The following is a 72,089-nucleotide window of genomic DNA, read 5'->3' as shown; positions in this document are numbered from 1 at the left end:
GAAACTGTCCACCAGAGGGCAACTGATGGTGAAACATTAGGCACTGACAACAATAAGAAAGACATAATTATCTTTTATTGATTGCTGAGTTTGTTTCCAGGACTATGTTAAACAATTCCAGATGAGAAATATTTGAAGGAATTGGGGTTGATTAGCTTGGAAAAGAGAAAATCTGGTGAGGGGGCTGGGATTAAGGCAGGGAGTGAAACAGTGTAATAACCATGGCCAGATATTTGAAACACTGTTGTTTGGATGATGACATCAAGGTGTCTCCATAAGGCAGAACTAGTCACCATGGATCTTGTTCCAGGAAGCAGACTTCAGTTCAACATAAGGTTTCCTGCTGGTCCTCCTGCCTCCACCAACAAGTGTAGTCATTCCCCAAGGACTACACCTGGACCTCTAGTAAGCCTGTGCTTCTGTGGGAATGTCTCATTTTGTAGTTGAATCTTGAATGTACCCAAACAAAATTTTTTAAATTCTGTGTTTCATTCTTATGAAATCCTCCCTAGCTACCTAGTGTGTGGGGCCATGAACTTAGAGGTTGTTTATTTAATAGATTTTGTTTTTCTAGCTGGCTTAAAATGCCATCAGCAGTTTGTGGATAACCTAAAATGATAAATATCAGTGGAGGAGGGGATAAATTCTGCAACAATTTTGATATTCTCAGCATGCAAACTAAAACCAATCACTTTTTATATCAACATATGGAAATCTATTTGGGGGTCATGAAAAACAAAGATGCTTATGTTTAATTGTTAATCAGAGACAGTGTGAAACACCTGAAGCTTACTAGTGCTCTCTCTCCAGTTGTTTGGAGAAAAAATCATGTGAAGAACAGTAAGCCCCCTACACACACACACACACACACACACCACACAACACACACACACACACACACACACACACACATGCTCAAGTGCATATCTTCCTTAAGTTATTTGCTCAGAGTCCATTATTAACATCTAATTCATATCTTTTGTGCATAGGGAGAGGTTCAGTTTTTAAATACAACTCACTTTTTTCTTCCTCTCTCCTCATCTCTCTTATTTCTCTCCTATTTTTTTATCAAAAATTATTTGAAGAGAAGTTAAGAGAACTAACTTAAAAACAGAAAGATCAATGTTAGTTTAAAAAATATATTCTTCTAAAAAATTCCAGTAACCTGGAATTAGAGACAGATACAAATGAAAAACTAGAAAAATTCTGTGACTATGTACCAGGGATAATTATTCTATTTATGTTATTCTATTTATGTGACTTTAAAAAAAGACAAATAATCATGTAAATTAAGTGGAATAAAGAAGAGAAAACAAATATGCTTTTCAGAAGGGACAGTATGGTGGCTCTGAGTGAAAGGTCAATCTTCCTCCTTGTTATTTGGACTTTACCCTTTTCCCTCTCTCCATCCTGCATCACCAATTTCTACCTCATCACTGGACAGCAATGTAAATACACAAACATGCTTTATAAACTAATCCCCACAGTATCATATCCTAACCTCACATCTTCTACCACAGGAGTCCCCAACCCCCAGGCCATGGACCGATATCGGTCCGTGGCCTGTTAGGAACCAGGCCGCACAGCAGGAAGTGAGTGGTGGGTGAGTGAGTGAAGCTTCATCTGTATCTACAGCTGCTCCCCATCACTCGCATTACCGCCTGAGCTCCACCTCCTGTCAGATCAGCAGCAGCATTAGATTCTTATAGGAGCCTGAACCCTGCTGTGACTGCACATGTGAGGGACCTAGGCTGCACGCTCCTTATGAGAATCTAATGCCCGATGATCTGAGGTGGAGCTGAGGCAGTGTTGCTAGCAATACGGAGTGGCTGCAAATACAGATTATCATTAGCAGAGAGGTTTGACTGCACAGAGACCCTAATGAATCTATTGCTTGCAGACTCATATCAAAAACCCTACCAGTAAGTGGCAAGTGAAAACAAGCTCAGGGCTCCCACTGATTCTGCATTATGGTGAGTTGTATAATTATTTCATTATATATTACAATGTAATAATAATAGAAATAAAGTGCACAATAAATGTAATGTGCTTGAATCATCCCAAAACAATAACCCCCACCCTAGTCTGTGGAAAAATTGTCTTCCACGAAACTGGTCCCTGGTGCCAAAAAGGTTGGGGGCCACTGCTCTACCATATACCATCTCATTTTCTTTCCTCCTATTAAAAGCAAGACTTATTGAACTATGAAAATATTGTCATTGTCTTCATGCCCTTACTTTACTTTCTTATTTCAGCCCTCTCCAATAAATCTCGACTCCACTAAAACTCTTCCTGTCAAGTTAATCTGTAACCTCCACATTGTGAACTGTATTGGTTGATTCTTTGTTCTCTTCTTTTTAAAATAATTGTATAATTTATCATCGAAACCAGATGTTTGAGATTTAAAGGGGCACTTTAATACTATTCAATTATTTGAAATATTAGTATTTTGGATGACAAATTGATTTTTATTATAATGGTGAACTGGTAAAATAGTTTTGTAAGAATATTTTCAAAGTGAAATGTTTTTCTAAAAAGACATGTTTATATTTATTGAAGTAAAATAAAAACTTTATTACTATTTATACATTAAATTGTATTTATATTATTGGTCATCTGAACATCAAAAATAACATAAAATAAAATTTTTTAATAACATAAATAGAATAATTATTCCTGGAACATAGTCACAGAGTTTCATTAGTTTTTCAGTTGTATCTATCTCTAATATCAGGTCACTGGAATTTTTTATCATTTAAAAAAATTTTATTGGAGTATAGTTGATTTACAATGTTGTATTAGTTTCAGGTGTACAGCAAAGTGAATCAGTTATACAGATACATATATCCACTCTTATTTTAGATTCTTTTCCCATATAGGCCATTACAGAATATTAAGTAGAGTTCCCTGTGCTATACAGTAGGTTCTTATTAGTTATCTATTTTATACAGAGTAGTGTGTATGTCAATCACAATCTCCCAATTTATCCTTCCCCCCACCCCTTATCCCCTGGAAACCATAAGTTTGTCTTCTACATCTGTGATTCTTTTTCTGTTTTGTAAATAAGTTCATTTGTACCACTTTTTTAGATTCCACGTATAAGCCATATCATATGATATTTGTCTTTCTGTGTTTGACTTACTTCACTCAGTATGACAATCTCTAGGTCCATCCATGTTGCTGCAAATGGCATATTTTGTTCTTTTTTGTGGCTGAATAATATTCCATTGTATATATGTACCACATCTTCTTTATCTATTCCCCTGTTGATGGACATTTAGGTTGCTTCCATGTCCTGGCTATTGTAAATAGTGCTGTAATGAACACTGGGGTGCATGTATCTTTTCAAAGTATGGCTTTCTCTGGATATATGTCTAGGAGTGGGATTGCTGGGTCATGCTGGTTCTATCTTTAGATTTTTAAGGCCAGGTCTCTGGAATTTTTAAGAAAAATGTGTTTTAAGCTAACATTTATCTTTTCATATTAGGCTAATTCTCTTATAAAATGACCTGTAAGCTTCCTAAAATTTACATTTTATTATTATTTTGAATTGTTGGCACCTTCAAATGACTTTTCTAGAAATACAATATTTTTAGTTAAGAAGCTGATCTCTCCATAGGTGCTGAGGTTCATGGTAAACTCAGAGAAAATTCTGCTAAGTGGATACTCTGAATTCTAAATTTTTATATGAAAACCTGTGAACATTTTAGCCCAAATATTTTCAAATTCCATATTAGTACCTCCATTCAAAATATTTTCTTTTACAAATATTATTTATGATACAATGTTTGTCAAATAAATTATATCTAATTATAATTCTTTGGTTATTTTGCTAAATTTAAGTGCTACAAAATTATAAGCCTTATTAATTGCATTCAATCCAGTACAGAATAAAAATGTGACCAATAAAAAATAAGAATTTGATTCAGAAATTCTTTGCAGAAGTCAAGATATTGCAAAGCATAAGTTTTCCACTTCCAAGTGGGATGTAACAGTTTGTACCAGGTCAATGCTGAAAACATTTTAAACAAATTTTAAAAGGCCAGATGAATTACAAAAACCTTATTTTTAAAGGCATCAGAGGACTGTGGAAAGGATGGGACCCCATGACCTAAAATTCCAGAGAGGCAGAACTTTTCTGAGGTAAGCTAACAATCACCAGCCATTTTTACACTTGGATGTAGGGGAGATTGGTTTACTCTATTCATTAGCTGAATATTGAACTTGGTCCAGGTTGAGTAAGGGAGGGACAACAAGGATTTTTGACTGTGAAAATCTAAAGGGAAAATTGGAAACCTGAGGCAGTCTCTAACACATGGCTGATTTTCTGAACAGACATTTGCTTGGTTCCAGGAGTACAAAGGAGGGTAACGAGCTAGACTGACATCTTCTAAGAGAAGAGTGAAATCTTTCACAGTCCTGCAGCCCTGTGAAAGAGACCTACCATGATGGTCCTTCCCTTAATTCATTGCTAGACTTTGAAGTTGTGTGGGATGGAGGCTGAAGAGTTAGATCTTCCACTGTCTTTCAGATCTGAGGAGGTGGATGCCTTAATCAAAGGCCCATGAGAGCCACACCCAAAGGACAGAGTAAAGCAGAGATAAATTAAGTCTTGTTTAAATTGAAGCCCAGCCCAATCAAGCAAACTCTCTGATTGCACTGAGGTGATCAGCCTCTTACCCTATCTGCCTAACAGAAAAAAAAAGGGAACCTTTTCTGCTGAAAGATAACATAATTTGAAGCTTCTTTGGTTCTTTTATACATAATATACGGCATTATATTGAAAAAATTCTATGCAGACAAAACTATGATTGATAATAAAGAGAGAAAATAGACATTAGAAGCAGACCTACAGATATAGATTAAATAAATATTTTAAAACAACTATGATTAATATTTTGAAGAAAATAGAGGAAAAGATGTACACAATAGATGAAAAGATGGAGAATTTCAACAGAGAATTTGAGTCTATTAAAAAATTAATTTGACATACTAAACCTATTAGATGATGAAATAGAAGAATATCTTTATAACCTTGAGAGTGAGGAAATTTTTTAACCAAGATATAAAAAACGCAAATATTAAAGTGTAAATTTTGTTCTTTTTTATGGCTGAGTAATATTCCATTGTATATATGTACCACATCTTCTTTATTCATTCCTTTATTCATTCATTTAGATTGCTTCCATGTCCTGGTTATTGTAAATAGTGCTGCAATGAACATTGGGGTGCATGTATCTTTTTGAATGGTTTTCTCCAGATATATGCCCAGGAGTGAGATTCCTGGGTCATATGGTAGCTTTATTTTTTTAAGGAACTTCCATACTGTCCTCCATAGTGGTTGTACCAGTTTACATTCCCACCAGTAATGTAGGAGGGTTGCCTTTTCTCCACACCCTCTCCAGCATTTATTGTTTGAAGATTTTTTTGATGATGGTCATTCTGACTGTTGTGAGGTGATACGTCATTGTAGTTTTGATTTACATTTCTCTAATAATTAATGACATTGATCATCTTTTCATGCACTTTTTAGCCATCTGTAAGTCTCTTTTGGAGAAATGTCTATTTAGATCTTTCACCTATTTTTTGATTGGGTTGTTTGTTTTTTTGATATTGAGCTGCATGAGCTGTTTGTATATTTTGGAGATTAGTATCTTGTCAGTTGCTTCATTTGCAAATATTTTCTCCCATTCTGAGGGTTGTCTTTTCATTTTGTTGATGGTTTCCTTTGCTGTGCAAAAGCTTTTAAGTTTCATTAAGTCCCATTTGTTTATTTTTGTTTTTATTTTTATTACTGTAGGAGTTGGATCAAAAAAGATCTTGTTGCAATTTACATCAAAGAGTGTTCTGCCTATGTTTTCCTCTAAGAGTTTTATAGCATCTTGCCTTACATTTAGGTCTTTAAACCATTTTGAGTTTATTTTTGTGTATGGTGTTAGGAAATGTTCTAATTTCATTCTTTTACATGTAGTTGTCCAGTTTTCCCAACACCACTTATTGAAGAGACTATCTTTTCTCCATTGTACATTCTTGCGTCTTTTGTCATAGATTAGGTGACTATAGGTGCTTGATTTTATCTCTGGACTTTCTATCCTGTCCACTGATCTCTATCAATAAAGGAATAGGTAAAGAAGATGTGGTACATATATACGGTGGGATATTACTCAGCCATAAGAAGAACAAAATAATGCCATTTGCAGCAACATGGATTGACACAGAGATTGTCATACTGAGTGAACTAAGTCAGACAGAGAAAGACAAATATCATATGATATCACTTATATGTGGAATCTAAAAAAAAAGTTACAAATGAACTTATCTACAAAACATAAATGGAATTGTAGTTGTAGAAAGAAAACATATGGTTACCAGGAGATAAGGAGTGGGTAGGGATAAATTGGAAGATTGGGATTGACATATACTCGTTACTTTATATAAAATAGATAACTAATAAGGACCTACTGTATAGCACCGGGACCTCTACTCAGTACTCTATAATGGCCTATATGGGAAAAGAATCTCAAAAAGAGTGGATATATGTATCTGTATAACTGATTCACTTTGCTGTACACCCAAAACTGACACAACATTGTAAATCAAGTTACACCAACAAAAAAGTGAAAATTTATAACTACATCAATTTAAGTTTTATAGTTAGAGAAAGACACTGCACAGTGTTAAAGGAGAGGTATACATAACCAACTGAGACTTACTATCCCAAACATATAGGAATAACCTGCATATTATCAAGAACAGAACAGAATATCTCATGATACTGGGTCCATAATATGCATAGGCAATTCATAGAAGTGGAAACTAGATCAGCAAACAAGCATATGGAGAGATGCAATACCCCTCAATAGGGATCAGAGGAGTGAAAGTTAAAACAACTATGCTATATCACATACTTGAGTGGCCAAAACAAACAAACAAACAAAACAGATAATATCAAGTGCTGTTGAGGAAGGGGGAAAGGAGAAACTCTAATGTACTCTCAGCGAGAGTATAAATTTTTCAGAATAATTGCACATATCTAGAGAGCTGAGTATTTGCATAATTTACTACCCAGCAATTCCACCCCTGTTACTACCCAGAAAATCACTTATATGGGTGACAAAAGAGATATAAAATGATGGATATACGGTCGTTCATAATAGCATTGTTTGAAATAACAGAGAGTTAGAAAAACTTCAATGTCTATCAATAGGGAAATGGATAGATGAAAATGTAGCATGTCTGGAGGATGTAATACTATACAGCATTGAAAAAGGTTGACCTAAAGCTACATGTTTCAGCCTAGAAAGATCTAAAAATCACAACATTGGGCAACAAAACCAAAATGAAGCTGAGAAGCAGAATGAGATGTCTATATACGTAACTTGAAAACAATTCTAGATATTCATGTATACTTATAAACACACACATAAATAAATATATAGATAATGAACTAAAAGAGCACACATTAGATAAATTCTATTCAGGGACATGGAGGTGGGAAAGAGAACAGGGATGTGGTATGAAGGAGGAAAAATAAGAATAAAATTAAAATGAGATAAAAGAGGTGTGGTACATGGGCCAGTGATGATCATATACCATGAATTTAGGAATATGCTTAAATGTATTCATCCATTTCTGTAGACCTGAGTCCAACTTAAAAATCAAAATGACTGTATATTGCTTATATCATGGAAGATAACAGTTCCATTCTTGTCTGCATTGGTACATCTGAAGCAGAGTTCAATCTTGAGCAGTAAATTTTAAGAGGCATTGACGAACTGGACTGTGTTCAGAGGAGAGCAGTCAGGACAGTGGGAGGGACATGTAAGGGGCGTGTGTCATGTAACAGATAATTGAAAAAAAAGGAGACTTAGACACAATAGAATCTTAGGAGAAGGAGGTCTTCGTTTCCATTGTTACTTAAAACATTTTAACTTAAATAAGCTTACTCTCCTCACTCCTGAAGTCTGAGTTTTGTGCACCTCCTCTGTGCTTACTGAATATCCCTTACCCTCTCTGTCATTAGGGGGACTACATATTCTGATTTGCCCAGCCATTGCCACAGTATAATTATTAACAGCACCTCCTTTTACTTTCAAGCAGTCCCAGTAGAGCATATGGTTGTCTACCTACTGTAGTATTTTATTTATTTATTTATTTATTTTAATTTTACTGGAGTATAGTTGATTTACAATGTTGTGTTAGTTTCAGGTGTACAGCAAAGTGATTCAGTTATACATATATTCATTCTTTTTTTAGATTCTTTTCTTATATAGGTTATCAGAGAATACTGAGTAGAGCTCACTGTGCTATACAGTAGGTCCTTGTTGGTTATTTATCTTATATATAGTAGTTTGTGTGTGTTCATCCCAAGCTTCCGATTTATCCCTCCCCCCACATTTCCCCTTTGGTAACCATAAGTTTGTTTTTGATATCTTTAAGTCTGTTTCTATTTTGTAAATAAGTTCATTTGTATCTTTTTTAAAAATTAGATTCTACATATGAATGATATCATATGACATTTGTCTTTCTCTGTCTGACTTACTTCACTTAGTATGATAATCTCTAGGTCCATCCATGTTTCTGTAAATGACATTATTTTGTTCATTTTTATGGTTGAGTAGTATTCCATTGTATATATGTACCGCATCTTCTTTATCCATTCCTCTGTTGATGGACGTTTAGTTGCTTCCGTGTCCTGGCTATTGCAAATAGTGCTGCAATGAACATTGGGATGCATGTATCTTTTCGGATTATGGTGTTCTCCAGATATCGGATATTGTAGTATTTTAATTGCCTGTATTTTTTGTATCTCCTACTGGATGACAACCCCTAATGCTTAGTGGGAACTTAATAACTATTTGTTAAATGAGTGAAGCACTGAGTAGAATTAGGAGTCTTCTGTGAAAGAAACTTATTGCAGTTAACTTTGATTACAGTCTGTTATCAACTCACATTGGGCCTCCTTATCTCTAGGGGGAGGGGTCAACTCTCCTTCCAGCCTGTAAGTGCTGTGGATTGATGAGAATCCAGCCACCATTTCAGCAAGTCTATGACTAAGTCCACATCCTTTAGATGCAAGCGAAGTGGTGTTGGAGATGCTGGTGTGGGATGGACTATATTGCTACATCTCCCTCTTGTGGTTGTTGTGTGGAACTCTTCACAAAATCCTCTGGTTATAACCATAGCCTCTAAGTTGGTGGTTCTATAGATCGGGGTCCACAACCCCTGGTCCACCTACCGGTTCTGGTCCGCAGCCTGTTAGGAACTGGGTCGCACAACAGGCGGTGAGCAGCAGGTGAGTGAGTGAAGCTTCATCTGCTGCTCCCCATCGCTCGCATTACCGCCTGAACCCCTCCCCCCCACCTACCTCCCACCCCTCCCATCCCAGGACCACAAAACTGGTCCCCGGTGCCAAAAATGTTGGGGACTTCTGCTATAGATCTTCACCCAGATTTTATTAGGGTTTGGGCAGGGAGCTCTAATATTTAGATAACCTTGGCAATATTGGCAGATGTGGGTCATGCTTAAGTGACTAGGTGGCCACTTTCAAAATATGATTTTTGATAGATCTACTACTTGGTATATTGATGGATATTTAGTCTATGCAAAGATGACTAGGGAGCCAGTATGTTTCTAGATCATCAGCTCTCAATTTAGGGGTTCTCAATCAGTGGGAAGATTTTGCCCAGTAAGGAATATCTGTCAATGTCAGGAAGCATTTTTGATTGTACTGACCAGGGACAGGGGATGTGCTACTGGTATCTAGTGGGCAGAGGCCAGGGATGCTGATAAACATCATATGATGTACAGAACACCCCCCATGTCAAGCAATTATCTGGACCAAAATGTCAATAGTGCTGCAGTTGAGAAACCCAGTCTAGATTTGCTCCACAAGGGGAATTTGGAGAAATTCAGGGAAGGCAATTACCCTGGCAGTGACAAAAATTAAACAATCCTTTAAACACAAGTTATCCTCTCCATGTGGAGTATGACTTCTGACCTTCCGCCTAGGATAAGGACAACCTCATACTTCATCAAATCAAATCAGCCACCTTCAGTGCTTCACACCATAGCTATAGAGACACAAGGTCATGAAACATGTTTTGCCACACTGCTATGTTATGCGTTCTCTGGGCAACACAAAAACAAAAGGGCAATTTCTTGGATGGACTGTCCATATTTTACTCATTTCCAGGAGGTAGAAAGAAAATCTTGAGGAAGAGAAGTAACTTACTGTAATCAGTGGTTTCTTAGTCAGCTTATGGACCCTTTACCAATCACATCCTGGTCGTGTGACTAGAGTTAGTGTCCTAAGGAAGCTCAAGGTTATGCCCAGCTGTATTTCAGAACCCCAACCCATTAATACTGAGAATGGGCCTGTTCCTCCTGAGTTCTCCAGAATTCAGATATGCTCAGTCAAAAGAAAACATCAGAGAAGAAACACGGGGAAACCAGAAATTGAAGTATCAGTTTTATTTTAAGCCCGAGGAAGAAGAAAACTTCAGCTCATGCACAGTGCCTTAGGGGAAAATTGGAGAATGGTAAGAGAATAATCTGAGGGGTTCTCTGCTTTCCCACTTGAACCTGGGACCTGGTGATGCAGGACATACATCAAATGTTGTTTGAAGAATGGCCCCAAAGACTCCTAATCACAGCCATCCTCCCAGTGAGCTATTGAGTCTTGTCAGGGAATTTTGAGGGGATAGCCTCTTCTTTCCTCCTTTGTTTCTGCCCTTCTATCAGGTAGAATTCAGCCACAGGAAAAACCCAAATGTTGGGAACTGAGCTGTTAAAACAATCTGAGTTATAGTAAAAGAATGATTGCTCATAACCCCAGGGTTTACAAATCCTGGTTAGTAGCTCCTTGGTTTTTTAGTATAGACAGCTAATGAGCCTAAGATTATACAAGGGTGGTATAGTGGACATTGTGTATGTGTGTGTGTGTATGTGTGTGTGTGTGTGTGTGTGTGTGCCTGTCCAGCATGGAATCTCACTGCTTGTGTTTGGGGAATTCCCTAATTCATAAGAGACAGACCCCACCACCACCACCACTATGAACATGGAAAATGCCATGTATTCAATTCCCAGCCTCCCTTGGAGGTAGAACATGGATGTGTGACCTAGGGTTGGCCGCTTGGTCCTGGACTCTGATTTAGAAACTAGAGATGAAAAGCTGAAGAATGGACCCTGGAGATGTCACTTTGGTACAGATAGTACAACAGCAATTTGGAGTTTTCAAGTCCAGCTGAGGCAGGGAGGGAATGATGGAGTCTGGGTCTAGTGCTGGGAGGACAATAGCAAAACAGCTGGTGCCCAGCATTGTCATCCCTGGGCTGGGTTTGTGATTTGGGCTGTGGCCCTAGTCACAGTCCAAGTCTCCCCTTGCTTGCTCATTTTCAAACCATCATTTTACAGAACCTCCTAGCAGTTATCTGAACCAACCAGTATCTTTTCCGTAGATTCCTTTTCTACATAGAAAAATGCAGAGTCAGTTTCTGTCTTCACAAAAAAGAATACTAATGCATTGGTTCCAGGAAGTGGGATGCTCCAAACAACAGAGCTAAAATGTGAACTGATTGAATAGAGGGGATAAAGTACAAGGCTATAAGGAGCTCAGAGTTTTGAGCTGGAAATTTGGTGACTCTTATTATATGGGTGTAAGACAGTTGGTGATTTCTTTTTTTTTTTTTTAACATCTTTATTGGGGTATAATTGCTTTACAATGGTGTGTTAGTTTCTGCTTTATAACAAAGTGAATCAGTTATACATATACATATGTTCCCACGTCTATTCTCTCTTGCGTCTCCCTCCCTCCCACCCTCCCTATCCCACCCCTCCAGGCGGTCACAAAGCACCGAGCCGATATCCCTGTGCCACGTGGCTACTTCCCACTAGCTATCTACCTTACGTTTGTTAGTGTATATATGTCCATGACTCTCTCTCGCCCTGTCACAGCTCACCCTTCCCCCTCCCCATATCCTCAAGTCCGTTCTCCAGTAGGTCTGTGTCTTTATTCCTGTCTTACCCCTAGGTTCTTCATGACATTTTTTTTCTTAAATTCCATATATATGTGTTAGCATACGATATTTGTCTTTTTCTTTCTGACTTACTTCACTCTGTATGACAGACGCTAGGTCTATCCACCTCATTACAAATAGCTCAATTTCGTTTCTTTTTATGGCTGAGTAATATTCCATTGTATATATGTGCCACATCTTCTTTATGGTGATTTCTTAAAGTGCTCACTAGGGTCACACAAGACCCTATCAGACAGAAGTGCTTAAATTGAAGAAGGCCTATATGAAAGCGAGAATAGAAGGGAAATAGGACTTTAATAGAAGAGGCTCTTTCTGTCTGCAGCCAATAATTTAAGTTATTAAGCATTCAATTACTTGAAACTGTTGGGCCAATATATGTTATTGTCTACTTCAAGATACATTTAGTGATGGGGAGAGGTATGCAAAGATTAAGAAGTGTCTGGTAGAGACCCTGAGGATGTGAGGCCATGGATGTAAAATGGACTCAGAATCAGTTTGAAGAGTCTTAGTTGAGGCTCCAGGTTTGTTGTTCAACGGAGTAAGCAGAGAACTAGGATTTAAAAATCATTTTGGGAAGTGAAAAGTCACTCTGGGACAAGTTCTGATTATCCCAAGTTCCTTTGTAACAGTATCACCAAACACTTACCACTTTTCTTTCTTTTTTTTTTTTTTTGGTGGTACGCGGGCCTCTCACTGCTATGGCCTCTTCCACTGCGGAGCACAGGCTCCGGACGCGCAGGCTCAGCGGCCATGGCTCACGGGACCAGCCCCTCCGCGGCATGTGGGATCTTCCCGGACCGGGGCACGAACCCGTGTCCCCTGCATCGGCAGGCGGACTCCCAACCACTGCGCCACCAGGGAAGCCCTACCACTTTTCTTTAAATCTGAACATCATTTGCACAAAACTGTACTTTTAAGAATCTTAGATTTTTTTTCATTCCGTTATTCAAAGCTCAGAGACCTCAAAGTCATATTTTCAGTTTATTGACTCTTAGCTTCCAGGTTTTACAAATAAAATACTTTATTAGCTTCTTTTATGGAATAATCTCAGAGTGTTTATTAATCTCATTGAGACAATAATCTCATTGTCTATCCAGAGAGAGAAACTGAGGCCCAGAGCCTTGATCAAGTCTGCATGGTGATCGGGAGCAGCTCCCAGACCAAGGACAGGCAGCCCAAGGGTACGCTGTTCCAGACTTTGTGGCTGGTGGTCAGCTGTCTGAGATAGGTACTAGACGTCCTGTCCTGACTTTCTGCCTTTGGCTTTTATTACCCAATTGCAGCAAAGAGTGAGACACCTCACTGGACCGGCATTATCCATTTCATCTGCTACACCACAGAGATGGAAAGCTATTCCAAGCAGCTCTCTGTTCTGAGCCTGTGCCTCCCACAAAGCAGGCTAAGTGCTTGGGAAACCTCGCTTCCTTATCTATTTCGCGGGTAGATGTGGGAGAAACATCACCAGGGAGTCGATCCGAGAAGAGTACAGATGTGTAGATGTCACAAGAAACTTGGGACTTGGGACCAAGTTCAGTGTTTATTTTGGCTCCTCCGTATTCCTTCAGAAAGTCCCTTCACTGGATCTGTGGTGTCAGCTCTCTGGAAGTGTCACGCTGGCATATACTGTGATGGAGCTTGATTGCTGGGGGCAAAAGAGAACAAGTCTGTGGGTGGAGGGACCAGCACTAGGTTCACAGGCTACAAATGGAAGCAGTGATGCTTAGAAAAAGGAAAGCGTCTCAAGAATCATGTAGCATTGCAGCTTGCTCAGGGTCTGCCACAGCTGGGTATTGCTAGAGGTAGCACTCAGCTTCCCAGACTGCCTGCTCGCCCACAAGATGGGTTACAGCTCCCTTCAAGCATACGCATGTCATCAGGGAGACTGGGAGACCTGTCCCAGTCATCTGAGGACCTGCACTCAGTTTAGAGAAGCCAAAAGAGTTCTAAATTACTGAGCTCTAAAAAGGGGGGGATTAATGAGACCCAAAGGGAGAAGAAAGAAGTGGTTCCTGCAAGAGAGGGATGGGGAAGAGGTGAAGATTGTGGGCAAAGACTTCTCGCAGGGAGAGGAGATTCAAGAGTCTGAGACAGAAAGAGACAGGAATGAGGGAATTCAGGTGGTTTTGCTGTAAAATGTGAAATATACCGAGTGCTGTGTTTCTTCCCCAAGAAAACATCATTAAAAGTCTACATTATTTAAAGCTTTTAAAGTTAGATTTATGTTTTTACTTCCCTTTGGATAGGAGAGTGGTCTGTGAATACACCTCAAGATGAAGATGAGGCATCCTCCCAAGCATTGCTGAGTATGTGTACAGTAGGAGCTTTGAGGAAAATGGGTAAATGTAGGCATTTCTGTGGCCTTTTGATCCTCCATTGTCTCCTAAAATGCTTTATTTAATAGGGTCCAACTAAAGCCAAGATTTTAGCCCAGAATTTACTTCTGTTCGTTTAGTAAAAGGAAAGATTCCTGTCAAGTAAACTTAATCCATGCTGATCTTGCAATGGGGTAGAACAGGCGGGCCATGTGTCATACTGTCTTCTAGGCTTTACACCTATGCAGAGTTCTACTCCTAAATGTTCTGATTAAACAGGGATGAATGGAGACTAGGCATGAGCATTTTTACAAAGCTCCCCTGGCAATTCTGTTATGCAGCTGGACTGGAGAACTCCTGGACTCAAGGTGCGATTCCTGAACTTAAATGTGCATCAGGATCACCAGGAGGATGTTGTTTTTTAACGCGTAGATGCCTGGTTACCCACCATAGACATTCTGATTGAACAGAATCCTAGGTAGAAGGTCCCGGGAGCCTTTATTTTTAACAAATATGCCAGTTGATTCTGACGTGACAGCTCTCAGAGAAAGCCTGGTGAGCAGAGAGTGAGCAGAGACCCCATGTAAGCAGCCACGAGGGGTTTCCCGGAAGCCCTGCAACTGAGGCTGCAGATGCTCCTTGCTACCTGCTTGCAAGGGCCTACGTCCTCCATTTCAGCTCTACACAGGTTCCACCCTTTCCCCTCCTCCACCTATTCCTTCTCTACAGAGAGGAGGCACAGAGCAATGCCTCACCTGGACGGGCTCTGGCACAGGCTCTGTGGCAGCAACGTAAATGCTGGTGCAGGGGTCCTGAGCTGGCAGAGAGTCAGGTTTCTTCTGAACAGACTACAAGGGAAGCAAAGACAGCAGGAGATTAGCTGAGCAGCAAGTTATTTCCCATTCAACTTTCCCCATGGAGAAGCGTAGCATCAAGAAGTTTTGAGTTAGAAAGCTCCTTGGAGTCATTTGGTCCAGCCTCCTTCCCAGGTGAAAATTCTCCCCCAAATTCCCTGGAACTCAATTCTCTGGGCTTTGCTCAGACTCCCCCGAGTGACATGGAGCTCACAGCCTTGTGAGGCAGCCTGATTCATCATCATCATTTCCCAGATGTTTTAAACATCTTGCTCACAGTGAACTGAAATTGGTGTGGTTCTTACATAGGCAGCTGAAGGGAACGCGATTTTTATAGTATTTTAGTCTCACTCATATCACCCACAACATGAAGTCCTGCTATTACTCACTCTAATATGATTTCTCATCAATTCTCTTTCCTGTCCAAACATTGAACTTCATAATAACCACACATGTGCGAGTGTGTTAAAGTTTACCAAGTTCTTCACATATATCTTCCCATTTGTCTCACAACCACTCTTTATGTTAAAGACTGTTACTCACATTTTACAGATGAAGAGGCTAAAGCCCAGAAAGATTTAGTACTTTCTTAATGTGCACATGCAAGAAGTATCAAAGCCAGGATTTTAACTTAAAATATCTTTTAACTTAAAGCGCATGTATTTTCCATTATACTGTTCTTCTTTGGTTACCCCAACTTATAATGACCTCTCCTTCACCTAAATTCCTCAGGTACCTAAAGTCTAATTCACACATTACGGCACTTAACTGTACACTGTATTTAAGACACTCTGATGTATTTACACATCGCTTCTCCAAACAGACCATCAATTCCTTGAGAAATAGCCTATTTTTTCTTTGCATTCCCCATGTAACAGTGCTAGGCACATAAAAACCTTCAGCTGTTGTTTGTTAATGTTACTTAGAATGAATTAAAATCCACAATACCAGGACGAAGTCAGTGTAGGCATAAATTGAGACCCCGTCCCTCTAAGATGGAGACGACATATCTTATGCCTGGAAAGTCATCTTTTCAACATACTTGGGGGCACTGGTGTAGGATAATGCTATTCTCTGCCTTTCCTGGACATAGAACAAGCCTTAAAATGGAAGCACATGGGTTATAATGGGAGAGAACTTGGAATCTTGTCATCTGGTGGAAGAGATAAGGAATTGGAAAACTTTACTGGAGGAAAGAAGATTCAAGGTGGGACATGATCTTTCTCTTCATATATCTGATGGGTTGCCATGTAGAAGAGGAATTACATTTGTTCTGTACAGTCTGTCAGCTTTAAACCAAGGTTGGAATTTTTAGGGTAATATTTTGGTTCAATATATTAAGATCTTTCTAATAGTAGGAAGTGCTCAAATGTGGGATGAATTACCTTGAGAGGCAGTGAATTTCCCATTACTGGAAGTGCTTGGGGTAGAGCAGGGCTTCTCACACTTTAATGTGCATATGAATTACCTGGAAATCTTGTTAGAAGTCTGGTTCTATTTCAGAAGATCTGGGGTGGGACCTGACTTTTTGCATTTCTAATTAGGTCCCAGGTAATGCTTTTAGTAAAAGGTCCTTTTAGTAAAAAGGTCCTTTTAGTAAAAAGGAGCTAGCCAGCACTTTGGAAGTAATGTTGCAGAAGATAATTCAAGGAGTGATAGGGTAAAATTAAAGAAGATCTAAATAAAGGATATATCATTTTATGAATTGAAAGACTCAATAGGAAAACATATATGATCTTCTGAAATTGATCAATGCAGTTCTAATTAAAATTCCAGCAGGATTTTAAGGAGGATTTTTACAAACTGAATCTAAAATATATAGGTGAAAATGCAAAGGACCAAAAATGGCCAAGAACTTGAAGAACAAGAACAAGTAAAAAGGTTTGTTTTACCAGATATCAAACTTGTAATAAATCTGCAATCACAGATTTGTTAAGACAGTATGGTTCTGGTGCAATTGTAAAGAAATAAACCGATGGAGCAGAACAGAGAACTTCAAAATAGATCCACACACAGATGGACGCTTGATTTATAATGAGGTGGCACTGCAGTGAGGCAAGGACAGTTTTTAAATATAAATAGTCAATAGGATATCCATATGGAAAAAAATAAAACTTGACCCATCTCACACCACACTCAAAAAATCATTTTCAGGTGCATAGCAGATATAAGTTGAAAAGATAAACCATACAGTTTTTAGAAGATGGTAGAAGAATATCTTCATACCTGGGAGTAAAGAAAGATTTCTTAACTGGAATACAAAAAGTGTTATCTTTTTATAACACAAAGGAAGAGATGATGAAATTGTTCTACACTAAAATTGAGAACTTTCCTTTATCAAAATGTATCTTTGAGAAATTGCAGAGGCAAGCCACAAGATGGGTGAAGGTATGTGCTAAAATATAACTGCTAAAAATGTTTAAAAGCCTTATAATAATCCCACCCAAAACAGACTGAAATGCAAGGGAAAATTGGCAAGAGATTTAACAGTCACTTTAAGAAAGAGGATATTTATACAGCCAATAAACATATGAAAAATTGTTCAACTTTCTTAATAATTAGAGGAATGCAAAATAGAACTATAAAAAGACACATCCAAAAGAATGACTAAAATTTAAAAGACCAATAACACCAAATTTCGATTAGAATGTGTAGCAACTGAAACTCTTGTATGTAGTTGCAAAAAAGTAAATTGGTACACCCACTTTGAAAAACAGTTTGGCCTTATCTAATCAATTTGAGGATATGCATACTCTGTGACTTAGCAATTCTACATTTAGATATATCCCCAACAAAAATATGTGCACATATCTACCAAGAAGCACACATATGAATATGAATGGCTGCAATTTTCATAATAGCTTCAGACTGGAAATAACACAAATGTCCATCAGTAGTCAACTGGAAGAATAAACTCTTGTATATGTATACATTGATATTCCATAAATCAATGAACATGAATGCATTATATCTAAGCTCAAAGACATGCTTGAATCTCATAAAAGGTAATATCGAGCAAAATAAACTGTACACAGGAGGAAAAATGCTATAAGATTCCATTTTTATAAAGTCCAAAGGGGAAAAAAAAAGAGTAAACTATATTTTCAGAAAGTAAGGATAGGGAATCTTTGGGGAGGAGAGAGAAGATAGTGATTATGAGGCACACAAGGAGGTCTTCTGGGGGTGGGGACAATGTTCTGTTACTTGATCTGGGTGGTAGTTTTATGGTCCTAGAAGACTCAAAACTGAAAGATATGATTTCTCCTCAAATAGATCTGCAGATTCAATGTAATCCTAATAGGATTTTTCCCCTTTCTGTGATACTTGAGAAGCTGATTCGAAAATACATATGCAAGTACAAAGGGACATAATAGCCAAAACTCTTGAAGAAAAACAAGCTGGAGAGACTTGCTTTACTAGGTATCAAGATGGGGTAATTCATTGAGCTGACATTTATACATGGTGCACTTTTTGGTATGGATGTCATACTTTACAGTAAAAAGAGGGGTGCTAGCAACATGGGATAGAATAGATAGGGAAGGCACCATGGTTAAGTTGAACCTGATTACCTAAACATGTATATGCAAAAGAGGTTGCTCTTGGGACTCATATATTTAAATGGAGTTTGGTTCTCAACGGTGGTCATGGCCTGTGTAATACACCCTCCAGACCACTAGGGGACAGCAGAAAGAAGGGCTTTGTCCAAGAGTTTATCTCTGGTTATCAGAAATGCATTTACTGTCATCTGATGCAATTTTCCAAGGTGCTAATCAAAGCTGTCTTTACCTTCACATCTTTTACTCAAGAATTTGCCTTCCCCTACATCCTGAATGGCCGTATTCTGGCCTATACATCACCTAGAATTGCCTTCATGTCAGAAAAACTATAATATCTTCATATCTAGCCATCATTCTTTAACCTCCCTCTTACTTCTAACTTATCTGATCCTCAACTTCATCATGACTCTAGTTTTTTAAATCCATCTCTTCTGTTTCAGCCCAACCATCACTCTGTCACAGTTTTGCTTTCATCTGCTGCCTACATATCATCTTCCATCTCACCAACCACTCTCTAGGCAGAATCCTCAAGATCTTCCTTCCTTGTCTCTTTGATGTTTGCAAACTCTTAAGCTTGGATCAGACCAACATGTCACACAATAGTCTTTCTCAATCTTCCCCTCTCTCCTCAAGCTGGCACCCTCTTCCATAGAGAAGGAAAGAGTTTGATAACAGAGAACCGTAGACTCCTAGAATGCCAGAGCTGGAAGGAGTCATACATCACGTGTTTCTAGCTTCCTCAATTTTTCCTACGAAGAAACAGATGACCAGAAAATTACCCAGTGTTTCCCATTATTTCAAATAATAAATAGTCCCATCTAACACCGAAGTTAATGTCCTTTTAGAGAGCTCTTGTTCTTGACTTCTGCTTTCTTAATTTCCTCTGCTTCAGAACCCACGTAGAACCATGAATGTCAGACATGCAAAGTGAACTGAATGGCCAGGGATTCCATGGGAAACATGACAGGTCCACCCCAGACAAAGACAGTATAGGACTTACACCTGATTTCTGGACTTGGGCATAGATAGTAAGGCTTTTTGCTTCCATTGTTGGCTGGTAATTGTCTGTTTTACCTGGGGAAAAGAAACCATAGTGGTTATCTCCCTCTGGTCCCCAGCATGAACTCTCTGCTCAGACCTGTCTGGTCTTTACCCCCCATTGCACACCCACCTTCCCCAGAAGTACCACAGGAACAAAGCACTGAGTCCCAAACCCCGTGTACATTTGTCATATGACATTAGGTTAGTTACTTGATCTCTCTTGGCCTATTCCCCTATCTGTAAAATGGGATTGAAATACCTGCCTCACAGGGCTGTTGTGATGATTACATGAGATATTACTTGTAAAGTGTATAGAACAGTGCCTGGCACATAGTGTTAGGTGCAATTGTTAGGTGTAATTGATATGCCATTCAATTATTTTGATCTCTATTGTTTGATGTATATATCTGATCTCCTAATAGAATTCTAAGTTCTTTAGGGGCAGGGCAAGTTATTTATACCTCTTTCGAATTCTTCAGCTCATAGTATGTTGTTTCATTCACAGCTTTCTCACCTCCCTGTTTCTGGGGGACGGTGTATGTGTAGGTGGAAGGGATGCAAGAGGGATGATCTGCCTGGGACTATTTGGAATAAAGCTGCAATGTCATTCTAATGCCTACCATCTTTTTTTGCTCAGAGCCTAGGATCTCTGGAAATTAATATGTTGCAGAACATTTAAATTTTTAACCAGTTTTTAAATTTTTTCTTTTTAAATTGTAGGAATAATTCATTCTTGTTACAAAAATTTAAATAATAGAGAGTAAAAAGTATGTCCTCTTTCCCCCATTAACCAGTACAATTTCATTCTCAGAAGTAATTGCTTTTAACAGTTTGATGTATATCCTTCCAGATCAGCTCTGTACAATACAACATCATCTTCGATGATGGAAATGTTCCATATTTGCAGTCTACTATGGTAGCTGCAAGCCACAAGTCACTACTGAGCACTTGAACTGTGACTAATGCAACCGAGAAACTGAATTTTAAATTGTTTTTAATTCTATGAAGAAGAATGTATATATATGTATAACTGAATCACTTTGCTGTACAGCAGAAATTAACACAACATGGTAAATCAACTATACTTCAATAAAATTATTTAAAATTGTGTTTAATTCTAATTAATTTAAATTTAAACAGCCACACGTGGCTGATGACTACCGTATTAGACGGTGCAGCTCTGGACACTTGCTATACTTATACAGATATTTCTTCTGCAAATACAGTCATTCCATACACTTCTCTGTAACTTGACCCTTTCAGCTAAAATGTGTTGAGGACATTTTCCATGCTAGTGCAGTAGACCTATCTCATTCTTTCTAATGTTTTGTGGTATTCTTTGGATATATCATGTAGCAGTGAGAAGGATGGAGGGTAAAAAACAGATGGGAACAGGGAGGCCTGTTTTGAGACTATTGCAAAGTCCAGGCAAAAACAATGGAGACTTGATTCAGAGGAAATCACGTGAAGTCTTTAGGGTAGACTTATTTTAACACCAGTTAATTTATTCTTTTAAAAATCTAGGAGCATGTCTCTGAGGGAATAGCACTTAGGAGAGGTATATTTTTATTTGGAAGGGAAAGGCCTTGTATGTATGTATGTGATGAAAGTGGTGGAAGGTGCTGCACGAGGGTGTGACACTTGGGAAGGAAGTGATGGGCAGCTGCTGGGAAGCTCAAAGAATTCAAAGAAGCCAACGTATGGTTTTCCTGTGCATGTGTGGGCAGGGAGTACCTGCCTGGTGGTTCCAACTTCACTTTTTCGGTCAGGGTTGATAACTGGCTGAGGATGCGTGTTGCGGGGGGATAGGGAGGGAGGATAGGGTTTGGGGTGATCAGAGGAGATAACAGAGGGGGCACAAGTTAGTTCTGTGAAATACATCCTTCGGTTCAAAACCATGAATGTTTGCACAGTTAGAAGCCCCCACTCAGCACTGTCCTAGGTGTTGTAGGGGAACAAATAGTGTAGAGAACAGACCTCGGTCCTTAAGGACTTTCAGTCTTTCAGGTCAGCTCAAGCTGAAAATTACAATTGAGGGGAAAGTCCCAAAGGGTCAGAGAGATGGAAAAGGCAAGGCTGAATGTTGCTTCTCAAAAAGACCACTGGACCAAGATAATTCAGTCTCATGCTTTTCTTCCCCAATGCAGAAACAGGTTTTCAGGAGCCAGCTCAACTCTAGTCACTGAGGCCTTAAGATCTAATGAAAAATGTCTTGACCTTAGCATTGGGGCATCCCCCTTCTAGCCCTCATTAGCTGTGTGTCATTGGACAACATGTCATCTCAATGGGTCTCTTCTCTTACCATGACTGTAAAATGAAGGCATAGTCGGTCTAATATCCTTTTCAGCTCTCATCTGAGGCATAAAGTTGTCTTATGTTACCCTAACCTCAAGTACTTTAAATCTGTTCTAGGTGCTCTTCCCAGATCCTTCCAGCGCTGCCCTCTGCTGGCAATAGAGATTAAATATTGATGCTTACATTAAGAGATTAGTCTTTCTGTGTGTGTGTGTGTGTGTGTGTGTGTATCCATCTATTTATCCATCCTCATCCATCATCTATCCATGGAAGCCATCGTGTTCAGTGCTTTCAGTATATTGACTTATGGATCCCCACATCAATACCATGAAGTACATAATATTATCCCCATTTTGCAGATTTGTTTGCCTTTCGTTTGATCACAGAGCTTGTCAGTGGCAAAGTCTGCATTTGAATGCTAAAAATCTATGTTCTTATCTAGTGTGTCTCCTGGACACGAAATTTCCAGAGAGTCCATCTGAAAACCTTCAGAGTCAGGCTGCATTCTGGAGGTGACACCAATAGAAGTTGGCAACAGAATCTCTTGAGCAAAGTCTTATGGGGGTACAGCAATTAAGTATAAGCTTTTCCCACGGACTTAAGGCAGGGCTTTGTATGTTCCTGGCTTACAAGGAATACACGGTGATTAGAAACAAGGATGGGTACGTGTTTGGGAAAAGTAGTAGAGAATTGTAGTGGGGTGGGGAGCGCTATTCCCTTCAGAGACAACCATGTGATGAGCAGGATGTAGTTGAGGAAAGAGTGCAGGTTAGGATCCCAGGACCTTCACCAGCTGGGTTAATGCAGGTATGTTAATCTCAGTTTTCTCATCGCTGGTATTTCACTGCTTCCTTATTGTCTAAGACAAATGTGGCTGCCCTGGCCCATTCCCATAGACTCTCATCGTGATTTCTGTCTGCATTGCCGCACTCCCCCCATTCCTCCCCAGCTACCTCTTAAATGGAGGAAATGAGACAAAGTAGGCGGCTTGCTATGACCTAGATTTTTTTACATAAGCAAAACCAACATCAGAGTGCTGAGACAGGGCTTTTCCAAGAAGGTTATATGTGGAGAACACTGATCTACTTGAGAATGAGATCGGCCATCAGATCTGTGGTGTGAGGATCAAGTTCTATTCTCCCCATGGGAAGACCAGCCCAGGGATCTGTCCTGATCGTGGGGCAGGACCTTCTGATGCTAATGTGAGTGGGTGGTTGGTAGTGTCGCTGAGGGGAGCACACTGCCCAGGATATTGAATCATAGGACAACTTGGAGGGGAGGCCAGGAGATACTAACTCTAGGCATTGAAACTGCAAGGGAGTAATTGGGCCCTAATGGTTTCAGTCTACCCTGGGTAACTTTCCATAACTATTTAGTTTGGCTTTAAGTGACCTCATGAATTGCACACTTGTCCAAGGTGAGTCAGAATTTGTGCTAAAATGGTAGTAAAGTGTGTTCTCTCTGCTGTCTTCTGATAAGCTGTGGGCCTTCCTAGAGAAACACGCCCTGGTAGTTGGGACACATAGTTGCAGTTCTGATTCCCTCACCAATCAGCTGGGTGACTTTGCAGGAGTCAGCCTCTCTGTGCCTTGGTTACCCCATTGCTAAGTCACATAGAAACAACTATACCCTCCTTTTCTCAGAGGGATATTGTAAGCATAAAAAGAAATTATAGGGACTTCCCTGGTGGCACAGTGGTTAAGAATCCATCCGCCAAGGCAGGGGACATGGGTTCGAGCCCTGGTCTGGGAAGATCCCACATGTCGTGGAACAACTAAGGTTGCATGCCACAACTATTGAGCCTGCACACTACAGCCCGCGAGCCACAACTACTGAAGTCCACACGCCTAGAGCCTGTGCTCCACAACAAGAAAAGCCACCGCAATGAGAAGCCCTCACATCGCAACGAAGAGTAACCCTCGCTCACCACAACTAGAGAAAGCCCGTGCACAGCAACGAAGACCCAACGGAGCCAAAAATAAATAAAATAATTAATTAAAAAAAAAGAAATTATAGAAAGGTTTCAACCCTTGGGTAAAAGCATCCTTTTTATTATTAGTCAGTAGTTATAACTTTTCTGTTGAACAAGATTCAAGGGTCCTCTGTATTCTGCTCCTAGTGAATATTTTAAGCTTCTTATCTGGATCCCTTCAGCATCCTGTACACACCTCTGCTGCAGTGTTCGTCATATATACTGAATTTAAATTATCTGTGTCATGTCTCCCATATTAAATACCTGTGGTTCATCTATCTTTTTATCCCCACAGCCTAGTGTGGCGGGATCAAGCAAGACATGTTGAATGAAACTGAATTGAACAAGATCCAAGGATATGTTTATGTAGTGTTTTTGCAAAGGCATTGCCTGCAGAAAGCCCCAGTGGTGAGAGCAAGTGCTTGTGGGGAGAGGTCCCCTGCTTACCACAGGGAGTCTGATAAGAATCTATTGTCACCTACCTCTTCTTCTCAACAGTAGTATTACCACTTGCAGAATCATGATGACACCAACGATGACCCCTAAGAAGAGCCCAGCATACAGTGCCCATTGTCTTGCTTCTGAAAAAAAGTCAAAGGGCAGTCTCAAAAGTGCTGTGAGTTTAAAAACATCCCATGCAGAAGTGGGGAGACCTAGCCTCATGTTTTCTGTCTACATTCTTCCTCAAGGGAGACATTCGATCTTATGGTTTTAGAGATCAGCTTTAGACCACTGAAGAGTTCCAGATCTGTTTTCTTATCTGGATTTCTCTCACTACTTTTGACTTTCATACTCCTAATTTCTTTAAAGATTCTTCTATTCAAATGTTTTATTTTTTACTTCACTTTAGACAGTCTACCACATGACTAAAATTAAACTTATCTTTGTTTTTTCTAAGTCAACTTCTCTGCTCAGTTTCTCTGTTTTTAAATTTCTAATGTGTCCTGTATCCATTTTGGTAGAAAGAGCATGATGGCTGCATGTGCTGTCCCCATACTCCCACACCATTCTCATGAGACACTGGGAGGAAGGAGGATCTACTTATGTTTTTTTAAAAATAAACATAATAGTGCTATTATTGTCCTTCCATGCAAATAACTGTATTGAACCAGACCTGAACTGAAAGAAAGGTATGTAGTTTTACTCTGAATCAGTCCTGTGTTTAATATTAGCACTAGAGTACATCACCCAGGCTAAAAATCAGAGAGTCAATTTTCATTTTTTCTTCTTTTCTCCCTTTACCAAATCCTTCTGAACCAGGAGCAGCACTTTGGAAAACAGTGGACGAGACCTCTTACCCCAGTAAATAAGACGTTTAGCTCAATAAGATAATAACAGACAACTATTGAGCATTTACAATGGGCCAGGCATTTTTTTTTTTAGTGTATCTTGTTTAGTAATGTATTTAATCCTCACAAAAATCCTATGAGGTAGATACTCTTCTTACTCCCATTTTATGGATAAGGAAGCTGGCACAGAGATCCTCAAGAACTAGAGGTTGGTCTAGGAGTAGAAACATGGCTGAATACTGAAGACAGACTTCTTGGAGAGTCAGGGAGACTTATGGGCTTGGGGTAAGATACACCAGGATAATTAACGGTGAGGGATAACCCGAAGCACCACTAGGGTTCTAAGTAATAGCATGTACCTTCTAAATACCAGGAGGTAACATTAATGTGTAAAGGTAACTTATAAGGATGGTTGTGGAATCAGCCTGCTTGTTGTTGAACTTATGATGGATTTGTTGGGAAGAAATTGAAAGGAAGAAATAGGTAGGGTACAAAGGGGTAGAGTGCTTGCAGACACAATTCAGATGTTTACAGAGTTAACCAAAGATACAGACTGAAGTCTCAACAAATTGATGAAAACGCACCCCACCAAGATCCAAGTGGGCCTTCAGCCTGACAGATAACCAGTGGTTGCCTCCTGGGTTTGAAAATATTCTCTTTTTCTTTCTAGGCTTTTCACACATCGTCATCCCAGGGAATCTCACTGAACTGGTTTTGTAAATATCTTGATGATAGAGTCTCTTCCCAGAATTAAACATGTTTTAACCCTGCCAGATACCAACTTCAGCGGTCATTTGACCCCTGATCAAAAAAGCTAGGGGGCAAGCAGAGAGTTGTAGTAAGACTCCTGAATTTATATAAAGAATGAAATATGAGTACAAAATCACTGCTGAGGCTAGAATTGCCCTGTGAGCAGCTGTACCCTGAGTAACCACTCTGAATGGCTTATGGTTGCTGAGAACTCACTTCACAGGTGTGTGTGTGTGTGTGTGTGTGTGTGTGTGTGTGTGTTGTCCAAGAAACAGTGAGAGACTGTTTATTCAGATTGATGTTGCCAACACCAGAAACCCACAGAGAACGCTTTCAGATCCTAAGATAAAGAAGCAGAGCTAGAAGCCTAAGTACCACCAGGTTTCATCAGCCCATGGAACTGACCCAGCAAATAGTTATAGTAGCACTTAGTATTTCAAGACTATTTCCTCTTTTTTCTTCCTTCATGTATTTTGAGACCTTCTAAATCAACGGTTAATTTAAGAACAAACACTGCGACTATTTAAGTCATTTTAAAAAATACTAGTTCTCTCAAATTTCATTCAGATAAAAATAAAATAAAACCAACAAGGTGGTGCATCTAAAACTAGAGAATAGCAAAATAAATAAATACATAGATACATACACAAAATAAAATTAGGAAATAGCAGATGACATAAGTGTATCTGTAACACTTCTGCCAAGTGAGACTTTTTCCTGTTGCTGACAGCTCAGCTGCCCACCTACTCACATAAACTAAAGACGATGGGGACATATAACTGGCCCAGGGGACACAATGACACCAGCCCTCTCTTTCTTCTCAGGGTCTCAGGAGGATGAAAGCTATGTGTTCCACTTGTCCTATGACATACATGACCAGCTTCGGCCAGTCCAGCCAGATCTGAGAGGCAACCACAGTCCCGAAAGATATTTCAGAAGTCCAAGTTTTCTCCTAGTCTTTGGATACAAAGTAATATGAATCTACTGGAGGATTTATGTTACAGGACCATAGACTTTTGTAACCTTAAAGGAACTGTAGTGCTTATCTCACCCAGCTCACTAATTTTATGTTGAGGAAACTGAGACTCAGACAAGTGTACCTAGAGTCACAGAAGAAGGTGATGGTCGAGCCAGGTGACATAAGACCTACAGAATTTATAGTTTGTGTTTTAGCCTGTGGTGGTGAGGCCTCCACATGGAAAGCAGCAGAAGGCTGGGTTGCCTGGGAGACCTCGTGAGTCAAAGGCCCTCTGAGGTGCCAACTAGTCCCTTCACCATCTTCCATCCAACACCTGTGCACATGCTCGGTCCTCTATTCTCCCTCCCGCTGCACCTTTAGCGGTCCCCCCACCACCACTGCCGAGTCCTGACCCCCCAGGCCAATCTTGCTTCCTCTGTGTGACTTTTCCTGACCATTCTAGCTCCCATTCTTCCCTCCCCCTTGGACTCTGAAGCACCTTGGTTTATGTCCTACATCTTAGAATTATGTCTGCTGTGGAGACTATTTTCAGTGAGAGCATTTGGAGCCAGACAGGTGGATTCCAATTCTGGGTCTACCACTTGATAGCTCTGTGACCTCAGATAGGCTGCTCCTACTCTCTGGGGCCCCTGTTTCCTCATCTGCAAAATGAACATAAAAATATTCAGTTCACAGAGTTGTTCTGAGGAACCAATGAAATAATGTATGGAAAGTGCTCAGAGCAATGCCTGCAATCCAGCATGTGGTGAATAAATGTCAACTCCACTTGCCTCAATTCTCTAGCTAACTGCTAGGGTCTTGGAGGTCAGAGACCACCTCTTTACTTCTTTTGCAGCTCTCTTACTACTTGACACATAGAGGTCCTTGGTAAATTCTTGCTGGTTGATTTTAAGGACAGGAGATAGGTTTGATCTCAAGTCCAGAGGGGTCCCTGAACATCAGTGAAGGATGGATGCTTCAGAACCATCGTGTCATTTGCTTACGACTTAATTTCTCTATCTGTCTACCAGGTCCAAATATTTCTACACTTGGTGCTCATCTTTTTGGTGCTCTTATTCAATTATGATATGGAAATGGAAACTAAATGTCAGAGACTCTAGGCTGTCAGGAATTTGGGTAAATATGGACAAAATGCTACTTTTACAGCTTGGTGGGTTCAGGCTGCCCATGATTCCTGTAATTTCTGGGAATAACTTCCTCATGGTCCTCTGAGTTTTCTTTCCTGCAGCTCTACTTGTTCTAGTCTCAGCTGTCCTGGGTGCAAGGTACAGTGCCTTCATCAGTTTCTACAAAAAACAAAATAAAACAAAACCAAAAAACCTACACTAAGAATTTTGTGGGTTCAAATCCTCTAGTGTAGATTTGAAAGGTCACAAGGAGCAGATTCCATCATGAACCAGGCAGCTTCCCACCCTCTGACAGGCTCAGACCCTCTCTTTCTCTTCCTATATCTGCACAAGCAACATTTTCCCCCATTATAATACAGAACTATCTAACCTACAGCTGGATTCTTAGGGGGAGGGGTCTCACCTTCTGCAGTCTAGCATTTATGAAGCTACTATCCTAAACAAACTCTGTTGCCTTCCAAAGAGGAATTCTAGTAGTAGTTTCCTTAATATGATCATGTTTTTCTACCTGGTAGCTTCTGAGTCCTATCTAGATTGTAAACTCCTTGAAGGTAGATGCTGTACCTTACGCTTCATATGCATTACCCTTTCCACATGACACAGGGTAGGGCAGGAGGGCACTCAACATAACTGTGATGGACTAAGTTAATTTAGAGGCAATAGAATGAAGCTTGGAGAATTCTGTCATGTCCCTTGTGTTAAGAATTATCAGAGCACTAAGTATGAGAAAGTCTGGGAAGGAATGCAGAGTCACCTTCTGAATGGCCCAAGGCAGGAGTAGAAGGGAAGAAGCAATGACCTATTTGGCATGTGTTTTATTATAACAAAATGGAACCAGGAAGAAGGTGTGCATCTCTGCTCTCAGCACCATCTGTGCTCCTATTTCAAACCACCACTTCCTGTGGCAGAATCTCCAGCTCTCCTTCTTTTTGCTCAGTCATGTAGTGAGGCCCCCTCAGGATGACAATGCTCGAAAATCAGGCCAATATTGTTCTGGAGTCCACAGGTCCCATTCTTCGTCCACAAAAAAATGTTATCTTAACACTCTTAAACAGGAGGTTTGGGACTTTTTCTCCCCTGGAGCCTCTTAGAGGTAGCTGAGCAGGCTGGTTGAGAACTCCAGTACATTTTATGAAGAGTTCTTTGCACAAGTCTCCACCCCTGGTCTTCTATTAGATTGGCTGTGGTTTAAACCTGATAACTTGGCACATAGACATGCATCCAAGGAAAATGCTGAAGGGCCTTTTTTATCTCTGAAAGTCTGCTGCCACAGAAACACAAAAGCTCCTCTCTCTCAAGTCCCCAAACCTTTATTCTTTAAGGCAGGTAAAGAAGAAAATAAAAAGAATCTGAGAAACAAATGTAGCTCACCCCAGGAGTTACTGAGATGCTAACGTAACCGTCTGAGAGTGCCAGATCTCTTTCCTGCCTTTCATGTGGTTCTGTCAGAAAGGCCGCCTGCCTGGAGCACATCAACTTGAAGAAGTCAACCATCTTCAAGAGACATCTTTTTGTTGGTGGAAGTTTCCTCTCAGAATTGTTAGTGGGGGAAGGGTGGTCCTAAACCATACCATACACTAATTTAAGATCTGGGACCATCGAGGTAAAAATTATTACAGAGTTCACAGCTTCCAGAAAAATCCCTTACAACTACCTATCCTACCCAGCACTGTGTTGCAGGGGCTAGTAGGTGTGCCTCCAGGGGCATTTTCATTCTCCCACGACAACGCAAGTCTTGTCCAGTCACATGGCTGCCCAGCTAAGGATTACATTTCTCAGCATCCTGTGTAGCAGGTGTGGCCACGTGACAAGGCTCTGGTCCATGAGAAGTGTCCAGGTTCCATCCTTCCAAGATTGTTGCCATGCTTCCTGGATTGGGAGTACCAGGGAGAGGGACCTGCCCTGTGCATGGAACAGCTAGGTGACTCTGTAACAATGGGAGCTCCCTTTTGATGAAATGGCCTTTTTAGAAAGGGGGAGCCCCCAGAACATACTGGCAGGTGTCAGCTTTTCTTTCCTTCCACTGAGCTAACCCAGACTTGCTGAGCCAACTTTTTGCTAATCTGCAGAAAGGGGTCCTCTTTTCAAGATGAGCTTCCAGGGGTATTCCCTTTGAGTTGGGCTATTTAAGGTTTAGTATTACTCATTCTTGCACAGAGAGAACTATTTCAGAACATGGTCATGAAGGACGGCAGCATGTCACACACTGTCCAGTGCCGACCCACATCGACATGTGCTGCATGACCTAGGAGAATGCTTGGTAGCACCCTTGGAAATGGACTTTGCAGTAAAGAGGCATCATAACAATAGACATGAAGGTGTTTCTTGCTGTAAAACACTGAGATAACAGTTGGAATAAAGATTTATATATGATGGAGAGCCTAGACAGTTGTTAGAAAGAAAAGATTTTGAGGAACAGGGAATTCCCTGGCAGTCCAGTTGTTAAGATTCCACGCTTCCACTGCAGGGGGCACTAGTTCCATCCCTGGTTGGAGAACTAGGATCCCACAAGCCATGCAGTGTGGCCAAAAAATGAATGAATAAATAAATAAAATAAAAATAGATTTACCTTTAAAAAGAAAGAAAAGATTTTGAGGAACAAATATGTTCTTTTGCAGTTCAGTTTGAGTCCTGATGAGAAGCAGTGCTGACATCATGTCTCATTTGCTCTCATCACATCATTAACCACTTTGAGTTTTTCATTAATGAAAGTGAAAAATATCTTAAAATCACTGTCCTCATTATAGATGGTGAAGTGACCTCTAATAAACCCTCACACCCCACCGCTTCAGCCCAAGGCTGGGGTTTCCCTTGAATGGAGTCTTTGTTAAACAAACAGCCACTGCTCTGGTTCAGGTCTCATCATCCCTTGATGGGTGACTGAAATAATGGGCCCGCCTCATAACTAGTTTCTCTTTCTTCTGCCTCTTCCCCACCCCAATCTATTCTCCACACCACTGAATTTTCTCTCTGAAATGCAAAGCTGATCGTGTTACTCCTCTACCTAAAACTATCTATTAGTTCCCATCAGGATACTATAGGATAATACAGAAAAAGACCCAGTTATAGCTGCCTTTTCCTTTTCCTGGAATGTCTTTCTTTTATCTGCTTGGGTAATTTCTACTTGTTCTTCAAAACTTTGTTTATGTCACATCCTCTGTGATGCTCTTTCTGATTCCCTGAGACAGTGTCAATCATTCCCTCCTCTTGCTTAACTTGCACGTACTTCTGTTTTGCACCTGTTTCATTACCAGACCTGGGATAATTAGTTATTTTTAGAACTATTCCTTCCTTAAGGGCAAGGACTGTGTCTTTTTTTGTCTTTGTGTTCTCAGCACCTAACACAATGTTGGAACATAGTAGAACCTCAGTAAATGTTTTGTCTAACTAAGCACAGTATTTTAAAAATTAGTGACATTCATTTGCAAACACAAATCAATGAACTAACAAAACTCTGTTTTCCATATTTAGGCAACCTGGTTTACTGCGAACGGCATGCCACAAACTAGCTGTGTGATTTGTTTCTGACATGCTGTGGTTCCCCATCCCTGGAGGCAGGGGAGGGGATCTTTACTTGTGTTACGGGTTGAATGTGTTTCCCCCAAAATTCATATGTTGAAGTCCTTAGAATGTGACCTTATTTGGAGACTGGGTCTTTACAGAGGTAATCAAGTTAAAATGAGGTCATTAGGGTGAACCCAAATTTAGTCTTACTGGTGTCCTTATAAGAAGAAGAAATCTGGACACGCAAAGAGACACTACGGATGAGCATGCCCAGAGGAAAGACTGTGTGAAGACACAGCAAGAAGGTAGACGTCTACAAGCCAAGGAGAGAGCCCTCAGGAAAAACTCAACTCTGCCGGCACTTTGATCTTGGACTTCTAGCCTCCAGAACTTGCGAAAATAAATTTCTGTTATTTAAGCCACTTTGTCTTTGGTATTTTGTTATGGCAACCCTAGCAAACTAAGTACAGGTGTGTCCTAATCTAACATGACTGGTGTCATTATAATAAGGGGAAATTTGGACAGATATACACATAGAGGGAAGACAACGTGAAGAGACATAAGGAGAAGACAGCTATCTCCAAGCCAAGGAGAGAGGCCTAGAACAGATCCTTCCCTCACAGCCCTCAGAAGGAAGCAACCCTGCCGACACCTTACTTTTGGACTTCTAGCCTCCAGAACTGTGAGACAATAAATTTTGGTTATATAAGCCACTCAGTTTATGGAATCTTTTTACAACACCCCTAGCAAACTAATATACCTTGGTAATGCTTTATTAGCATTTCTTATTCAGGTACATACAAACTGAATCATAGAATATTTACTCTGGAAAGAATGTCACTAGTTCACCATTTTCATTTCACATGTAATGAAACAGAGGCCCAAGAAAGTGCAGTGGCTGCTGGGTATTTGTCTTAATGCCTGAGCTGAGGTCCTGACAGGGCTTTCCCATGGTGCCATGTTTCCGCTTCTTCTTTTCCTTCCCCATCTCGCAAAAGCCTGCTCCATACCCAGTAAATCTGGTCACACTAGGGCATACTTGGTCCTCAAAGTGGCTTAGATGAGTAAGAGCATTTTTTTTTTTTTTAGTTTTGGCTGCACTGCACGGCATGCGGGATCTTAGTTCCCTGATCAGGGATTGAACTCGCGCCTCCTGCAGTGGTAGTACAGAGTCTTAACCACTGGACCACCAGTGGTTAAGTGTTTCTTTCTTTTTGAAAAAAATTAATTTATTAATTAATTTATTTATTTTTGACTGCGTTGGGTCTTCGTTGCTGTGCGCAGGTTTTCTCTAGTTGTTGCGAGCAGGGGCTACTCTTTGTTGCGGTGCGCGGGCTTCTCATTGTGGTGACTTCTCTTGTTGCGGAGCACGGGCTCTAGGCACGCGGGCTTCAGTAGTTGTGGCGCATGGGCTTAGTTGCTCCGCAGCATGTGGGATCTTCCCAGACCAGGGCTTGAACCCGTATCACCTACGTTAGCAGGCAGATTCTTAACCACTGCGCCACCAGGGAGTCCCTATATGTTTCTTAAGAATGTCCTGAGCTAAGTGCCCCTAGGTGAAGCTTTATGGCCAAGACTTTGGAAAACATTGATTAAATTCTCATTAAACTATATTGAGGAGCATGAAGAGAATTATTCCTCTTTTCTGAGGTGGGTCAGGGTAAAACATTTGGTGCCCTGTCTTTACTCTAAGAGGGTTGCTATGACCAGAGAAGGCTGTGCAGGGGTAAAGGCTACTACTTCCTCAGCCCTGAGGGAAATACACACATTTTTATTATGATTTATAAGGCATTTAAAAACTGTATTATCTGTTCCACTAGTACCTATGAGGATTTCAGAATCAGACAACTCAGCTCTGCCCCTTGCTCTGTGTGTGACGTTTCCATATCTTTGTTTCCTCATCTGTAAGGTGGGGATACTAATACTATTTGGTTGCTGGGAGGATTAAATGAGATGCCACATACTGACACATAGTAAACAATTAAGACCTTTCAGCTGTTAGTATTTTAGATAAAGAATCTAAGTCTTAGGTTAAGTGGCTTATCCTTGTGAGTAAAAAGGGTAATATTGGATCTAGGACAACTGGGCCCACATTCTTTAAACTCCGCACTCATGCAAGACTGCTTTCTTGATCCCACCGGCACATTCTGAATAGCTGTGGGCAGAGAGAGAGGTCTGAACTGGGGGAGGAGCCTGTGAATGTGGCTTGTGTGCAAGGTGGGCAAGCAGACAGACACACTGAGTGGGTGGACAGGTGGCCAACTCTGCCATGAATGGCTGGGGGAGGAAACAGGCAGTTGGTTAGGATCACCAACGAACTCTCAGATGAAGAGACCAGGTAGATTTTCCCAGCAGTCCCTCTGGAATACCTCAGGGGAGTTGCTGACTGGACATGCTATGCTGAAGGGCATGACCTGGCTGCATTCCCCTGTCCCTAGATCCCTGGTCATCTGGAAAAGCCCTCCACATATACACCAAGTCTACTGTGGGCAGGAGTCTCCTTGGAATGACTCTTGTTTCCCCCCAGTGGTTGCAGAGGGAAGAATGTCAGAGCACAGGTAATACCTTGCAGGGCCAGCACCCTGGTTCTTCTGTCCCTGAGCCTACCTGAGGCATGGACACAAGATCGATTAATGAAAAAGCTCAGTGGTCTATCCTGTTTCCAATCTCAAGTGGTTAGTTGAGCTTACTTAATCAGCCCTTCGTTCCTTTTGATAACAGAATAATGATGCTTTATCTTTCCAGAGAAAGATCAGTCAGAAGATCTAGGTTTAGGTGCTGACTCTACCATCTATAAGCTGAAGAAACTTGAGGAGGGTACTTACATGCTAAGAGCTTAAACTTCCTAATTTGTGAAATGAAGATAATGACAACATTTATCTGATAAGACCATTGTGAGGATCAAAAGAGATCATACAGTTGAAAGCGCTTTGCCAATAATAAAGTGCTCTATGACTTATCATTTTCCCAGACTTCACAGTCTAGGTCTTAGTCAGAGAACTGACTACCCTGGCCCTCTGACCTGCTATGGGATTCACAGTACATTTCATGAAATGTGGCCCTTTATTACATCCTGCTTTTCATTATTGAGCACATGTTTCATGTCTTATCTTTATAACATGTTGACGGAGAGCAGAGGTCATTTATCATATCTATTCCCAATTTTCTACAGCATAGGTGATTGATAAATTCTTATTGATGGTGTAGAACCATCCCACCACTGGTAGAGCATGGACTTGGGAGTCAGGACCTGCCACCTGCACTCCCTCACCCGGCCAGCCTTTCAGGTTGGTGCCACGGCAGGAGGGGAGAGGAAGGATCGTAACTTAAGACCTGGGCTCCGGGTCTGGCTCCATCGTTTCTCATTGGTTTCCTCAACTCTGAACTGAGCATAGTGCCACCCTGGTCATTATGAACAGTAACCACTCACTGAATGCACATGGGAGGCTTTTACAAACTATAGAGAACATATAAAGTGTTGTTCCCAAGGTGAAGACCATGGCTATGGAAGAAGAGCAATTGGTCCAGGTGGGGACTGAGCCCATATCGTTAATGTGGCACACTAGCCGCCACAAGGGCACTCACCTGAGGAACCGAGGCTGCATCTGGACCACGGGATGAAGGTCTGAGAGCCATTGCTGATGGGGTTGCTCACGGTGCAGATGTAGATGTTGTTGGCATCCTGAGGGCCAAGGGTGAGATACAGGAGGTGGGAGTTCTTGGTGGGGCTCAGCAGAGGGGTGCCCGCCTCCTCACTCCAGTTGTAAGCTACATGGTCCCCCTTCTCCACCATGCAGGCCAGCATCAGGCTACAGTTCCCGTTCTCCTGGCTGGAGTTCAACACCTTAATTTCCGGAGTGGAGACCTGCTCTGTCAGGAGGAGGAGGAAGGGAGCCATCACTGAAATGAATCCTCTGGAATGCTGACTTAACCTTCTTGTTAGAAGAAAATGCAACCTAATGGCGTCTTTCCGCGCCCCCCCCACCCCCGGATCTGTAGTGTGATTTATTTCTGTGGGGACCTACTGCTTCGCACCATCCCTCTCTCATATGCCCCTCCCCCATACTTCTTTCCAGGATCACCTTGGGATAAAATAGAGAAGAAAAAATTGTCTTTTAGTTCCCCCCAACCAGTACTGTTAGGGCTCCCCTTGCCTTTCTGTTGTTCCTCATCTAGGTTGCTCTCCTGTATTCTACCTGTGGAGTTTGCTGTCAGCTAACTCCCCCACGGGTTTTAACTGTCCTTGGCTAAATTATTACCTTCCAGATCGAAAAGAATGACTTTTTACTGGTGAGATTTCATCTATACTCTGTGTGTGTGTGTGTGTGTGTGTGTGTGTGTTATAGCAAGTGCTTTAGGGTGTCTGAAATTGGGATAGCCACAGGCCTCACCAACTTATCTCACTCTAATGCTGTGAAATAGACAAAGTAAAAGGGAAAGTCTTATTTATTCAGCACATACTATAGGACAGGCATAATGCTAGAATTTCACATTTGTAATATTTTTTAATCTTTTCAACAACTTTCTTAACAATTATGAACCTAGTTATAATTATTCCCATTTTATAAATGAGGAAACTGAGACCCAGAGAGGTGGAGTGTCTTACATAATGCCACTCAGCTTCTAACAGCCAAACTGAGATCTGAAACTACGTCTTTCTGACTCCAAGATCCAGACTCTTTCTTTGACTTGAGAAGAACACCATGGTTGCAGGAACCGTATTTTCTAAGGTAAGAATTTGATCATAAAAGAGAAGATGTGACAAAGGCAGTGAACTGTTCTAGAAAATGCATGTGTAATCTTTGTGCTCATGGCAGCCTTGCCCCGGGAACACTATTGGAATGATCAGGACACCCTGATACCTGGTGGAGGGCTGTGGGAATTCTGCATACATTGTTTGGAGGGAAGGGAATGCTAGGGCCAGGGGAAGGGCAGGGAGGGTATTTCTGTCTCTCTTGTTGGTACCTGAGGATTTTAAAGAAATGTTGGCTGTTTGGGGCACCTGTCCCATCCTCAGAGATAAGAAACTCACTGTTGAAGAAGCAGGGTAGCCCGCATGGCTGCCAGGATCCCTGGGAATTCAAGGGAGCCTTGGGACTTAAGAGACAAACTCTGGGTGTGTTCAAGAGGGGCTGGCAGTTAAAGAGGCTCAAAAAGGCACTGGGCTTAGATTTAGGTGGACCTACGTTCTAGTTTCAGTTCTGCAACTAAGCAATTTTATAATCAGAGCATTTGTTTAAATGAGAAAAATATGCCTCTTCCACCAGGTAGCTGCAATCCTCTGCCAGGATGCAGGGCTTGGTGAGTGATGTGTGGGCTGAATTTCAGCCCTCCATCTCCCAGGACTCCTAGTGCAGTGAACCCACCTACGCAGATGTGAGTAGGAACGTGCAAACCACTTATCTCTAGATTTCAGTGTCCTCATCTATGAAAGCGAGATTGAGCTTGATCAGTGGTATTCAAAATTTTTTTAATTAAAAAAACACCTTTTTTCAAATAAAATCTTATTTGTAAATTGAGACTCTTGGGGCTCCAAACCCTCTTGTCAACAGGCAGAGGGGCTGTAGGCAAGAGGGCCTGGAGCCCCAAGAAAATGGGGTTAAAGGTAACTTGTGCTAATCAGCTATCACTAACGTGCAATTTGGATGAAAAAAAGATTTGTGAACTTCTAAAACTTCTTCCTGAAGGACGGTTTACCCCTGGACTGAGATGTCTTTCAAGTTGCTTCCAACTCTGAATACCCTTTGCTTCTGAGAGAGGCCTAAATTCTTAGGCAAGGAACTATCTCATCCCTCCAGTGGGGACTGGGGAAGCCACCATCATTACCATAGAGCTTCAGCTGCAGGCAAAATTGCTGGACTGAAATGTTTTCCTCCAGGCTCATAAAGTACCAGCCCTCATCCTCCTTCCTGCTTTTCAGGATCCTCAGGCTCATGTTTTCTGGATGAAACTCATAGCCATTCTCCAGATGGTGTGGAGAGTCACCTTTCCGCAGATCCAGAGACACTATTTTCTTCTTGACGGTGTCTATGGGTGATCCTGCCATTGTGACAAGGATGTGAATACTCTTATTCATGCTCTTACTTATCCCGTCAGATGTCAGGGGCAGCAGCACACTGCTTCCCAGCCGCCCAAGGATCATCACTGGGCAATTCGTTGAGCCCTCACCTGCAGGAGGAAGGAGAATGAAGTCCCTTATTATGGAAGCCTTTGAGACTCACATCCTGTCTGTGGATCAGGAATAATAGACTGGATGATCTCCCTCTTCCTCTTGGCCAATCCCTGGGGTTGCCAGGTCCTTAGTAGTTTATAAGGACTGTCATGAGGATCCCACTATATTCTCAGTATTTCCCACTATATTCTCAGTTTTCAAAAATTGCAGTGGAAATCTTAAAATCACTTATGATAGAGCTGTATAGACTAATTAGGACTCTGGGTTTCTTTGATCCAGGAGGGAATTCTATCAACTCAGATTTATAGTTAAGGCACCTAAGGCATAGAGAAGTTAAATGACTTGCCTAAAGTCATATAACTAGTAACTGGATTAATTCCTCAGCCAGACTTCCCACCACCATTGGAGATATAGCATGAAGAATGGAGAGTAACTGAAACTAATTCTGAGCTTGTGAGCCCAAGAGACCAAGGTTAAGAAGCATCATTTCAGATGAGGAGGAAAGAGAAAAGTCTGAGGGATGTGGAGTCCAGGAGGAGATGAGCCTCATATTCAAACTGTGGAATCCTAACTCCCCAAAAGGCTAAGATATTTAACAATGTCAAGGGTGAGAAATTATTTTACTTCTCTTTTTCAAAAAAGCTGAGGCAACAACAACCAAAAAAAAAAACAAAAAAACCCCCACAACCTCAGTTGATGACCCTGCTTCTCATTTCACTGAAAAAGGAGAAGAAATAAAAGAGGACTTCCATTTGTTTCTACCACCAAGTCAACCTACCTACTTGGATGGATGGTCTCTGCTCCCAGATAAGGCTAACCTCTTCCTTCATGGAGCACTCACTCACTTCAAGGCTTTGCTTCTGCAACTTCCCCCACCCCTTGCATCATCAACTTTGTTATTGTTATGGTATGTTGTGGGTTATTTTTACTAACACACAACATACCAACATGTAATTTCCCTAATCTTAAAAACCCCTCCCCTGGTGCCAGGTCCATCCCCAGCCACCTCCCCATTTCTCTGTTTTCTTTTATTCCAAAGTCCCTTAATGTGTGTTTATACCTTCTGTCCCCATTTCCTGACTTATTTTTCCTTGTACCCACTCCAGACAGGCCTTCTCCTTACTACTCATTGGAACCACTCTTGTCAAGGTCACCGTATATTCCATGATACTAAGTCAATTCTCCATCTTCATCCTTGCTTTCTCATCTTGCTTTCACTTGGCATTGTTCACATTCCCCCTTTGAAACACTGCCTTCATTTGGCCTGGGGAACAACACACTCTCCTGGTTTTCTTCCTATTTCACTGGCTGCCCTTTCTCAGTCTCTTTGCCTGAAACTTTCTGCTCTTAAAGACTGGAGCATCCCAGGACTCAGTACTCAGACCTCTTCTCTTTCTCAGCCACACTTATCTAGTTGCATAGTTTGACATGTTTCTGGAATGCTTACAGAGATATATCTCTTACCCAAACCCTTCACAGTACTCCAAATTGCCTACACTGATTGGTATTGGTATTTGGAGGTCTAAAGGGCATCTCAAACTTAGCAAATGAACCTTGATTCTATAGCCCCTTCTGCAAACAACATTACAATTCCTAGGCCAAAACACTGGAATCATCTTTGACTCCTTTCTTCCTCTGATACTCCACATTCAATCTATCAGCAATCCTGTTGACTCTGCCCTAAAAATATATCTGGCATCTCAGGACTTTCAACCACCATCATCACCAGCCTGGCCCTGCCATTGTCTTCCAACTAATCTCCCTGCGTCCATGCAATGGACAGTGTAACCTTTTAAAACTATATCAGATTTTGTCTCTCTCCTGCTTTTAATCGTCCAGGGCTTTCTAAGCACCCATAGAATAAAATCCATAGTCCCTGTTATTGCTTCAAAGACTGAATAACCCAATCCCTGGTACCTCTCCAACTCCTTCTCCTGTCCTCACTGCACTATGGCCACACTGGCTCCGGCTGGTCTGTAACTCATCCAGAACATTCTCATCTCAGAGCTTTTGCATTTGCTGTTCTCTCTCTCTCTTTCTGGCAATCTCTTCCCGTACATATCTAAAGAGCTCATTCCCTCATTTTATTTTAGATTTCTGCTCAAAAAATCATCTTCTCTGAGAGACCTGCTCTGACTATCCTACCTACCCTATCCTATCCCTTCTTGTTGTGCTTATCACTCTCTGATGTTATACTGTATATATTATTCATTTTATTTTTTAACACTAGAATGCCAACTTCTCAAGAGGAAGAATTTGATCTTGTTCACTGTTTTGTCCCTAGGACTCACAATTGTGGTTGGCACATAGTAGGCTTTAAATAAATATCTGTTCAATTTATGAATGCTGAAAGCCATGTTACCTGACTAAAACCTCTCTTATTTAGCTCTGCCCAATATGTGACTGAACTTAATAATTGAACTTAACCATAAGCTAATGTTTGTAAAAGAAGGAGCCCGTGAGTCAGAGAGAGCACAAATTGTTCTAGTTGATAAGAAAGTCAGAAGAGTACAATAAAACTGTCTGCCTAAGTAGTGCAGCCATCTAGAAAAGACACAATAACTCGTGGTTAAGGTGGATGTTGGAAATTTGGGCAAACTGATTCAGATGTTCTTGATACCAACATGCTCTGAGATCCTGTAAAGGGCCCAGCTGATATCAGACTAGAGATTCAGAGGTTGGGAAAAAAGAAAAATCAGGATTTGAGTGGTGGACACATAGTATTTTTTTTCTTTTGCTATGCCATGTAGCTTGCAGGATCTTAGTTCCCCAAACAGGGATTGAACCCTGGGCCCCGGTAATGAAAGCCCCGAGTTCTAACCACTGGACTGCCAGAGAATTCCTGACACTTATAATTATTAAGGAATAGTGAGAAAGACAATTAGGCATTTGCTCTTTTACATATTGCCAATACATCAACTCTTGAAACAGAGCGCTCTCCCTTGTTGCTCAATTGATTCAATAAGGACTGCTGTTCATGGTGCTGGTGTTGTTGTTTTTATAAAGATAAACTGCAGGGCATGTTGGAATTCCTTCCAGCCACACTTATGGATGCCTGACTGTCCAGATAATGTGGTAGGTACAGTACCCAAGAGAGTAACCTCTTGAATCCTGAACTTAAACTTCTACCAATAAAGGGATGACAGAAAACTAGAACCATCCATGCAAGGAGAAACATCATGTGGTACATAGGCCCCCTGAAATTGTGTACAAAAGCGGTATAAATAAGCATATGTACATTTTTCTGGGAGCATAGCCATAAATGTCATCTCTCAAAGGAGTCTGGGCTTCAAATCAAGGTTGAGAATTGCCATCATACTGTTGATTTTTTTGGATCAATTTTAATATAGAGAAAGAAGAAATGGAAATTATACCCATTCATAGACCATAAGTCTCCACCCTGCCATGTCTCCTGTGTGCCCCTTCTGCCCATGTAACCCAACAAACTCTTTACACCATGGCTGTTTTCAGAACTTGGAATTGGAAGGGAGTCAGGGGGAAGAGGAAATAGAGGATGGGGCAGAGAGTAGTCAAAAAAAAAAAAATCAAAGAAAAAAAGTTTTGAAAAAAGAAAAGAAGAGGGTAAAGAGGGAAAGAAAGAGAGGGCAGATGAGAAGAAAAGGCTGAGTGGTTCAGGCAGACTCAGTCATGGGGAGTGGAATCAAAACTTCATCAGGAAGAGACCCTCACACGCTACAACCCACATAAGGAATGATGATGTAACAACTAAGCATGTGAGTGGCCAGGTCTGCAGGGGGTACGTGAACTCATTGCCACCTAAGCAAGAGTGGAAAAATAAGTGGGGACTTTAAAGTGGTTCATAAAACACTTCAAGTAGAGTCCCAGCTCCTGAAACATCCTACTGCTTGATGAGTGTTTTCCAGCAGGTCTGTGATTCAGTCAGCCCCTGGTTACTAAGAGAGTCTGGAGGAAACATTTGTAGCTGTTAACACCAACTCACTTTCCTTCCAGGAAAATTCAACTTAGAAAGTAGAGTGATTCACATGGGCCCGTGGATATTTTCCTGAAATCAGTAGCATTTAGCCAAACTTTTCACAAAATGGGATTCTACCTAATGATAACAATTTTTTGGCCCAGCCCTGTTACTGGGCATCTTGCTACAACATTTCTTTCAGGTAGGACTCAGAGCCCTCACAGTTCTTATGCGAAATCTAGGCTTACAAAGAAAAGATAATGTGTCTTTAATAAGTCTCATTTTTAAACAGAAGTCCTACCAGCTGTCCTCCTAGTCCCATTCCTTGACGCTGCTGGGTCTTTCTATCTTAGAATATTTGCACTCACTGTTCCCCAGCCTGAAAGCCTGTCACTGCTCTTTATTTGCCGGGTTAACTCCTTCTGTCCTTCAGGCCTCTGCCCTTGACCCTTGGCTTAGATTCGGTTTCTCTGCCATATGCTTCCAGTTCACTTTGCATCTCTCCTTTCATATCGCTCAAGACATTTTTAACTCTCGTTCAATGCTTGTCATCCTTATTCAGTTATAAGTTTCCAAGAGTAGGGACTGCGTCTGTTTTGTTCACTGCTGTAATCTTAATACCTACCTGGGACATGGTAGGAACTCAATAAATCCTTTTTGCCCGAGAGAATGAAAAAACTGAATGAGATGAATGAATGAATGAACAAATGACAAAACAGAGTCTAATTTCTTCTCTCTCCAAAATCTGAATGTACTCTCCTTTATCTTTATAACATCCATAAGAGTTGTTTATGTAGGGAGATGAAGGGGACCCTTATCCCTATTTGCCAGGTGAGGAGCTAGAAGTGCCTTAGCTATGAAACCTCTGTTTCAGGTGCAGCAGGCCACTTACAGTTCCCCCTGAAAACTCACAGCACTTTACCTCTGCATCTGTGCCTTCAACTAGAGTACTCTTTTCAAGTTATATAAGAATCCAACCTACCTGATGTATACATTTAAAAGGACATGCAAGAAACTGGTAACAGTAGGGAGGGGTATAGAAGGGAGATTTGTCTCCATTCTGTACCCTTTTACACTGTTGAAGTTTTATAGACATACATGTGATACTCTTCCAATAAACAAACTAGTTAACAAAAAATTAAATGAAAGCTACATGATGAAAGATGTTTCTATCCACTTTTCAAATTCCAGATCAAATACCTCCATATGCCTTGTACTTCCTTCTTTGATTTTGTCAACTTCTCTCACCTTTTGAAAATTCCTATACTTCATTTCAGTTCAATTAAAATCAACTCATATCCTTCAATTATAGACAGCATATTCTAATTTTTACCATGGTACCTGGAAACAAATTTTAGGATTCTCCTCCTCCCTAAACATAAGCTTATCTAGTTTCATTCATTCAGGCCTCTGGAGTCAGGCTGGGTGATTAAAGAGAAATTGCTGACTGCTCTGTGCCTCTTTTTCCTGTTTTATAAAATCATAATGTAACAATAACTACACATATCTCATAGGGTTGGTATGATAATTAAATGAATAATACACACAAAGCACTTACCACGGTGTTTGGTATACAGCAAGGATGCTGTACATACTATTATTATTCATTCAACAAACATTCATGGAAGGGCTCTCACAGATACTGTGTCAAGTGCTAGGCAGAGGCTGTGGTTGTTCATTTTACTTCCCCCACACCTCACATAGTGCTAGCCACATCGTGTGTCCTTAGTAGACCGTTGCTGAATGGGATTGTTCAAAGGCAATCTATGGATAAAACCAAATAGCATTGAGGTTCTGATTTCCAGTCCAACACTGGAGACAGTGAAGGTAGTGGCATTATATCACAGTATTAAAGCTTTTGAGAGATGGAAGTGCCTAGATCTGCATCTTGGGGTACAATGGGCCAGTGAACAACAAGGTTGGGCCAAGTCTAGGATGCCCCCACTTGTCCCTCACCTCTCCCCTCATGTGTGTGAAGGATGTGAGGAGGACCTGAATGAAGGAATAAAAAATCCCACTGGGGTAGATTCATCAGTTGTAAGAGATGCACCACTCTGGTGGGGGATGTTGTTAATGGCGGGGGGGGCTGTTCATGTGTGGAGGTAGTTGGAAATCTCTGTACCTTCTGCTTACTTTTGCTGTGAACCCAAAACAGCTCTAAAAAAATGAAGTCTATTAAAAGATGTATCATTGGGGGAAATGGAAAATTCACTTTACTTGGGGGAGGGACATGTGGACTTCTTGATTTTTACAGTTTTGACTGGGAATTGGAAGTCGAGCTGAGTAGAGATGGGAAAGGGAGTGGGTACTGATTTTACAAGAATGGGGCTTCGTGGTTGGGTGAATCTGTCATGAATGACCTGTCCCATTTGCAAAGCATTTCCTTCTGGGTTTTATTGGGGTTTCACAAAAGGGTGCATATTTTAAAATAAAAACACTAAAATTTTTGTACATATTTCAAAGCAGACAAAGGAAGGAAGGGAGACACTACCGATTGGGTAGCCATGCCTGTGGGGCTGGGCTGTTTCTCACTGACCAGTGACCTCCAAAGCTTTCCGCGCAGCAGCTGTCAGCAGAACCTGAAATGCCAGGGCCAGACTGGCCAGGAGGCAAGCCAGCACAGAGACAGAAAAGTCCAGCTCACTGTTCAAACCCATCACGCCTGATAGTCACTAAGAAGAATTCCAAAAATGGTGGAGTCACAAATGGGGTGCACCCAGGAAAGTTTGACTCTCCCTGTGATGGCTTAAAGTGGTTTCGTTTGGCTTTCTGAGCCCTCAGTTCAATTATTGCTCTCTGAGACCTTGGGTAGCAAGAGCCATGGGTCTGCCTGATTCTGAGGAAAAGTGGGGCCAAGGAAGGCCTATTCATCTGGGAATCTGGCAAAAGACAGATCCCAAGTGCAGCCCCTCTGACAATCCTAGCATATCTCTGGGCTTCTCCTGGAAAAGTCCATAATGGATTTGTGGTCTTGAAAACCCCAAGAACAGAACATCCGGAGCCTCAGGACGTCCCCCCTTCCTTAATGCCGCTTCCACTCCAGACTGCTTCCCACAGTCCCAAGGCATTTAAGCAGAAAGGAGATTCTCACCCACTCCACAGTGAGCCCAAAGTCTGCCCCTTGCTTGGCTTTTTCTTTCTCAAACACCTTTTCTCATAGCTCAGCTATTACTAAACAGAGAATACCAGCAAACCAGAAAGACAGGAGTAGAGCCCAGCTTCAAACACTTTGTCTTGTGTCTGGCCTTATACTGGAGCTGCCCTGACCCTGAGCATTTCCGATTTGCATTTCTCACTTACTGTAACCAGCCCTGGGCTCCAAAAATCCTGGCCTCTCCCCCTCTTGCTGCCTTGGAGCCTTCTCTTCCAGGAAAGTAGCCACCAGTATGACCACACTGTGGCCACTATCTGTTCTCAACCAGTGCCTGGGGTTTTCACTTCTACCCTCTCTTCGCACTACAGCCTTTTCATGTAGGTGGATCATGTTTTTCGTTTGTCTGCTTGCGTGTGTGAGGATCCCCATCCAGGACAGGGTTGTAGGAGTAATATTCTCCCAGAGCTCCATCCCTACAGCTCATTCCCTTAGCCTGGGTCTTTGCCAGAAAGATACTCATGCAAAACCAACCACTCAGCCAGGACTTTGACTGGAGCCTCTCACCCAGAGAGGCTGGTCTAGAATGTGACCAGTGCCTTTGGCTTAGAGCTCCTGGTTTCCTTGGAAACTAGGACTGGTGGGGCTTAGCCTCAGAAGCCAGGACCCCAGTAACTCACAATGTTCCTTCCTCTTTAAAAGAGGCAGGAAGAACTCAGAGTCAGTCTCTGAGGAAGAGGCAGCCGAAAAACAACCCGCCACCCCTGCCTCTTCTCTCCATCCATGGGCTACAGCTGATTCCTGGCAGGTAATCATGGGACCCAAGCCCTCAGACAGATGAGCACTCACCTGTTCTGCAGCTCAGCTCAAAAGCTAGGGAGAAAAACAGCAGGACGTTCAAGGAGAGGAGCCCCTTGGGATCCATCAGCCAGTGAGGAGAGGGAAGGGAGCCCGGTGAGGAGCCCGGCAGCTGCTTGCAGACGCCACGGCAGAGTGAGCTCTTTGTCAGGCAAGTGCTGCCTCTACTGTCTAGTTTATGCATCAGGAACCAGTAGGCTTCCTGTCTCACTGGGACTTTTTCTGCCTGTGCCTCGAGGATTGCTCATCTCCTTTCAGGCTTTAAGTCACTCTGCTGTTCCCAAGAAGTCAAAATCAGGTGCTTAGACTGCAAGAGCCGAGAAGGGAGCTGTGTAATCACCCAAGGCTGTGGTCAAACCCCAGCCTTGGGCAGAAATGTGCTCCCCACTCCCTTTCTTAGCTGTCTTCTGGAAAGGGATGTTAAGACTCTCTGGGTGGTTCTGTCTGGTAACTCTTATTATACAAAGAAAAAGATGTAGTCATGTCAGGCCACCCCAAATTTGGATGTGTTAGTTCAAAGCTGAACTTGGATGACTGACCTTTAATGAGCTGATGGACCTTTTACTTCTGATTTGTTCCATAATTTCAGAGAACACCTCTCCATGCAGTCAGGTCCTGGTGCCAAAGTCACAGAGAGACGGGGGTGGGCAAGGGTGGGTCAGCTGGCAGAAACCCAATTTCCCTGCTGGGTACATTGTGGTAGAATTTAGTGAGCCCTGTGCTGTGTTTGGAGGGGCTGCCTTATTTTAGAATTTGTAACTAATTTTTGGTTGAGGAGAAGGGACTAGAGTTGACAGAAGAAAGATCTTGTGCTTTTCCATAAGTTAAGCTATAAATATGAAACATGGGAAAGGTGCTATTATTGGCTCACAAGGAAACTGAAGGTCCATTTTAACAGGTCAAAGGCACTTTCCAATGGGCCTCCCTAAGAGGACAAGGGTAATAAGAACTGGTGATATATGCGAAAGTGCTCTTTATTCTCATCGCCCCCCCACACACACTCAAACACCTGACACCCAACTATCCTCCCCACAGCACTACCCGGTGGTGTGCTGGAGCCAGCACCTACCAACTCATGAGAGCCAATTGTTAAATTTTCAGAAACCTTATGAGCTGGTTATTGATACACATTACATTATTAAAAATTGAATTACGTAAACTTACAATTAAATAAATTATATCAAAAACTAAGGGAATAAAAACTCATTACTTCTTAATTATTTTACATTTTACTATTCTCTATGCTCTTGAGAACATTTACATCTATTGTATCTCTGTGGTGGAAATAAAATATCAGGTCACTGTGAAATGCATAAAAAATTGAGGAAATATTTTCTAGTACTTAAAAACTATGATCTTATTCAGCATAAAGTCAGTAGTGTCGCTGAAGAACAAGTGAGGTCATGATATATGTCTTCAAAATGTCTCCACATTTATTTAACTTAAAAAAATGAACTGCAAGCAAGAATTGAGAGTGGAGTAAAATATTTAAAGTGTTGAGGGAAAAAAACACCAACCTATAATTTTCTGTACCCTGTGAAATTACCCTTCAAAAGTGAAGGAGACATAAGGACTTTTTCAGGCAAACAAAAATGGAGGGAATTTGTTGCCAGTAGTTCTGACTTGTAAGAAATGTTAAAAGAAGTTCTTTATAGAGAAGGAAAATAATAAAGGTCAGAAAATCGGATCTACCGACATCAAAGCAAGGAAAGTTATCAGGATAAAGAAGGATGTTACATAATGACAAAGGGGTCAATTCTCCAAGAAGACATAACAAGCCTTAACATGTATGTGCCTAACAACAGAGCTTCAAATATGTGTGGCAAAGCTGTTTGAACTACAAGGAGGAAGAGATAAATCCTCTCATAATTGGAGACTTCAACACCCTTCTATCAGAAACAGACGAATCCAACAGGCAGAAAATCAGTAAGGACATCATTGACCTCAATTCCACCACCAATCAACTGTATAAATGTACATCTATAGATTACTTCATCCAACGACAGCAGAACACACATTCTTCTCAAGCTCACATGGAACATTCACCAACATAGACCACCTTTTGGGCCATAAAACACACCTTAACAAATTTAAAAGAATACAAGTCATACAATGTCTGCTCTTAGACCACAATGGAATAAAACTGGAAATCAACAGAAAAAAATGGAAAACTTCAATATATGTGGAGATTAGACAACACACTTTTAAATAAGATAGATTAAAGAAGAAATCTCAAGAGAAATTTTTGAATATTTTGAACAAAATGAAAACACTACTTATCAAAATGTGTGGGATATAGCAATAGTAGTGCTTAGAAAGAAATTTATAGCATTGAATGCATGTATTAGAAAAGAATAAAGGACTAAAGTCAGTAATTGAAACTTCCACTTCATCAAACTAGAAAAAGAAGAGCATATTAAATCCAAAGTTAGCAGAAGAAAAGAAATAATAATATTAGAACAGTAAGAAATGAAATTGAAAACAGGAAATCAATAGAGAAAATCAATGAAACCAAAATGTGGTTCTCTGAAAAGGTCAGCAAAATCTATAAATCTGTAGCCAGGCTAAATAAGGAAAAAAAGAGGATGCAAATTACTAATATTAGAAATGAAAGAGGGGACATCACTACCAACCTCATAAACATTAAAAGGATAATAAAGAAATGCTATGAACATCTCTATGCCCACAAATTTGAAAATCTAAATGAAATGTACCAACTCCTTGAAAGACACAACCTGCCAAAACTCACACAGGATGAAATAGACAATCTGAATAGGTCTACATCTATTAAATATATTGAATCAATAATTAATTACATTCCAAAGCAGAGCATCAGTTCCAGATGGGCTTACTGGTGAATTCTACCAAATATTTAATGGAAGAAATCATACCAGTTCTCTAGAATCTCTTACAGAAGATAGAAGTAAAGGGAAATCTTCTGAACTCATTATTTTACATATTCTAACTCATTCTAATAACAAAACCAGACAAAGACTATACAAGGAAAGAAACCCCATGGACAAATAACTCTCATGTGCATAGGCAGAAAACTCTTCAACAAAACATTAGCAACTCCAATCCAACAATGTACAAAAAGAATTATATACTACAACAAAGTGGGATTTACCTCAGGTATGCAAGACTGGTTTAACATTTGAAAAACAATTAATCCATCATACCAACAGGCTAAAGAAGAAGAATCACATGATCACGTTAATAGACACAGAAAAATAATTTGACAAAACTGAACAGATTTTTTCTTCCCTCTACACAAATCTTTTATTTTTTTAACATCTTTATTGGAGTATAATTGATTTACATTATTGTGTTAGTTTCTGCGGTATAACAAAATGAATCAGCTATATGAATACATATATCCTCATATCCCCTCCCTCTTGCGTCTCCCTCCCACTCTCCATATCCCACCTCTCTAGGTGGACACAAAGCACCAAGCTGATCTCCCTGTGCTATGCAGCTGCTTCCCACTAGCTATCTATTTTATATTTGGTAGTGTATATATGTCCATTCCACTCTCTCACTTCGTCCCAGCATACCCTTCCCCCACCCCATGTCCTCAAGTCCATTCTCTATGTTTGCGTCTTTATTCCTGTCCTGCCTCTAGGTTCCTCAGAAACATTTTTTTTTTATTCCATATATATGTGTTAGCATACAGTATTTGTTTTTCTCTTTCTGACTTTCTTCACTCTGTATGACAGTCTCTAGGTCCATCAACCTCACTACATATAACTCAATTTCGTTTCCTTTTATGGCTGAGTAACATTCCATTGTATATATGTGCCACATCTTCTTTATCCATTCATCTGTCAATGGACACTTAGGTTGCTTCCATGTCCTGGCTATTGTAAATAGTGCTGCAATGAACATTGTGTTACATGACTCTTTTTGAATTATGGTTTTCTCAGGGTATATGCCCAGTAGTGGGATTGCTGGGTCATATGGGAGTTCTAACTTTACTTTTTAAAGGAACCTCCATATTGTTCTCCATAGTGGCTGTATCAATTTACATTCCCACCAACAGTGCAAGAGGGTTCCCTTTTCTCCCCACCCTCTTCAGCATTTATTGTTTGTAATTTTTTTTTACATCTTTACTGCAGTATAATTGCTTTACAATGGTGTGTTAGTTTCTGCTTTATAACAAAGTGAATCAGTTACACATATACATATGTTCCCATATCTCTTCCCTCTTGCGTCTCCCTCCCTCCCACCCTCCCTATCCCACCCCTCTAGGTGGTCACAAAGCACCGAGTTGATCTCCCTGTGCTATGTGGCTGCTTCCCACTAGCTATCTATTTTACGTTTGGTAGTGTATATATGTCCATGCCACTCTCTCACTTTGTCACAGCTTACTCTATTGTTTGTAATTTTTGATGATGGCCATTCTGACCACTGTGAGATGATACCTCAATGTAGATTTGATTTGCATTTCTCTAATGATTAGTGATGTTGGGCATCCTTTCATGTATTTGTTGGCAATCTGTATATCTTCTTTGGAGAAATGTCTATTTAAGTCTTCTGCCCATTTTTGGATTGGGTTGTTTGTTTTTTTGATATTGAGCTGCATGAGCTGCTTGTAAATTTTGGAGATTAATCCTTTGTCAGTTGCTTCATTTGCAAATATTTCTCCCATTCTGAGGATTGTCTTTTCATCCTGTTTATGGTTTCCTTTGCAGTGTAAAAGCCTTTAAGTTTCATAAGGTCCCATTTGTTTATTTTTGTTTTTATTTCCATTTCTCTAGGAGGTGGGTCAAAAAGGATCTTGCTGTGATTTATGTCATGGAGTGTTCTGCCTATGTTTTCCTCTAAGAGTTTGATAGATTCTGGCCTTACATTTAGGTATTTAATCCATTTTGAGTTTATTTTTGTGTTTGGTGTTAGGAAATGTTCTAATTTCATTCTTTTACATGTAGCTGTCCAGTTTTCCCAGCATCACTTATTGAAGAGGCTGTCTTTGCTTCATTCTATATTCTTGCCTCCTTTATCAAAGATAAGGTGACCATATGTGTGTGGGTTTATCTCTGGGCTTTCTATACTGTTCCATTGATCTATATTTCTGTTTTTGTGCCAGTACCACACTTTCTTGATTACTGTAGCTTTGTAGTATAGTCTGAATCAGAGAGCGTGATTCCTCTAGCTCCGTTTTTCTTTTCTCAAGATAACGTTAGCTATTCGGGGTGTTTTGTGTTTCCATACAAATCATGAAATTCTTTGTTCTAGGTCTTTGAAAAATGTCATTGGTAGTTTGATAGGGATTGCATTGAATCTGTAGATTGCTTTGGGTAGTGTAGTCATTTTCACAATGTTGATTCTTCCAATCCAAGAACATGGTATATCTCTACATCTGTTTGTATCATCTTTAATTTCTTTCATCAGTGTCTTATAGTTTTCTGCATACAGGTCTTTTGTCTCCTTAGGTAGGTTTATGCCTAGGTATTCTTTGTGTTGCAATGGTAAATAGGAGTGTTTCCTTAATTTCTTTTTCAGATCTTTCATCATTAGTGTATAGGAATGCAAGAGATTTCTGTGCATTAATTTTGTATCCTGTCACTTTACCAAATTCATTGATTAGCTCTAGTAGTTTTCTGGTAGCACCTTTAGGATTCTCTATGTATAGTATCATGTCATCTGCAAACAGCGACAGCTTTACTTCTTTTCTGATTTGGACTCCTTTTATTTCTTTTTTATCTCTGATTGCTGTGGCTAAACCTTCCAAAACTATGTTGAATAATATTGGTGGGAGTGGACATCCTTGTCTTGTTCCTGATCTTAGTGGAAATGGTTTCAGTTTTTCACCATTGAAAATGATGTTGGCTGTGGGTTTGTCATATATGGCCTTTATTATGTTGAGGTAAGTTCCCTCTATGCCTACTTTCTGGAGCATTTTTATCATAAATGGGTGTTGAATTCTGTCTGAAGCTTTTTCTGCATCTACTGAGATTATCATATGGTCTTTTCTTTCAGTTTGTTAATATAGTGTATCACATTGATTGATTTGCGTATATTGAAGAATCCTTGTATTCCTGGAATAAACCCCCCGTGATCATGGTGTATGATCCTTTTAATGTGCTGCTGGATTCTGTTTGCTAGTATTTTGTTGAGGATTTTTGCATCTATGTTCATCAGTGATATTGGACTGTAGTTTTCTTTCTTTGTGGCATCTTTGTCTGGTTTTGGTATCAGGATGATGGTGGCCTCGTAGAATGAGTTTGGGAGTGTTCCTCCCTCTGCTGTATTTTGGAAAAGTTTGAGAAGATAGGTGTTAGCTCTTCTCTAAATGTTTGATAGAATTCGCCTGTGAAGCCATCTGGTCGTGGGCTTTTGTTTGTTGGAAGATTTTTAATCACAGTTTCAATTTCAATGATTGTGATTGGTCTGTTTATATTTTCTATTTCTTCCTGGTTCAGTGCCTGAAGGTTGTGCTTTTCTAAAAATTTGTCCATTTCTTCCAGGGTGTCCATATTATTGGCATATAGTTGCTTGTAGTAATCGCTCATGATCCTTTGTATTTCTACAGTGTCAGTTGTTACTTCTTTTTCATTTCTAACTCTGTTCATTTGAGTATTCTCCCTTTTTTCCGGATGAGTCTGGCTAACGGTTTATCAATTTTGTTTATCTTTCAAAGAAACAGCTTTTAGTTTTATTGATCTTCACTACTGTTTCCTTCATTTCTTTTTCATTTATTTCTGATCTGATCTTTATGATTTCTTTCCTTCTGCTAACTTTGGGGTTTTTTGTTCTTCTTTCTCTAATTGCTGTAGGTGTAAGGTTAGGTTGGTTGTTTGAGATGTTTCTTGAGGTAGGATTTTATTGCTATAAACTTCCCTCTTATAACCATTTTTGCTGCATTCCATAGGTTTTGGGCCATCATGTTTTCATTGTCATTTGTTTCTAGGTATTTTTTGATTTCCTCTTGATTTCTTCAGTGATGTCTTGGTTATTTTTAGCTATTGTTTAGCCTCCATGCATTTGTATTTTTTACAGTTTTCTTTTCCTGTAATTGATATCTAGTCTCATAGCATTGTGGTCTGAAAAGATACCTGATATACTTTCAATTTTCTTAAATTTACCAACGCTTGATTTGTGACCCAAGATATGATCTATCCTGGAGATTGTTCCATGAGCACTTGAGAAGAAAGTGTATTCTGTTGTTTTTGTATGGCATGTCCTATAAATATCAATTAAGTCCTTCTTGTTTAATGTGTCATTTAAAGCTTGTGGTTCCTTATTTATTTTCATTTTGGTTGATCTGTCCATTGGTAAAAGTGGGGTGTTAAAGTTCCCTACTATGATTGTGTTACTGTTGATTTCCCCTCTTATGGCTGTTAGCAGTTGCCTTATGTATTGAGGTGCCCCTGTGTTGGGTGAATAAATATTTACAATTGTTATATCTTCTTCTTGGATTGATCCCTTGATCATTATGTAGTGTCCTTCTTTATCTCTTGTAATAGTCTTTATTTTAAAGTCTATTTTTCTGATATGAGAATTGCTACTCCAGCTTTCTTTGATTACCATTTGCATGGAATATCTTTTTCCATCCCCTCACTTTCAGTGTGTATGTGTCCCTAGGTCTGGAGTGGGTCTCTTGTAGACAGCATATATACGGGTTTTGTTTTTGTACCATTCAGCCATTCTATATCTTGGTTGGAGCATTTAATTCATTTACATTTAAGGTAATTATTGATATGTATGTTCCTATTATCAGTTTCTTGTTTTGGGTTTGTTTTTGTAGGTCTTTTCCTTCTCTTGTGTTCCCTGCCTAGAGAAGTTCCTTTAGCATTTGTTGTAAAGCTGGTTTGGTGGTGCTGAATTCTCTTAGCTTTTGCTTCTCTGTAAAGATTTTAATGTATCTGTCAAATCTGAATGAGATCCTTCCTGGGTAGAGTAATCTTGGTTGTAGGTTTTTCCCTTTCATCAGTTTAAATATGTCCTGCCAGTCCCTTCTGGCTTGCAGAGTTTCTGCTGAAAGATCAGCTGTTAACCTTATGGATATTCCCTTGCATATTATTTGTTGCTTTTCCCTTGCTGCTTTTAATATTTTTTCTTTGTATTTAATTTTTGATAGTTTGATTAATTTGTGCGTTGGCATGTTTCTCCTTGGATTTATCTTATATGGGACTCTCTGTGCTTTCTGGACTTGACTGACTATTTCCTTTCCCATAATAGGGAAGTTTTCAACTATATACTCTTCAAATATTTTCTCAATCCCTTTCTTTTTCTCTTCTTCTTCTGGGCCCCCTATAATTCGTATGTTGGTGCATTTAATGTTGTCCCAGAAGCCTCTGAGACTGTTCTCAATTCTTTTCATTCTTTTTTCTGCTCTTTGGTAGTTATTTCCACTATTTTATCTTCCAGGTCACTTCTCCATTCTTCTGCCTCAATTTTTCTGCTATTTTTTCGTTCTAGAGAATTTTTAATTTCATTTACTGTGCTGTTCATCGTTGTTTGTTTGCTCTTTAGTTCTTCTAGGTCCTTGTTAAAGGTTTCTTGTATTTTCTGCATTCTATTTCCAAGATTTTGGATCACCTTTACTATCATTACTCTGAATTCTTTTTCAGGTAGACTTCCTACTTCCTCTTCATTTGTTTGGTCTGGTGGGTTTTTGCTTTGCTCCTTCACCTGCTGCGTTTTTCTGTCTTCTCATTTTGCTTAACTTACTGTGTTTGGGGTCTCCTTTTCGCAGGCTACAGGTTCATAGTTCCCATTGTTTTTTGTGTCTGCCCTCAATGGCTAAGATTGGTTCAGTGGATTGTATAGGCTTCCTGGTTGAGGGGACTGGTACCTGTGTTCTGGTGGATGAGTCTGGATCTTGTCTTTCTGGTGGGCCGGACTGCATCCGGTGGTGTGTTTTGGGGTGCCTGTGACCTTGTTATGATTTTAGGCAGCCTCTCTGCTAATGGTGTGGTTGTGTTCCTGTCTTGCTAGTCGTTTGGCATGGGGTGTCCAGCACTGTAACTTGCTGGTCATTGAGTTGAGCTGGGTCTTAGCATTGAGACGGAGACCTCCGGGAGACCTCTCACTGATTGATATTACATGGGGCCGGGAGGTCTCTGGTGAACCAATGTCCTTATATCAGCTTTCCCACCTCTGAGGCTCAGGCCTCACACCTGGCTGGAGCACCAAGACCCTGTCAGCCACATGGCCAGGTACGTGGGCCGTTTCTTGACTTTTGGGAAGTCTGAGGTCTTCTGCCAGCGTTCAGTAGGTGTTCTGTAGGAGCTGTTCCACATGTAGATGTATTTTTGATGTATTTGTGGGGAGGAAGTGATCTCCTTGTCTTACTCCTCCACCATCTTGAAGGTCCTCCTGCACAAATCTAAAAGCTCTTTTTTCTCCTTTCCTCTTAGAGATCACAGAAGATTAAAGTTCCAGAGCACCCAGGTAGATCATTTACCAACTGAACAGTTTTTCTTGATAAAAACTCTTGACCAGCTAGAAACAGTGGGGAACTTCTCAATTTGATAAAGAATATCCACAAAATCCTACAGTTAAGCCATCAAGTTTGTGGTAATTTGTTATAGCAGCCACAGGGAACAGTTACAGGACCTAAGAGGCAAGGTGACTAACCTCAGGTTTGCAGTTATAGCTGCTTCATCAGCTATAAAGAACAGACTTTGGCAGCCAAACAACAAAAGATACACAGGTGACAATGCCTTGAATTTACAAAGCCATTTTCAAAGGCTTATTTGATCTTTACAGCAGCCCTATGAAGGAGGCAGTGCTGGTGGTGGTATAAGGCACGGTCTGAACCAAACTTGGGAATCCTGACTCTGGGTTAAGACGTCTTTCTCTTCCCCTGGAGTGTACTAATTTCCCCCATGAATATTCAAGAGGGTAGGAAGAGGAAACTTCTGCTAACTCAACTTCCTAAATGTCCAGGGCCTCCACATACATTATTCCATTAATCTTTGTGATAGTAAAAAGCAGGCATATTTATCACTATTTTACAGATTGAGGAACAGAGCTGCTAAATAACTTGTCTAATGGCTCATAGCCAAAAAAATGGGAGGATTGGATTCAATCCTAATTTGACTCCAGAGTTTGTGCTCTATCCACTCACCATACCACTTATTACACTGGCAAGAACCTTAACCAATCTTCAAACTTGTGTTGGTCAACAACCCATTATCCGTGGAACATTCCATCTGGCACAGAGAAATGTATAGGCAACAAGAGCATCCCGGGTGAGCACCATTTCCTGACCCACATCTTCATCACTTGTGACAAAGCACCACTTCCTTCCCTTTGGCTATGTGGAATCTCTCCTTGAGAGCAAAGAGGACGTGTGTCTGTGGGAAAAACCCCTCCCTAAACAATCTCAGGTGGGCTGCACAATGAGGTCATCTCCTATTCTTAAACAAGAGAGTCTAAATATTCCCCTGAGACTTGCTGCTCTCTCTTCTGACATTTTAAGGCCTAGGATGGCAAAGTGACCTGCCTGAAGGTGCCTGGGTCTGGGCTGCCCCTGAGCATCCCATCTTCCCAGCCAATGACGGTTCTCATCACGGTCTCTGACCAAAGGTCCCTATAATATAGGCCAGCCCCACAGTGAAGGGTCACTGAGAAGCAGTCCAGACCACCTGGCCACTTGGAGCCCATGATGAGTACACTTATCTGGATAAGTAAAAGAAAATCAAAAAACAAAAACCCCACAAAAACAAAATGAAAGTATAAAATTCCCCCAAACTCTGAAACATCTCCTAGGAGATCTGATTGCAGAGTCTAAAACTGGCCTGGGGAAAGCACTGGGAAAAATACCCTGGGGTCAGCCCTGCTGGGTGAGATGAGGAAGCCCATGGGGACAGGTGTCTGATATGGAGGCTGAGCAGACCAGTGTACCAAACAGCCCTGCCGTGGGCTGGGGTTGTAAGGTTGAGCGGAGATGGGGGCGAAAATGAAACTATGAGGTGGCTCTCTCTCAGATCTAGGCCCAGGTTTTATCCAGCATCTTTCCCCTGAGAATTCAGGAAGTCACCTTCCTGAGCAGATAGCTGTGCCCAGGTTCAAGGAGGGGAGCTGGGGACATAGCCCAGTATGGCCTGTGATGATGCCCACTGGCAGTGCTTTCTGGACCTTACCCAATCTGTACTACTCAGAAAGCCCACTCCAAGGCTTTTACCAGGTTTCCCACATCAGTGCCTCCTCCAGGGTTCAGATCTGGTTCAGAACACTGGAGTTTGGAGGTTAAGGAGAGAGATTCATGAGCATCTGTAATCTGAGGATTTTCTCCCCGAACCCTTGTCACTTTCCTGATGCTCCTGCCATCCTTCCAGACCCCAGAGCCAATATGTGGAATCTCTCCCCTTCTGGGGCCTTCCTGGGACTTGACCCTGAACTTCTCATGTCCCCGCAGTCTCCACAGCTCTTTGAGAAACATTCTTGGTAGGGTTGGGGGTACTTTTTAATGTCCCTCAAATTACCCTGCACGGCAAGCCACGTAGTTTGCTAGCTTGCTTTCTGCTGCCATAAGCTACTTGAGAGAGGGAAGTGTCCTTACCATTCCACACCTTCTAGGAAGGAACAGCGTTTAGGGACCAGTAACCATGACTGTTGAGCCACCAACCTCAAACCATTTCTGTGCACCAAAAACTACCTCCCATAACTCTGATCTATCTTCTTAGACAAGAGTGGTAAATATGACAATAATTTGCGAAGTACCCTAGAAACCCTGACTAACCACATTCAGCCTTGTTCTTCCCTCTGTACAAAGCTCAAACCAAGGCTGCATCTTTGGCCATTCTAGAAGACTCTTTGGTATATCCACTGAACACTCTTCCTGAAAAGGCTGGCACAGAGCTGGATTCTCCTTTGTCTCTGAATAGTTCCAGTCCCCAACCAACCAAGCCTTCCCTGGGAGACAGAGACAGCTGGGGAATGAGGACTGCATGCTCCACGAAGTCATTCAATGATCCTCTGAGATGCTCATGGGTCATGTATGCAGCCCAGAACAGGGATTCCTGTGCTGTCATGCCAAAGAAGTGGGCTGACTTGAAGTGAGTCCAGGGAAGAGGGATAGGGAAACTAGGATACTGAGTTCTGAGAAAGTCAGACTCCTTCCTCTTAGCCCCCAGAAATACAGATGTTGCCTGGCCCACCTATTTGACTCTGTATTTATTTCCCAATAAAAGAAGGGCTCTTAAAGGCAAGAAAACAAACAAACAAAAACAAAACAACAAGCTGTAGATTAATAAGCTTCAGTGAAGAACTCTAGCTGGGATCACTGGAGAGTGCAATGAATTGTGGGGACAGCCCCAGATGAAACATGGTAGAGGAAGTGTCCAGTAACTTCCTTTTCTCCATCCACTTGCCTGCCCCAACACTACCCTGAGAAAACCATTCTGTTGGCTTAAAACATAATGACTCCAAACATCCTTTAATGATGTAATCATAAAAGGACTAACACATTTAATTATCCACCACTCAAATTATTTTATCAGATATCATTTCTAGTTAAGAGCAGGACATTTAGAATATGGGATTTTTAAATATTAGGGTTCTGTCTCCTCTTTTAAAAATTGCAAATGTAATACAGCAGTGAAGAAAATTTTAAAAGAAAGAAAATAAAATCTTCCATAGTTTTCCAATCTTGTCACAACTGTTTTCAAGTTTGTAAATCTTTGTTTATAAGGTACTAGAGTGACTGGTTCAGAACTCTGGCTCTGTGGTCAGGGAGACCTGGGGTTAAGTCCCCAGTCTGTTAGTTATAGATCATGTGACCTTGGCAAGCTGTTTAATCTCTCTAAGCCTTTCTTTCTTCAGCAGTAACAGAGTTAAGATGAACCATCTCATAGGATTGTTGGGAGAACTAAATGACACTAATGCAAGTAAGGTGTTCAGTGCAGTGTCTGGAGTATGATGGCCATACTGCATTTGGCATCTGTCATTTTCATTATTTCTGGAAAGTAGGCATAAGTGATTAAATGACAAACCTCATGTAGCTGCAGCAGGTGATGCACAGGAAGTACTACTTGTGGTCAAGATCAAGGACAATACTCAGACACCTGGAACAGAATGCCTCAGGCACCCCAGAAAGGGATGTCATTCCTGGGTTTCTTCATAAGACCAATGGTAAATCTGCAGCATAAATTAGAGACAAAGCACATCATGGACCATTAAGAACTTTTAGCAATTGAAGACAGAAATGTAGATCTTCTGCAATCAGTATTTTAAAGCCCTGTTATAAAACAATTGAAAATTCTCAGCACAGACCATCACATTTGATAAAGAAAAATATCAGTGTATAAAACAGAATAAGAACAATAAAATAAAATATGAATCAGAACTGAAAATGTAAAGCAGAATGAAAATATGAACTGAACCCATAGCCACACCTGATTCAGTTTTGCAAAATTCATGTGTGGGAGGTTTTGAAGTCCGTATCAAAATCACACAGTATAATAATTGCATTTATTTTTTATTTTAACTGTAACTGTATAAAATACCTATAGGGTTCTCATTGTAGTGTGGGTTGGTCAACTTAATTTATTCTTTTGCTGTATTAAGCAATTTCAAGTCAAAAATGCCTTTGGGTATCATCATAAGTAAACGTCTGATAGTTGGGCTACTTCCAAATAATTACAGTCAAGACAGGGTGGAGACAGTGGGAGGAATACTCCTTACTGTGCAGTGACTTAAGTACTTTCTTGCCTCAGTGGACTACTTATTCTATAAGCACATATGTAACTAAAACGACTGGTGTGCAAACAGTTTTGTGTTTTTTTAATTTAACATAATACATAAAATGTATTGTTATATGTGCTGTTTAGTTTATGAACAGAGATTTCTTAAAGAATTTCATGTTAATTATCTTGCCTTGAAAAGAGAGCAAAGGAAGAGCAAAGGATTGTTTAAATTGTTAGGTTTTGGAAGGCATTCTATGGGGTAAAAGAAGTACAGACTGTACCCGAAGACAGAGGTTGCCTTCTTTAGTTTTTCTGTTTCTAAACTTTGTGCTGTTAAGCAAGATAACAGAGTTAAAACAGTAAGGAGAAGTTCCCATCCTATGATATTTTTCTGGGCATGAATAAGTCAATTAAGAGGAGGCCTCTAAAAAGAAAAAAAAAGAGGAGGCCTCTATCTATGTTGTCTTATATTTAGGAAGCATGGCTCATAGCTCCCAGTTCTGATGACAGAGCAGGGAAACAAACATTAAAATGCTAAATCTTGGTCTCATTGGGCCTCAAGTGGCTGAGATATTAAGTCCTACTTGCTCAGATGGCAACTTGAGCTCCAGCTGTCCTTCTCAAATTTCCCACCAGCTAGAGCCGACAGCAGGAACTTCTGCAGATGTTCCCCACTGAATCCCAAAGTGTCCACTCTTCCCCCTTGGGGAGACCCACACTGGGACAGAAGGCTGGGAGAAAGACAGGCAATCATATTGCTTCCTGTGTTGTTTACTGAACTCTTTAAAATACAAGAATCTACTTAAGAGCCTGGGTTCTAAATTTGGTTTGTCCACACAGGTGTGTTAGGTCATGGGCATGGAAGAATATGAGAATTCTAAAATAGAAACAGCTTATTTCTCCTAAGAGCTCTGCACCAGGCCTAGACATTACAATTATTATCCCCAATTGACAGATGAGGAAATTGAAGCTTAGAGAGTTAAATAACTTGCTTGAGGTCACACAGTAAATAAGTGACAAGTATAGCACCTGAATATAAGTTCTACCACCTCCTGCCACACTGGCTTGGACTACATGCTTCCTAGCAAAGCCATTATCAAAGCCCTTAAGGTCTAGGGAAAAGAAGGCCACATAAGGAGAGATCAGGGGAAGAGAACGGCTATGACCCTATGCCCTCATTCTATCACATTCTTTCTGGACTCTGTACCCTGTATTCTATATATTTATCCATAAGTATCTATGACTCTTGACTTCCTTAGTACTTCCTGTCCTCTTCTTAGGAACTGCCTCCATTTTGACCTTAGGCTCCCTCTTTCTCCCCCTCCCTCTGTCCCACTCCCATTAGTCCTTTGAGGTCTCCATCTCCCAGGACATTTCTGGCCACTGGTCCAGGTCTGTGATTGCTGCCTTGCTAACATTTTTCAGCTGCCAGTTTTCTACAAAGACTCATTCTGGGCATGCCATAAGCATGGTTCTGCTTTCCTTGTCCTCAGTTTCACATCGAATCTCCATAGGTCCTGATTCTTACTCTGTCTTTTCTCAGAAATCTCTATCTAGGACTTTCTTTTCCTTCAATTGAATTTTTATTTTATATTGGGGTATAGTTGATTTACAATGTTGTGTTAGTTTCAGGTGCACAGCTAAGTGATTCAGTTATACATATACATATATCCACTCTTTTTCAGATTCTTTTCCCATGTAGGTTTTTACAGAATATTGAGTAGAGTTCCCTGTGCTATACAGTATGTGCCTGTTGATTATTTTATATATAGTAGTGTATATATGTTAATCCCAAACTCCTAATTTATCCCTCTACCCCAAGTTTCCCCTTTGGTAAACATACATTTGTTTTCGAAGTCTGTGAGTCTGTTTCTGTTTTGTAAATAAGTTCATTTGTAGCATTTTTTTAGATTCCACATGTAAGTGATATTGTATGGTATTTGTATCTAGGACTTTCAATACTTGACCTCACTATTGCTCAAATTCTTCCTCAAAGGATTAATGTGTGTGACAGCTTATACTGCCACCCAAGTACCTGAGGGTTCGAGTTTGACTTTACACTAGTGGAAATTTTTTTCCAAATTGTGAAGGTGTATGTAGTCAAAGGAGAATGGGATCAGAAAAATATGAATTTGAACCATAGAGTTTTCACTCACTACTTGTATAACCTCTAGGATAAGTCACCTTGTTGATGGAACACAGCTTTTCTACCTATAATATAGTGCACTACAAGTTACCTAGTATATACTGTAATGTGCTGCTCAGACCTCCTCGAAAAAAAGCAATCATTCCCCAGTTGCTGGAAGCATTGGTGACTGACAGCTCTCAGCTGAGTCCCACTTCCGGAGCTGCCCTCAGCCAGTCCCTTCCCTGAAGGCCACCCACATCTAACAACTGGTCAGTTGGTCAATGAAAGGATATAGAAGACCAGTCCCTCTGCCTCAGTTTAGAGCAGCCCTTCAGGAGCATCCCAGGTCAAGAGTTCCTCATGGAGCCAGCTGAAGTTTTTGCTGTAACTGCATTCAGAGTTCAACTCCTTTGTCTGCTCAGTCCTACATCCTTTGCTTCCCACAGGCATTGATTCCACAAGTACTCCCCAACAAACTTCCTGCATACACATCTCCATCTCAGTCTATGTTGGGAAGAACTGACCTAAGATATAGCATATATTTTTTGAATGTTAAAACAACATAGGGTATATAAAGCACAGTATTTGATATAGCATGGTCACTCAATATTTGCTACTTCCCTCCCCTTCCTATTGTTCTTTTCTCTCACTGATTCCTAATGATACTTGACGTAGTGAACCTAGGCCTTCTAACAGGAGGCAATGTCCCTCTTCCCACCTGATCAAAGCTCCTTTTCACATACAAAGGGTTAAAAACATTTTTGGAAAGGCTTTCATCCTCTTGATGGGAGCCACCAAAAGTTTTAAATTGGTCAGTGACCAGGTCATATTTCTGTTTAGAAAGCTTACTTTGGCCATAGTGTGGGAGAAATTTAGGTAAAACTAGAGGCTGGGAAATGATTAGCAGAAAAAATGGTCTCCACTAAGAAGTGGCAGTGAGGTGGGAGAGAAGGAGGTCCATTGCAGACATTTTATAGTTGGGTTTGGTAGTGTTTGGTGACTGTTAGGGTATGGGGTCTAAAGGAGAAGGACCTCTAAAGTGACGTTTAGACTTATGGTGTAGTTTCCAGGCATATAGCAATGTCATTCTCTAAGATAGGAAGTATAGGAGATGGAGATAACTTTGGATCAAAATTAGGAGCAAGGGCATAAGATTACTTTGTTGGCTTGGGATGGGTACAGTTGAAGTGGTTTTGGTTCACCCAGATGGAGATTTCCAAGGAGTACTTGAATATATAGAGCTGAATTTCAGAGGAGAGGTATAATCTGGAGAAAAACAGAAACAACAAAACCAAGTAAACCTTAGAAGCCACCTTTCAAACTTCCTCATCTCACGCTCAGAAAGCTGAGGTTTAGAGGTTACCACCTCTGAAGGATTTGCCAGAAGCCACGTGGCCAGTTTTTTAAAGCCATGACCAGAAATCAGGTCTCTTGGGTCAGTGTACCCATTCCTTAACTGAGTTTCATTTTGCTCTATTTATATATATGTTTCCCCAATTTAACAATGCCTACTATACAGTAGGTGTTAAAAGTGTTTGTGGAATGAACATACTAATTGCAACCATTCTTTGAGGTAGGGCTGGCCTCTCCCCTCCACATCATCACTGAAATTTTACCTCAGTGGCATCTTGGAAATCATCAGACCCAGAGAAGTCCTATTAAGCCACCAAATTTACATTTCCCTAGGTACCTCCTGACCCCTCTTCACTTCCTCTGAGAGCCAGATCTCTGTTGTGCAGGTCACACCCATGGGCAGGGTTTCTGTGGAGTCCACAGACCCTGAATGGGAAAATTGATAAAAGCAAGAAGAATAGAAAGAAGGTATTATTTGGGGGCACAGAGATCATGTAATCAATTCCTTTTTATTCTACATTTGGAAAAACTTAGGCTAAGACCTTGTTCTGGATGATTTATTGAGGTTATCCTATTTAATCCTGGTGAAAAGATCATCCACTTGTTTTACATGAGGAAACTGAGACTAGAAAGTTTACTTTTCCTGAAGTTCTAAAACTGGTGGATTTGGAACTCAAACCCAAGACTGTCTGGCTCCAAAGGTTATGCTCTTTCCCTCATACCATGCAGCCTTCCAGAGGCTCCCATCGTGTGTGGTTCCAGGTCTTAAGTATAAGCATGGATAGCAAACATGTCCATTCCAGTGCTTTCTCTAGGTACCAATAGGCCCTTCAATTTTCCCATCTTAGCAGACCCTGCAGAATTCAGTGCTCTGGGGTCTGGGAGAATCCAGGAGACCTTTATGAACATAAAATAGGTAATGGGTCGAGCCCAAGGGAGTGCCTAGTGGGCATCAGGAAATCCCAAAGGAAGGAGAGAACATTTTTGACTTCTAGCCTCAACTCTGCTGGTAACTTGTTACGTGGCCTTGGGTATATCACTTCCCTCTCTTGGTCTTCTAAAATTGAAGAAAATATGGGGAAATGCAAATGTTCTGGGCTTCCCTGCTGATGATTTCCAAGTCTTCTCTGTAATAATCATCTCCATCACACAGGGTATGGAAAGAGGTGATGTATGGGGAAAGAGAGAAACTCATCCCTAAGAAGTGGTTTGGGGGCTTTGGAGAAGCAAAAATTAGTTTGAATCTTAACAAATGAGTAGGAGTTTGTTAGGCAAACAAGGAGGAGGAGGGGAGATTCCAGGAAGTACAAAAGATTGAGCAAAGGTGCTGAGTGAGTTTTGGGAACTGCAAGTAGTTCAGGAAGGTTACAGCACTTGCTGCAAGGGAGGAGCCAGGTTACAAAATAGATAAGAGACATCCACAGAAGCCAAGTCATGTAGACATTAATTAGTAACCTTGAGGCCCTCTAAACAGTTTATCCTTGAAGACTGTAGGCATGGAGATGTCACAGTCAAACTTGTGTTTTAAAAAGACCCTTCTGCTCTGATTTCTGCCCTCTACCAGAGAATATAGCACAGCAAAGAAGGAGCTGCTCCTATTGCCTGGGAACTGGAATGGAAAGACATTTGTGGGACAGACCATCCAGAGCCACAGCCAACCTGTAGCCCCTACTTATCTGTTATTCATGACAGCCCTCTTCTCTTCTTGATTGATTTGACAGAAAAAAGGTAAGAAGAACACTGTTATCCACACCTCATAGAGCTGCAGAATTAATTAATTACCTCTATTGTTTTTGACAAACACCCCCAGGGGAAAGACTTTCACACTGTGTGATTTTCTAGCCAGGTTTAATAAAGACAGCCTTGCAGATGGGGTCTTTCAAGGAACCACCAGACAGATCAAATAATGACAGTTCTCTGGGAATGAAGTTTTGAAAGAGTTCCAATCCCTTTCTACCCCTCCAGTGGCTTCCAGGCTGTTAGTTTTCACCATGATTGTGGACTTTTGGTTTTAGAGGCAAGAGAGAGGCTAGAGTGGAGTGGGAACGGGGCAGGTTAAAATGCCACAGAGCTCACAGTTCTTACTGGGATTCAGCCATTTTTCTTGAATAAACATTCCTTGAATTGTTGTAAGCCTTTGGTTAATTTCTAGAATTCTGAAAAAGTTGATTCTGATCATTCCCCACCCCCACCCCACCCCCAGTTTTCTCATTGCTTTTACAGATGAGAGAGTTTTCGGAGGTCCATACTCTGTCATTTTTGCTAACATCTACTATTTGGGGGGGTGTGAAATTCTCATTCTATTAAGGGGATTCTCATCTACTAGGTTGATTTTTTTAATTGTCATAAAATTTTTACATCTTTTCTTTGTTTATTGAAGTGATTGTATGCTTTTTCCCCTTTAATGAGCCATTGTGATTAACTGCATAAATAGATTGTTCAAAGTGAAACCATCTTTGCATTCCTGGGATAAACCTATGGTATATCTTATTGGGTTAAGGAATTCCATTTGTTAATATTTTATTTAGAATTTCTATCCACAAGTGAGCTCGGTCTATAATACAGAGAAATAAAAGAAGAATAATTATCATTTGGACAACTGAACTCAGAAAAGTCAGTAACCATGACGTGACTTCCGTGTACAAGAGTTGGCTGTAACTTTTAGTTGGTTCCTCTTGGGAAGTAGGTACATCCATTTGAGGCTACACATGGCAAATCAGTTAGCGTTAGGATTAGATGAGTTGAAGAAGGCTGAAAAAGAGTGCTTTAAGCAAGGTACCTGTTTATTATTTCCTCAACTAAACTAAAAGAAGACAAGAGGTAGGCAGTTTATTTTAGTATGGTGATTCTTTGGATAGCTCTAGAATATCTGGGATAGCTCTAGGATATGGTGGTTCTACTATCCTTATGTTGTAACCCTTGTTCTCATAGTCCAAGATGGCTATTGAAGCTCCATCCATTCATTTTTGTCCCAGGCAGCAGGATGAAGGAAGAAATGAAAAATACTTTCCCATTCATTCTCAGAAATCCCACACAATTTCTGCTTATATAGCAATGGCTAAAACTTAGCTATGTGTAAAGGAGTTGGGAAATGCACCCTTTAGATGAACGGAACACATCCAACTAAACATCAGGGTTTGTTAGTTTGAGGAAAAAAAGGAAGATAAATATTTATTTAATAAGCAATTAGGAGTCTCTGCCACCCAGAGAATGGTTTGATCATGGAAGAGAGGACATATTTGTAATCAGATGTATGGGAAGAAGGTGAAGGTGTACGAGCTTGCATGAACATTTGCTCGGCAGTCAAGGAGAATGGGGAGGACATCTACCAACATTACGTGCTCATCTCATTTTCTCTGAGAACAGTGTCAAAATAGAATTTATCCCTCACATTTATTAAAAGTTAAACGCAAGTTTCTTGGTCTGGGTGCTAATTTTACAGGGATGTTTACTTTGTAGAAATTTACCAAGCACTTTTCAGAACATATGTAATATTCCAATAAGGAAAGATAATGAGAAATAGTGACTGGGAGAAAATACTGACTTTTAAAGTTTTGTTTCAAATCCTTCCCTAATTTTATCCATTTGAGCCACAACACTTTGAACCTATTTTCTCTCCCCTTTGTATAGAAATATACTATTATTTAGCATATAAATATATTTATATTATTTTATTATCATATATAAATACATAATAAAATTTATATAAGTATATATATTTATCAGGATCATTTCTGAGGCCCACACATCTACCTATAAAACCTTGGTATTGCATTACATTAATTATCTCATATCTAGAAAAAATTTTATAAAATAAAACCAAATTAATATTCAGAATTTTTCAATGAAATATTTCAACTTTCACAATTTTCTAACTTGCCAACTCACCCTGCAGAAATTTCACATAGAAACACTTCTATCAATACCTGTAACATCCTTGAAATTTCCCATACATCAGCGAGAACAACCTATCAAAGCACAAAACTGGCTGTGCAACTTTCCTGCTCAAAGCCAAGCAATGGCTTGCTAATGTTTTTAGGATAAAATTCCCAAGACCCTGCATGATATGGTCCCTGTTACCCCATCAGTCTTGTCTCCTGCTACACTTTCTCTAGCTTTCCCAGACACACTGGTCTTCTCTCATTCTGAATCTCAGGAGTGGCAAGCTTCTCATGAATTATGGTTTCCTGAATTCAGTTTTGTATCTTTGGTGCTGATGCAAGGCAGGAGGAGGTGGGAATTAGAGCAGTGTCTCTATAGGTGCTGGTCTATGAATCTGTCCGATGGTACCAATAACTATCTCTGACTCTACTTGGAAATTCATAAGAGGATGGGGCTGATTCTCCTCCAGCCTCACCTCTCCAGAGCCCTCACAAGAGATTGGAGAGGGATCACTGGCTCTTTTCAGAGTACCTCCTGCCTTTCCAGTTTTTCTCATAAAAAGAACACCCCAGCCTACTATGGATGTATATAAATTTCTTTACTGAATTGTCCACGGGATCTCAAAAGCCCAAGGAACTTTAGCAAAAACAGCAGTCATAGGAATTTACATATAAAGCAGAATGTCACAAAGTCTGCAAGCGAAGCTGATTCACCTTGGTGGGGAACCCTAAAAATTTGCCCATTAAATCTTGCCACCTAGATGCCAGTGTTTAGCTTTTCTTTTGATTCTTCAATTTACTCCAAAACCCTTCAGTGAGATTCTCTCCCACCTTTTTTGTTTGGGTGTCTTGCATACAACCAGCTGATACACGAGGCACAGTTTCTGCCCTTTCAGTCCTTTCTCATCTTTTGCAAATACAAATGCCCTGGCTTTGCCCTGACATTGCTTGAAATTCTCCTTTGCTCAATCAAAGTTGATTTTGAAGTGGAGAAAGGTAAATTCTAGTCTAAAGGGTGAGGGAGAAAATCGGTCCATTGCATTCTCATTGAGTCGCCTTGTCAGTGAAATTTTGAAGCTGATTTTCTCACTAGTATTCCTAAGAAATATGCAGACATCAGTCACATTAGGAAAATGAGATTTTTTTGGGGGGGGGGGTGCTGTGTGGCATATGGAATCTTAGTTCCCCGCCAGGGATCATACCTGTGCCCCCTGCACTGGAAGTGTGGAGTCCCAACCTCTGGACCACCAGGGAAGTCCCAGAAAAATGAGACTTTTCTTATTGATCTGACCCTGACTTTTGTGAAATTAAAGTCCCAGAATTATTGTGCTAAGGAACATTTGATTCTTTGAGAACGGGTTTATTTTTCAAGAGCCACCGCCCAAGATAGCTCTCTATTTTCCACCTAGAAATGTGGCAATAGCTTATTTTAGATACTTTTAAATTCAGACCTCTCCAGCAGCCAGGTTAGTTTTTTCTTCCAGAGCATCCCTGCTTCATGCTCCTTTCCTCTTTCTTAAAGGCTCCTCCACACACCCGTCCCTGACCTATCTAATGTCTGCTCATTTTTCAGCCTCTGATTCCAAGGGGAAGCTCTCTCTGACCCTCAAAACCAGATCCAGTCATCCTGGTTTGCATATGCTCAGCTCTCACAAGCTCATCTGTCTAGCAGTTGTCATATCTGACACCTGTCGCATTGTCATAATTGAAATTAAATTACCAATTTTCCTTTGTGCTGACTCAACACTTCCAGTGCAGGGGGCGCAGGTATGATCCCTGGTGGGGAACTAAGAGTAGAATGTAATCTGCATGAAGGCAAGAACTGTGTCTGTCTTTCTACATGCTATATCTAGAATGGTGTTTGAATCATAGCAGCTGCTCAATAAATACATATAACCACTTTTTAAAATAGTCTGAACTTGGTTGTTTGGACACTAACATCAAAGAATGTGCTTTTCCACCCATGTACATCAGGACTATGTCAAACTGCCTTCTGTCACTTAAGGATGTTTTGGGAAAATCCCTCAGTTTCATTTTCATCACTTCTAGTAACTTAACAGTACAGTTCAATGTAAAACTCCCCTTTAACCTCTTCCTGTCACTCCAGCTCAGGCTTGCCTCATGGTCCAAAAAGTCTATAATAGGGAGGGGGATATGGTTTAAACTCCCCCACACCCCTCCTATTTTACCTCGCCCATTTCCAGCTTCTCAAGTGGTTTTAGGTCAGGGAGGAAAGGGCCAAACTCTTTCTTAGTTACTTGGCTTCTGTTGGTTATCTCTGTTTCTCCGGATAATACTAATCCACTGTAGATGCCTTCTCTGACAGATACCTGAATATTGGCTCTTTGGTGGAGCATGGGTTTGAAAGTCTTGGCGGTGGTGGGGGTGAGGAGTTCTCCACAGAAGAGTGCTGATGTGGGAGATGTTCTCTGGCTTCGCCTCTTCCTGCCCTCCCCCGACTCAACTCCCACTGATGATGTACCATACAACCTCCTGCTTCTGAGACCTGCCTTCCTGGTGGCCAAGACAACTGAAACCTGGTACTGTCTGCAGAGTCCACTGTGGAAGCTCATACATGTCAAGGAGTAAGTGTACAGGCTGCTTCTTCATCTAGCTCCAATGTCGTGTTTCTACCTCAGGGAAGATCAATGGACCTACTGCCCAACTAGAGAGTAAGATGTTAATCTACACTTCCTTTGCACATCTTAAATCTCTCATGTAGTACTTTCAGGGCCCCCTTCATCTGGCATTGTGGAAAGGGGACCACACTCCTGAGGAGGGGAGGAGAAAGTCACAGGTCTCTCCAAACTCCAACAATCTTGATCCTGATGATTTTCTCTTCTCTCCCTAGTCTTCTGCTTATATAGAAGGGGGATGAAGAGTGCTGGGGTGATTGCTGGGGTAGCAAAGTCAGTTCAGTCACCCATGACTAAACCTAGACATTGTGCTATCCATGATTTATTTGCAGCTCTATTTAGAATGTGAGGTCTCTTTCTTGTAGCTCTAAATGAGAGGCATTTGGAAAAGTCCTGCCAGGAACTCCATTACAAATATCTGTTGATCCAGCCTCCACGGAGGGCAGAGGGGCAGGGGATTGAGCTGTTACCGATGGACAAGAATTTAATCAGTAGTGCCTAATGGAAGCTCCATAAAAACCCTAAATAAAGGGGTTCCAAGAACTTCTGGGTTGGGGAACCCGTCCACAATTTGGGAGAGTGGTGGACCCTAAACTCCACGGTGACAGAAGCTCCTGGACTCTGGACCCTCCCAGACCTCGCCCTCCACCTCTTTCTCTGGCTGTTCATCCCTTTATCATAAATGGAAAGACCTTCAAGATGGCGGAAGAGTAAGGCGTGGAGATCACCTTCGTCCCCACAAATACATCAGAAATACACCTGCATGTAGAGCAACTCCTGCAAAACACCTACTGAACACTGGCAGAAGACCTCAGACCTCCCAAAAGGCAAGAAACTCCCCACGTTCCTGGGTAGGGCAAAAGAAAAAAGAAAAAACAGAGACAAAAGAATAGGGATGGGACCTGCGCCTCTGGGAGGGAGCTGTGAAGGAGGAAAGGTTTCCACACACTAGGAAGGCCTTTCACTGGCGGAGACGGGGGTGGGGATGGCGGGGGTGAAGCTTCGGAGCCACAGAGGAGAGCGCAGCAACAAGGGTGCAGAGGGCAAAGCGGAGAGATTCCCGCACAGAGGATCGGTGCCGACCAGCACTTACCAGCCCGAGAGGCTTGTCTGCTCACCCGCCAGGGCGGGCGGGGGCTGGGAGCTGAGGCTCTGGCTTCGGAGGTCGGATTCCAGGGAGAGGACTGGGGTTGGCGGCGTGAACACAGCCTGAAGGGGGCTAGTGCTCCACAGCTAGCCAGAAGGGAGTTCGGGAATAGGTCTTGACCTACCGAAGAGGCAAGAGACCATTGTTTCAGGGTGCGCGAGGGGAGGGGATTCATTGTTTCGGGGTGCACCGCTTAAACGAGCTCTAGAGACGGGCGCAAGCCACGGCTATCAGTGCGGGCATAAAACGCTAACGCTGCTGCTGCAGCCACCAAGAAGCCTGTGTGTAAGCAGAAGTCACTATCCACACCTCCCCTCCTGGGACCCTGTGCAGCCCACCATTGCCAGGGTCCCATGATCCAGGGACATCTTCCCCGGGAGAACACACGGCACACGTCAGGCTGTTGCAACATCACGCTGGCCTCTGCCACCACAGGCTCGCCCCACACTACGTACCCCTCCCTCCCCCCGGCCTGAATGAGCCAGAGTCCCCTAAACACCTGCTACTTTAACCCCGTCCTGTCTGGGCGGGAATAGACGTCCTCAGGTGACCTACACTCAGAGGTGGGGCCAAATCCAAAGCTGAACCCCAGGAGCTGTGCAAAGAAGAGAAATGGAAATTACTCCCAGCAGCCCCAGGAGCAGCGGATTAAACCTCCACAAGGAACTTGATGTACCCTGAATCTGTGGAATACCTGAATAGACAACAGATCATCCCAAAATTGAGGTGGTGACTTTGGAAGAAGCAATATATATATTTTTCTTTTTTCTCCTTTTGTGACCGTGTATGTGTAGGCTTCTTTGTGTGATTTTGTCTGTATAGTTTTCCTTTTACCATTTGTCCTAGGGTTCTGTCTGTCAGTTTTTTTGTTATTGTTTGTGTTTTGTTTTTGTTTTTTGGATAGTTTTTAGCACTTGTTATCATTGGTGGATTTGTTTTTTTTGGTTTGGTTGCTCTCCTCTTTCGTTCCTTTTTTATTTCTTTTTTTATTACTTTTTAATTTTTTATATTTTTAATAATTATTTTTTATTTTAATAATTTTTAAATTTTATTTTCTTTCTTTCTTTCTTTTTCTCCCTTTTCTTCTGAGCCATGTGGCTGACAGGGTCTTGGTGCTCTGGGCAGGTAAGTCCTGTGCCTCTGAGGTGGGAGAGCTGAGTTCAGGACTTCGATCCACCAGAGATCTGGCTCCACATAACATCAAACGGTGAAAGCTCTCCCAGAGATCTCCATCCCTATGCTGAGACCCAGTTCCACTCAACGACAAGCAAACTACAGTGCTGGACACCTTATGCCAAACAACTAGCAAGACAGGACCACAACCCCACCCATTAGCGGAGAAGCTGCCTAAAATCATAATAAGGTCACAGACACCCCAAAACACACCACCAGACGTGGTCGTGCCCACCAGAAAGACAAGATCCAGCCTCATCCACCAGAACGCAGGCACTAGTACCCTCCACCAGTAAGCCTACATAACCCACTGAACCAACCTTAGCCACTTGGGGCAGACACCAAAAACAATGGGAACTAC

The 72,089-nt window shown here is 41.1% G+C and overlaps 1 protein-coding gene across 3 annotated transcripts; it reads right to left on the bottom strand.

Annotated features, from left to right (window-relative positions):
* Positions 1–13,006: 13,006 nt before the first annotated feature.
* SLAMF1 (signaling lymphocytic activation molecule family member 1) lies at positions 13,007–45,894 on the bottom strand. 3 transcript variants are annotated; one of them, NM_001279809.1, is made up of 7 exons: positions 45,765–45,840; positions 37,545–37,886; positions 35,304–35,588; positions 24,552–24,650; positions 19,762–19,835; positions 15,106–15,198; positions 13,630–13,680 (listed from the first exon to the last, which is right to left on the bottom strand). In NM_001279809.1, the coding sequence occupies exons 1-7, from the start codon at positions 45,838–45,840 to the stop codon at positions 13,630–13,632; spliced, it is 1,020 nt and encodes a 339-aa protein (NP_001266738.1). The 3 variants fall into 3 exon arrangements, 2 of the variants coding, with proteins under 2 accessions (XP_049564072.1, NP_001266738.1); XR_004479414.2 differs by lacking the exon at positions 19,762–19,835 and having other exon boundaries at positions 13,007–13,680; positions 45,765–45,894; XM_049708115.1 differs by lacking the exon at positions 24,552–24,650 and having other exon boundaries at positions 13,007–13,680; positions 45,765–45,894.
* Between the last annotated feature and the right edge of the window lie 26,195 nt (positions 45,895–72,089).

Source organism: Orcinus orca, chromosome 1 (genome assembly GCF_937001465.1).
Source record: "Orcinus orca chromosome 1, mOrcOrc1.1, whole genome shotgun sequence".
Taxonomy (NCBI): domain Eukaryota; kingdom Metazoa; phylum Chordata; class Mammalia; order Artiodactyla; family Delphinidae; genus Orcinus; species Orcinus orca.
Note: the sequence above shows the minus strand (reverse complement) of the source record. Positions and strands in the feature narration are given on the sequence as shown.

Bases quoted from the DNA above. Each gene is read 5' to 3' on its own strand.
- SLAMF1 (NM_001279809.1), bottom strand. From the start codon at position 45,840: ATGGATCCCAAGGGGCTCCTCTCCTTGAACGTCCTGCTGTTTTTCTCC. The intron at 35,589-37,544 runs GTAATGATGGTG...TCCTCCTGACAG, and splicing joins CCTGCAGCTGAAGCTCTATG to AGCAGGTCTCCACTCCGGAA. The intron at 13,681-15,105 runs GTGAGGCATTGC...TTTTGCCCCCAG, and splicing joins CTGTGCCAGAGCCCGTCCAG to CAATCAAGCTCCATCACAGT.